General features: G+C 44.9%; 2 protein-coding genes across 5 annotated transcripts in view; one reads left to right on the plus strand and one right to left on the minus strand.

The window, feature by feature from the left end:
• The window catches only part of POLA1 (DNA polymerase alpha 1, catalytic subunit), a 210,064-nt gene extending 201,908 nt beyond the window's left edge, over window positions 1–8,156 (minus strand). For 3 of the 4 annotated variants that reach the window (XM_076355992.1, XM_076355983.1, XM_076356009.1), the window contains exons 1-7: window positions 8,095–8,156; window positions 6,305–6,429; window positions 5,192–5,288; window positions 4,616–4,696; window positions 3,714–3,829; window positions 3,396–3,458; window positions 1,832–1,930 (exon numbers count right to left, since the gene is read on the minus strand). In XM_076355992.1, the coding sequence (XP_076212107.1) occupies window positions 1,832–1,930; window positions 3,396–3,458; window positions 3,714–3,829; window positions 4,616–4,696; window positions 5,192–5,288; window positions 6,305–6,429; window positions 8,095–8,125 (612 nt within the window). In that variant the 5' untranslated portion in view covers window positions 8,126–8,156. Of the gene's footprint in view, window positions 1–1,831; window positions 1,931–3,395; window positions 3,459–3,713; window positions 3,830–4,615; window positions 4,697–5,191; window positions 5,289–6,304; window positions 6,430–8,094 lie in introns of those variants that run through there. The other variant, XM_076356000.1, reaches the window with a different exon arrangement.
• Window positions 8,157–23,813: 15,657 nt separating this feature from the next.
• On the plus strand, window positions 23,814–60,305 carry PCYT1B (phosphate cytidylyltransferase 1B, choline). The gene is made up of 8 exons (XM_076356022.1): window positions 23,814–23,937; window positions 39,438–39,537; window positions 40,988–41,104; window positions 44,305–44,456; window positions 45,407–45,485; window positions 48,729–48,871; window positions 51,051–51,239; window positions 56,991–60,305. The coding sequence occupies exons 1-8, from the start codon at window positions 23,821–23,823 to the stop codon at window positions 57,195–57,197; spliced, it is 1,104 nt and encodes a 367-aa protein (XP_076212137.1). The 5' UTR covers window positions 23,814–23,820; the 3' UTR covers window positions 57,198–60,305.
• Window positions 60,306–62,128: the final 1,823 nt, after the last annotated feature.

Here is a 62,128-nt window from a genome sequence, read left to right on the forward strand (position 1 = left end):
TTGCAGAGCTAGTAACCAGGGCTAGAGGAAAAGCTCCACATATTTGCAGCATGACAGCTAAAACTACTCAAAAGTAAACTTTAAATTCTATAGTAACATTTCTGCTGTGATGTGTTTCTACTATAATTTTAAAAAGCAGTTTACAACAGGCCATGGTTGACATTTAATTAAGTTTGTGGTTACTTTGACTATTTTTCCCACGTAGCAGTACTCCATTCTTAAATGAAAACCTCTGTGTCAACTGAGTATGTGACAATATATGTCAGGCAGGGACAGAGCCTGGAACAACTGGGGAAGGCCAAGATGGCAGTTTACATCTGCTCATATCAGTAATGAGTTCAAGATGTCTACAGGACACCATGGGTCTAGAGAACAGTGCTTCTCCGCTGGATTTCTTCACGCTATAGACATGACAGGGAGAGCGAGGAAAACGAAGAAACCACATTTCAGCATGCTCTGCAAGCCTAAACTCTGAGGCAATAAGCACGTAGTTTATTTTTCAAACAGGATAGCACTACGGCAGCAGCTACAGAACCTCTTCTTACGGAAGATGTGTTCCGTGGAAGTGGCTTCCACCATGACCAACAACAGGTCTCTGTATCCACTGGCCCTTAACCTGCAGCAAGGTTCAAAACCTTTATCTTTGGAGAAAGCTGTTATTTACAGACACAGAATTTAGAGTCGCACACAATCATTTCTAGGGTTTTAATCTCAGTACAGCTACTTCTACTGTGGCCAACACCAAACTCAGCCCTTCACTCACCTTAAACAGAAAGCAAACATTACTTAATCTACCTTCACCAACAATTTTTTGCTAGCTCAGCCAAGTGAATTTATTCATACTTATATTTCTGCTTGCCTCCTGAAGTAGAAAGCATCACTGCCATCTTGCTTTTTATGCCTATTTATTTTCTAAGGTGGCACTCTTCATCCTCTTCATCTGTTTCATTGTCTAAAATCTCCCACTCCTCCTCCTAGGACCACAGAAGCTATCATCTGAACAGCATGTCTGGGAATTAATTTCCTTCTCAATGTTTCCTACTAGAAGTGACCGCTGGTTTGCACCATAAAGACAAAGATCCTCTCTTACTGTATCTCCCCCTTTTTTCTTTTTTAATTACTTCTAGGCTCCAACACAACTGTTGAAATGAGTGCCACTGGTGATTATTTTCAACGTAAGAGTTGATGTCAAGGTTTCACAGATTAGATTTATCTACTCTATTCCATTTACTCTCTACAGACTCTTACCAAATATCTCATTGTACTTCCAGCTATGAAGTCTTCCTCATTTGCCAGAACTCTTAACAAAATGCTAGCCTTCCATCCTTAGCAGCCCGTCCCTCCTTTCACTCCAAAATCTTCCACTAGGCTAAACTTCTATCCATAGCTTCAATTTTCCATTTGCTTTCCATTTCTGCAGAAGACGAGTTTCTTATCCTTGTCCACACCCACAAATACTCTTTCTTCTGCTTATTTCACTTCCCATCATCCTTTCCTTGCCACAAGGGTCTTTTCTACTCTTAGGAAAAAAGAGACAAAGCAGAAGCTCACCTTCATGTAATGTACCTACCATTATAAAAAGTTTCACCTGTCAAATGTAACAGCTATATACTACTACTATACTAAAGATACAGAAAGAGTTGTATTCTGTTTATGTATTAACACGGAAGGGGAAGACAAAAAAAATGCATGAAGTTACACAGTAACATTGCTAAGGAAGCTAATGAGAAAGGTAATTTCTAGAAGCAGAAATAAAAGACAACAGTATTCAAATCAACCAAAATACAGATTAATACTTATTAATGAGAACTTTTTTGATTTTTTCCTTTACCGTAGGAGTTTGGGACTGCACGGAGAAAGGATTCAGTGGTACTCCAGCAGATCTTTTCCTTTTCAGCATTATAATTGGCGGTGGACTTATCTGAACAGTCTGAATATTGAAAGAAAAGAGAAAGTGACAAAATGAAGAGGTGTTGTTTAGTGTTTTCTTTTGCCTTGGTTATTAACATTTTCCATCAAAGAGAAAGAAGGCTACCGGTACTTCTCATTTGCCAAGAAAACACACCTCCTGATAGACAACTCAGCCACATAAAAAGTTATCTGAGCAATCAGCCCATGAAGACAGACACTAGATTTTTTTTGGTAAACAGTTTGAGAGAAAAATTGTCATCAATAAATGAAACAGTTTTCAAACAGTGGGCATTTCAATAACTAACCGTGCCTTTAACGCACAAGTATCAGAATAACTGGTGGGATGTTCTTCATGTCTGCTGAAACAGTAGTACTGAGCGCACATGCCTTAAGAAAATACCTTAAACCCATTTTAATTTATTTACATGTAGAGATATTTTATACTCATCCTTATCAACAGCTAATAACAAAAGAAATTTTAGAGAACAAACAACAAAGCCAAAAAACCAATAGCTAACTACTACTTAAGTAAATAGAAGCCATAGTGTAATTATTAGCATTATTTCCCCTAATCAATGCTCCACAAAATTTGACAGCATTAAAATGCATTTGTGTAATGATTTGAGGGTTTTTGATAGCCTAAGATATTATAACTCTTAATCAGATGTCATAGGGAGGAGTAAAATAGTAAGCGTACAAAACCAAGAGAACAACTTTACACTGGAACGTCTATACCCCTTCTTATTGCTCTGTAAAAACACATTATGCTTATTATGATACAACATATTTCAATTCAGTATCTCACCACTACAACAGTTTCACGGTTTACACGTAAGCAATCCTTTCAGTTCTAAGAAATCCTGCTAAGGGACATTAACCCATTGAAAAGTCATTAATGACGAGGAACAGCCTCATTTGAGACAGTCCAACCCTGCTACAGCAGCCATCCTGCACTCCTAACTCAGAGGAAGCGCTAACGTGGTTCTCTGCAGCAAACTGTGGAAAGCAGGAGGAGGCAGACAGAAGTTCAGGCTATGTCATCTGCTGAAACAGTCCTCCGTCAGCTCCTCTCGTGAACCCAAACACGCCAGAAGGAAATACCCTACTGTATACTGGTTGGAGCGTGGTGATACACATATATGGTATACATGATTCAGATGCAGGTTAAGTCCTGTTTCACTCCAAGCTGACTAAAACCTAGAAGGCTGCATTAACACAGGCTCTACGTCTCATTAATATAAACCATCTCTAATCAGGACATAATAGTTTTGGCTTATCAAACCAATACAGTCATGCAACTTCTGCACAGTGGAGATGACAGGTAGACTGCATACATATGTGGAATATACCAAGCATGTGTGCTATGGAAGAAATCAATCTTAGATGGTCTAGTTTGAGGAAGAGCTTTATTTTCGTGATATGTTCCATGACAAGAAAAATGAATGGCTTAAGGAGTTTCAAGCAGATTTTATTAATATACTTACTTCAGCATTAAGATCTTGAAGAATATCCCCTAGTAAATCATCCTTTGACAGGTCCACAGTTTTCTGTAAGATAACAGATTAGCCAAAAGTTCTTAGTTATATGTGCAAATCCAATCAGGAGACATGCAGCAAATGACTAAAGGGTTTCTACAGAACACACACAACGTTTTCAGAAATGCTCCATACACAAGAGATTGTAATAGGAGTTTATGTGTTGCTAAACACAAGAAACTGAAATGAACCCTTGCTTTATTCCACTCTAACTAAAATACTGCAAACAAGTTAGAAATCTTTAAATTCAAAAATGAAAAAACTTACATCTGTGTTTTTCTTCCCAGCACTTGCTATAAACATAGACTTAATTGTGTTTGGCTTTGACACCAAAGATTTTTTCACGTTCTTTTTATCAACTGTAGATGTTTTGCCTCCTTTTCCTACAGAAAAATATAAAATTGTGAATTCTGCATCAGAAAAGCTCAATGTTTAAGGGTCCAGTTATGAGCAGGAATAGATAGCTGAGGTAGTCTATTTCTTCCTCCTTTACACTGTTGGCTGAAACGAAGCCTAATCATCTTTCATTTGCTGCCAGCTTTGTAACGGCTGTCATGCACACACAAAAAAAAGCAAAACCCTATCAGCACCCTATCTTTCCTAGCCACGTCAGAGATGATCTTTGCATACTTAAGTTCATACTCCAGAAAAAGAACGAAGATACTTTACATGCAAGCATCTCCAGAAAAAACACGAGTGTCCAGGAGTTTGGCACTAGGCTTGGATTCTCAATATCAGACTCAATTTCTCAGTTTGCCACCAACTTCATAGAAGTTGGCAAAAATCATTTGATCCCAGATCCTTAACAGCATGCAAGTATTTTAGTGGCAAAAGAGACCACGCATCCTTCAGACACTGGCTTTGGAAACCAAGACCATTCCTAGATGCATTTGTTCTAGAAGTGAATATATATCCCACAGAAGACTGTAAGCAAAATTGCACCGGTAGTGCTGAAGTAGTTAGCAGTCATTTGACCTCAATTTGTGGACCTCTATCTTCTGTATCAGAGAGGCCAAACAAAATCCACAGTCACAGGCATAGAACTACAGAGCTTCAAGTAACATGTCATTTAGCCATATTCACCACATACTGATGTCAAGAAGTTGCCCATTTTAGGTACCTTTTAAAAGCCTGTGGAAGACATTCTACAGTGATCATGTTCAACCTACCTTTCTTATTGGAACCAAGAGCGTCATCATCCAGATCTTCATCAAAGATTTCCCTTCCATCTTCTACATAACCTATTCCATCTGTAGAAAAACAAATTGTTAAAAATTTACATTTTAAATTCTGTCTTCTGATATTTCTAAATATATTCATAATCAAAAGTTTTACGTATTTAAACACTTTTTCCCCTTTAATATAGAGCAAAAGTTATAAATGCAAAAGGGTTAAAAACTACAGCACTCCCAGCTGTATCTTCTATTAGACTAAATATATTATTACGTGTTTAATTAGAAATTATCAATTACAGTACTTCTTTTTAAAGTTACATCACTGATAACTCGAAATAAAATTTCAAAAACAGTTCTTAATGGAAAAATATTTTCATTACCATCCTAATACACTACTATGAGAACAATGCAAAAGATTCATTTTCATATAAAAGCTTATCTTTTTCTTGCCCCCAAAACAATTTGTAAGAATGTACTAACTATGACTTACCTCAAATCATTAACATTATGAAGCCTAATCGAGTTACAACACTGTAATCAAAATATCTCTCCAAACGAATCTTAACTTACCATCATCAACAATCCAGTCATCATCCTGACGTTCTCTGACCATCTTGGAGTATTCTTCCTCATCTATTTCATCATAAACACCTGTGAACTCCTCAACCTACAGTTAAGGTATACTGAGGATTAACAGTTCCCATACCGTTACTTATTAATATAGGTCATCAGCAAGAACATAAAAGTTCCCAAGAAACGCATGGTTTCCTACACTGTTACATTGTTCACAACTTGTAAGCGCAGTTATTCATTCAGTTTAAGTTTCTTTTTTGGCAGTGACAAAAGACAATTTACCAATTTTTAAAATTATCACAGTATACTGAAATTCAGAATCTGCTGAAGCACTGGCAGAGATTTCATTTGAAACTGACTTGCTTTATTGCTCATTTCACATTACAAAAAAAAAAAAAAAAAAACCAAAAAATCCTAGCAATGGAGACTTCTGACCTCTGGCTCTAGTCTCAAACACCAAGATGAGCTCAGTGAAAAAGAAGGTGATTTGATGTGCCCAAGCATAATGCTGAAAGTGCTCTTTTGTGCCTCAGAGTAAATTTGCATGTTAATGATCTATGCACTTCAGGCTTCTTTAGATTTATCCACCTCAATGGGGAAGTCACTTTCTGTTGGCATTACAATTAATTGGACAGTATCAATGTTACACTAACAGACTTCAGTTCTACCAGTTAAATACTTAAATTTTGGTTTCTTTGTGGAAAGATAGCATATCGATATTAATGGATTTCGGTCATGTAAAGCTTTGAAATTCATTTAAAGTCATTTGAAGTTAAAAAAAAAGTATTTCCTATCATAACATTAATTACGCAATTAAATTTTAAAAGTTGGTCCTTCCCTGTGGGATAGTTATCAAGCAATATCAAGCATGTTTGACTTGCAGTTAATAAAATTGTTTTAGTTCTGAAAACAGAAAGAAACAAATAAATGATACCAGAAAGCAGCAAAACAATTACAGTTACATCCTGAAAAACATACGCCGTTAAAAAACAAAAGCTGATCTGAAAGGCAGATTTTGTTTCCCATAACTTTTAGATATGTATAAAGGGTAGTTAAGCATCTCAGCTCACATTCACTTTTTATTGAAAAGAAAAGATAAGGAATTTTCACCTCATATTTTATTTTTTCACCGGCTTTGGCTTTTTTCAGACGTTCCAGTGCTTCTTGCTGGCCTCTTCTAGACTTCTTCTCACGTCTAGAACGTGATGCTGCAAAACCTCCAGACTCATGCATAGCTGCAATTAATTAAAAACAAGAGAAATAAGTTTAGTAATGAGCCGCTGTTATCTTTGGTACTTAGTGTTCAGTGTTGTATTAATAGATGGTTGCAGTTTTGCTTAAAATGAACATAGAGACCTACTTGGCTAAAAGCACACAGAAGGCTCTTGATAAGCCAATTCTGGAATTATACTGAAGGCATGGGCTCAGACAGACACAGAGATCAAACAGACTTCGTGCCAGTTCACATTCACCAAGAAGCTACCACCTAGGTTTCCAAATCACCTCTCAAATCTCATCAACCCTTAACCGAAAAGGATCCCCCCACTCTTTCCTTGGGAATTTCCAGCTCCTTTTATTTTGCATGTCTCCATGACAACTCAGGAACAGACAGACTTAGAAAAGGCCTATATTGCTACAAAGCAGTAATGGTTTTTTTTAGGTGGTTTCACAACGTTTAAGAGTGCAGTTAGATTGAGACAAACTAGTAATCTGTTGACAGCAGAAGACTGCCGCCCCACTTCCTCATACACTTTCTTCCCTTTCCAACGCTTCCCCCAGCAAGGTGCTCACCACTTCTCTTAACCTTTTTCTCTCTCGATTTTGGGGGGGGGACGGGGGGGACGACACAACACACATTTATCTGACCACAGAGAATGAATGGTCCCAATCCAACTTATGAAAGCAGACAACTAGCCCAGGAACAAGACTACGGGTTTTGTGTGACAAGCTTAATTCCCCGGCTGCAGGCAGAGGAGACCCAGGGCTAGCACAAGCGGCCAGGCCAGGCCAGGCCAGGCAGCCAGAGGAGAAGGCCAGGCCCTTCCTGGTGACAGCAGGAGGCCAAACTGTTAATAGAGCTGCACCTAGGCAGCGTGGCTGAAGCAAGTAAGTAAGGATTTGTATTGTTAAGGGCTGGGATGCGCTGAAAAGGGACATTTACACTGACTGGTACCAGATGTGGAAGAACTGCAAAGATGTAACAGCTTGGGTGTATTTATACAAGATTTTCTGTCAATTCTTTGCGTTTACTGTAAGCAAGCACCTAAGGCAATGTGCTCCTCCCGAGACAAACGTATTTCCACCCCCAGCTGAGACCATCCCCGCCTGCCGGTGCCCTCGGCAGTGACATACCAGCGCGTCCCCAGGCTACGAGTGCCCAAGCTGGGAGAGGTAAGCCTACCGCTGGAGATAACCCAACCTCACCGCTGTGGGGAAACCAGCGCCGGCGCCGGGGGAGCGGTGCGGGGCAGGGCGGGCTGCGCGGCCCGCGCCCGCCGCCGGGCAGGAGCCGCCCCTCCCAGTGTAACCCCCCCTGCCCGCCGGGAGAGAGTCCCCCGGCTTGGGCAGCGGGGCTACCGCCCCGCCAAGCCACCCCAAGGCGGGGGAACGCGGGACGCCCACCACCGGACCCCCGCGGGCGGGGGACCCGGTCGGAGCGCTGCACCCACCACCCCCCCAGCCCGCCGCGCACGCGCGCTCCCGCGCGGGCACCCGCCCCGCGCGCGCGCTCTCCCTCCACCACCACCACCACCACCACCACCACCACCACCACCACCACCACCACCACCACCACCCCCGCCCCGTTGCCCCCCGCCTAAAACCGAAACGATGGCAGCCGCCGCCCCGCCGCGGAGGGGCAGGCTGCAGCCCCGGGCGCCCGCGCGCCCCGTGGGCCTCACCGTCCCGGCTCCGAGCGCCGCTTTCGGCCATGGCGCCCGCGCGCTCCGCTCGCGCCAAGGCTCCCGAAAGTGGCGCGAGACGGGAGCCCCGCGAGCCGCCGCCGGGGCGACAGCCAATCAGCAGCCGCGGTGGCTCCGGCTCCGGCCGCCTCGCGCGGGGGCGGGCCCGGCGCCGGCCCCGCCGCCCGGGGCGGGGGACGAGCCGCGGCCGTCGCTGGGGCCGGGGGGCAGCGCGGGCGGCCGCGGGGCTGTGGGGTGGGACGGGACCGGACCTCCCTCCACCTCCCTCCCCAGAGCCGAGTGCGGGAAGGAAGCTCCGGGTGAGGCGGAGCCACTTCCTGGGCGAGGCCTGCGCCGCCGGCGGCGCCTGTCGGCCCGGGCTCCGGCCGAGGCCTGGGCCGGCGCTGGCGGCTCCAGCCGCTTCAGGTGGTTTGCCTTGCCTTGCCGGGCCGGGCCCGCCCCGCCGCTAGAGCCGCGGCTTTGCAGTCGCAGCGGGAGCGCTTTCCAAGACGTTGCGCGGAGATGTGCTCGTTAGCTCATCCTGAGGGCCCGAGAGGCGTGTGAGGGCAGCAGCAGATCAGCGCCATCCAGCGGGTTGCGTCTGAGGAATCTCCGGCAGGGCTCCCGCCTGCTGCAAGGGTGTAGGGGCCCATAAACCGTAGTGGTATGGTGCCTTAATTGCGGCAAAATAATGTAGATTCACACTCCTGAATTGGGGTAAGGTGGTGGTGGTGGTTGATGTCAGTCGTCTAAAAGCTGGAGCCAGGCTGCAGTGCGAGGGTCAAGGACAGCCTGCAACAACATTGTCAGCAGTAGATCAGTCCCTGCTGGGAGAAACGGGCATTTTCCACACGGTTTTAAGCAATATATGGCCACAGAAGCTAGGAGTGTGATCATGACAGACTATGAATAACATCCACGGCAGCCATGGTTTTCTTTCTGCATATTTAGAGTAGGTATCATTATCCTCTTGTCACAAGTTTCAGGAACTCCGTCAGTAAATTACTCCCTAGTCTCTTCAGAGACAGGTAGTGGTTGGCCAGTTCAGTGACAAAACAGATAATGTAATGGTTGCCCTCCTATTTCCTCCTTTACCTTTTCTTTTTTTTTTGCCCCTTCCTTGCTAGACATGAAAAAAATAGATTGACTGGCTTTCTTAGGAGGCCAAGTGCATGGACAGCTCAGAGAAAAAGCCTGTTAGCTTTTGCCTTGCATATACCTGGTTTTGGCAGTAAGCGGGGGAAGGTGGGGTATGTTGTGCTCATCTTGATCCTATAGAGATACTCTCACTCACATGTTTCAAGAGTATTACACACTGGCCTTCAGCTGAGGAGCAAGAGCTGTGTCTGGAAAAAGATATATTTCAGTTTCAAGTACAGCTGGAAATGTTTTTAAAAGCCTTGGTTAAGACAACTGAAGCTTTACGAGTCCTCTCCTCTAAAATGGCTTAGATCTATCTGCCCGTGCCTTCATTAAGAAACCCAGGGAAACTGGTGGGGTTTGTGCTGTTTCACCACAGATTAACCTTGATCTTTTTTCCAAAAACATCGGTGTTGGCCAGTCACTACCCAAAGAACTTGCCATCTTAATTTGCAGAATTTTCTGGACGAGCATTTACTGCTCATAAAATACGTGGGCACTGACTCCAGCTTCTTACAAAGGCAGGTAGCACCAACACTTCAGGGCCATTTGAGAGCAAATAGGACTCTGCCCTTACAGCTGATATGCTGTTACAGGAGCGTTAGCTAGTATTGTTTGGCCTGGATATACTGACTATTTTCAGCTATCTAGAAGAGAGAATTTTTATGGTCTTGAAACTGAAAGGTTTTTTTTGCTCCTCCACAAGGACTCCTTTGCATTGGTAAGAGAAATTAAAAAATTACCGGACCTTGATCCTTCTAACTTATCTACCCAGTTCCTACTACAACACTACCTCTCACTGCTGGATCTCATCTTAGATGGAAGCAGAAGAAACACCCTAACCACCTGTAGGAGCTCACTGGTGCCAAAAGAGACCAGTCTGTTCCCCCAGCCACCCCGACAGCCAGAATGCCTGTTCCCAGGCTCTCGAGAAAGTGAGACCACCCCTCTCAGCAGTAGCTAGTTACTAGATCAGCTTAGCTGTAGCAAACCCACATCCTTGGAAACGCTGACAGCTATAGGAAGAAAGAATGCTTGTCTGACCTACAGACGGCCTTTCACGTGTGTATACGCTCTTGGTTTTTTTTTTCTTTTTTATAAACACATGCAAAAAACAAGATCACGTCACCGAGCATGATGTGGGGTTCAAATTCAGAAGTTGCTCAATTTTTTAAGCTACAACAGAGAAACATTTATAAAATAACAATGTCACGAAATTGTTCAGTTTGAATAAAAATAAAGTGATACTGCATTTCACATACACGTAGCTTTCACGTGCTTTGGAATTTTGAATTGATTGGATTTTAATGCTTTTGATTAAAATCAAACAATACCCTTTGTGAGCTGTCATACAAACAGTGGCATGTTTGTCATTCAGGTGATGCCATGATTTGAGCCGGTACACAGTGATACAGTTAATTTACCAAACTGAAGTTGTTGCCATAGCTCCACTGTGGGACAGCGCAGATTAAACAAAAGCCTTTTTCATGAATGCTAGTTCAGTCCTGACATTCGTCTCTGGCCATAACAAGAATGCATCTGTTTCCCGCAGCACAGCATAGCAAGCATATTTAAATGCTGCAGGGGAAAAAAAAAAGGGGGGGCAGGGGATGCGCTTTGCTTTGGAAAAGAAAAATAACCCAGCAAGATTTGGGACTTCCTCTGCTAAATGGCTTTATCACAGCAGATTACTTTGAGCTGATCTTTAACCTCCCTTGGGACAGTCATACAAGAACAACTTGGCATGACCTTTGCTCAATTGTCTTTTAAGTACAAGAAGTGGGAATTCCACTGTGCAGTTCAGAGCCACCCAAGGTTCTCTCAAGGAAAGTGTGATAGCTGCAGAGAAAAGTGCAAAAGAAGCACAATAACGAAGATGGTAGGCAGCAAAAAATGCGGTACAGAAGAGGAAGCTCAGGAAACTTCCAGATTTCAACGAAAGGTGACAAAGATATATTTTCCATGTTGTTTTCTTAGAGCTGTAATTTAATAATTTGAAGTAATTTAATACATAAGTTATGAATAGAAAATACTGTAAACTCATTGCAAGAGCTCCAAGATAATGTAAACAGTAGTATATAGTAACATATGAAAGTACAAATGGAGTATAGTATCAAACCTAAGTTAAATGGACAAAATAATTACGTATTGAGGATTATTCTTGTCTTCCTTTTTATATCTAGGGCATGCTTGATCTGTCTCAAAGACAGTAGGACAAAAAGTTAAAACTCTCAGATTCAGACATTATACATTAAGCTTATGGTTGGTAATTTTTTTGATGATGGAAAAAATCTGTTGAAACTAAGAGGGGTGGTATAAAAAGCAGAATGCGAGTAAACCATGAATTATAGAGAGGTAGCAAATTCACCTGCACTATGTCTAACTCAAAATGCCTAAACATTATTATATCATTAACTACAGACTGTCTTTCTGGAGAACTGTGTGTGTGTGTGCATGCTAGTGCTCATGATAATAGTGTATATGCTTTATGTGTATGTTTCCTACAAATGTGGAGTATTTCATTCTCTTAATCTTTACGTTTGATCTGAATTGATTCATGTTATCACTCAATTAACTTAAAGTTTTTACATCTAATGTGATCCAGCTCTGACTACTTCATTTCAGCAGCTGCTTACTAAACTATGCTATTCACGTGACATTTCAACATGAATTACTTAACTGTATGGGGGACTAAACTCCTAAAGGAGCACAGATTACATGAATTAAAAATAAAAATCTCACATTATTACTTACCACGAGGTCTTTGTTTTCAAAACTCTTCACAGGTAATTAACTGATAGAAATATGAAGAAATAGATGCTTCTCCATTTGTTTATCAATAAAGATAATGCAGACATTTATGTTCAAAGGGTAGGTTCCTTGCTTACCAGGCCTCTAAATGCCTTTTGTTTGCTGCACAGCTCTTTTTAATTTCCTACCTGAGTTACCTGCTAACATCAGGATGAAGAGAACAAAGTCGCTATTAGGATGTTAAGGCTCTGAAATGCAAACGTGAAATAGAAACTGGAACAACACATTAATTTCCATTCTGACAGAAAAAAAAGGTCTATGGAATGAACATCCAGACATACCTTTTTTTTAAAAAAAAAACAAATTAAATTCTGATTGTGGTTAAATTACAGCAAATCCTAGTAACTCATCCAGAATTGGTGGAATTACACTAATCGGAACAGAGAGCGGAATCTCATCACCTGCTTGCCTAATACAATATTCCTATTCAAGCCTAGAAGAAAAGTACAAAATATTATAATGTAAATTAAATAGGGAAGACAAGTGAGAGCAAACTCACAGAGAATGAGCCCTCACATAATTATAATGTCTAAGAATTAAGTCTGATGCCAATGGTATTCAAAAGCATACAGTTATTGCCACAGCATGAAAGTCTCTGTTTTAACTACTTTCAGCACTCTCTCTTTACAATCGCACAAAAATGAACAATTAACATATAAGGAGAACATTATTGCAGAGAGGCTGTTACATTTCAAGCCCTGGCTGAAGATCAAATGCGGTTCCATTGGTGAATACTCGCAGCATTCACTGTTTCACGTCTTTTGGGCAGAAATGAGGAAAACATCATGATATGCTGCAAACTTTAGTTGTAATCCTGACAGCTCTCTGTTGCTGGATTGGTGCTGGTAAAGGCAGCGTGGGGAGGAAGCAATGGCCAACTGCTCCTTATGGGTGGGGAGCCCAGCATGGTGAGGCTAGCAGGACAGTTGGGGTCCCGTTCCCCAGCCCCTGAGGACCGCGAGCAGGGCAGCCCGGGGATGGGAGTTGGGGTCGGCCCAGAACCCAGAGCAGACAGGTCCGTGATGATGAGGCAGCTCCGAGATCAAACCAGAAATGCGACCTGGGGCCAGGTCCAGTGATGGTAACCTGGGTCAGACGCAGCCCAGTAACCAGGCAAGTCCATGGTGATAAGGCAGGTCCAAGGTCAAGCCACGAAGTCAGCCTGTGGGTGGGGACCAGGATCAGGCCCGACGGTGGTAACCAGGGTCAGACACAGCCCGGGGATCACCAGACAAGTCCATAGCGATAAGGCAGGTCCAAGGTTGAGCCAGGAAGCCAGGGGCATGGCTGTGGCTGAGCTGGAGACCAGCACTCCTACAGCCCAGCTCTGGCAAGGACTGACAGCACGGGCCAGGACTCAAACAGAGCCCCCGAGCAGAGGGCAGGGGATGCAGGTGAGGCTGGTCAGGGCTGTCAGTGCCCTCAGGACCCTGGCAGCAGCCCCCCCCCCAAACAAGATGTGTCCTCACACCTTACAGAGATCTGGACTCAGAAGGGGTTTGCTGTAGAGTGATCTAATTGCTGTGGGTTGTCAGTGGGCTACTTCATGGACACTGAGCCAGGGCAGGGACAAGGGCCTGGGAAAGGGCCACAGCAGAGGGGACTCACGGGTGGCAGGAACCCTGGAGGCCAGCCCCCAGAGGCTGCCAGGTGGGCCCTGGGAGGAGGGTTCACTCAGGAGCTGGGGCTGGGCAGGGGGCCAGCATGGTGGGGACACCAAAGCCCAGGGTCAGGCTGATGACTCAGGAGGAATCACCAGAGAAGACCCCACACAGCCATGGGCCAGGCCCCACTGTGCTCGATTCAGGGCTTAGGAAGGCCTGAGCCATCTGTCAGGGTGCAGCAAGAGTCAGCTGTTCCCTAAGGACAGGAAGCCGACGACATGATATGGCTGGTGGGGTAGGGACCTTACCACCCAGGGCCCCATCCCACAGTCCCCAGCCGAGGTGAGCAGGGCAGGCCCAGCTGAGAGTCCAGGTCATCAAACAAGATTTCAGACTTGCCTCATCACCACAGGCAAGCCAGAAACACAAGTCAGGGTCAGGTCCTGTGATGGTGGGTCAGACACAGCCCAGCAATCACCAGGCCAGTCCATGGTGATGAGGCAGGTCCTAGGCCAGGGCAGGAAGTCAGTCCATGGGTTGAGGCCAAGATCAAGAGGGTCCATGGCCAGGCTCAGCTGCAACACAGCTGGAGCCACCCACTCCTACAACATAGTTCGGGCATGGACTGAAGGCCCGGGGCTGAGCTGAAGTGGGGCTCTTTGGCATATAGGCAGCAGGATATGGGGACAGCCCAGCTGAGGGTGGTCAGGGTTATTAAAGCCTGTTAATGCATTCAGGGCACTGACACAGATCCCACATCAACCTAATTGCATGGCCAGAGCCCTTCATTTATTATAACAAAATCTTACATACTGAATCACTTTCCATATTTATATTTGGCCTTCTGGTATCATTAACATTTCACTGCGCTAAGGCAGTGAAACTACAGAAGTTTAGCTGTTACTAAGGGTCACTAATTCTGTCATTCTTACATGTGTTTTTCAAAAACTCATTACCTGCTTAGAAATTATTTAATCCACAAGTGTTGTGGTTTAACCCAGCAGGCAGCTAAACACCACGCAGCCGTTCGCTCGCTCCCCCCGCAGTGGGATGGGGGAGACAATCGGGAAAAAAAAAAAATTGTGGGTTGAGATAGTTTAATAGGACAGAAAAGGAAGGGAAAATAGTAATAAGAATGATAAGAGAATATACAAAATAAGTGATGCACAATGCAATTGCTCACCACCCACCGACCAATGCCCAGCCAGTTCCCGAGCAGTGGTCACTGCCCTGCCGTAACTCCCCCCAGTTTATATACTGAGCATGACGTCCTATGGTATGGAATATCCCTTGGGCCAGTTTGGGTCAGCTGTCCTGGCTGTGCCCCTCCCAGCTTCCTGCTGGCAGGGCCAGAGAAGCTGAAAAGTCCTTGACTAGTGTAAGCACTGTTTAGCAACAACAAAAACATCAGTGTGTTATCAACATTATTCCCATCCTAAATCCAAAACACAGCACTGTACCAGCTACCAGGAAGAAAATTAATTCTATCCCAGCTGAAACCAGGACAACAAGTAATAATACAGAAACTGGGAAAAGACTTTCCACTTTCCCTCTCATCTTTTAACCATAACTACTTCCCCATTTTTTTCTACCTGTCCCAGATTTACTGAGGCTCTTACACTGTCAGTGTTCTTCCTCTTAAGACCACAGCATAAATCACTTTGTCCTCCTGCAGTAGCTAGCTTGTCTAAGTGTGGGATCTTAGAAAAATTCAGGTTGGAAGGGACCTCTGGAGATCTCTAGTCCTCCTCCTGCTCAAATCAGGCCCAGACAGAGCAGATTGCTCAGGCCATGTCCAGTCAAGGTTTGACTATCTCAAGGATAGAGACTCCACAACCTCCTGTTCCATGCATCAGGACAATCTGTGGAGTGGCCTTACCTTCTCCCTCTCCCCCATCTCTCTCTTTATGCTCCAAAGGCCTTCTAGAAGGCCACTTCTGAAAATGGTGAAGCCTCTACTCCTCTGAGTTGTCCAAAGGTGAAAAGAACATGCCTGACATACCAGCCCATACCACCCCCTTTCAAACACGGCAGAGAGCCTACAGAAACACCAGCACTATTTTGTGCTTGAATATGAGAACAAGTGACAGTAATCTCATTTCGGTATCATACCTGAGCAAAGAGTGAAAAATTAGTCCTAGGACTTTCATAGCATGGTAAGTACGCATAGGTAAGGTTTGAGAAGCTTTACTGAAATTATTCAGTGAAAGGATTAATAATGTTATTGACATACTTAAAGATAGGTAGGAGTTCATACAAGTCTGACAACTTGGCTTTTGTGTTTAACTATGTAAATCCAGAAAGCATATGAAGTTCTTTCTCCCTTTCCTGTAGTTAATTCTTTACAGTCTACATCTTATCTTCCCTCATTCTGTTTTTACAAAACGGAATTTCTTTAGGAAGTCTTTGCCCCTTCCCTCCCCCCTTTTATTTAAATTAGTCTATCAAAAAAGTAGCAAATGTAGCCTTTGACTAAATGAGGTTTGGGGTTTTTTTATATAAAAAAAGATGGTTTATTGTCCTGTTTTTCAAAGAAAAAGCCCCCAAAATATCTGCAGGGTATTCTCAATCTCTTGTCCAGAAACAGCTGCATTATGCTGGTCGAAGTTGTCCATAACTGCTCAGTGGGCAGAAGATGCCCAGCCGGTAACACGTCAGATCAAAAGTTTCAAAGGTGGCAAAGTTATAAGCAGCTGAAACCAGATCTTAGGGTCAAACAATCTTAACAACTAGTAAAAGCTACACTAGCTAGCAGATAATAATTTTACAGTGCGTAAGTACATGTTTTGTTTTAAATAAAGTGTGTATCTTTACCCAGATCATTAAAACCTCCAATTACTAAGTTTTTGGTACCCAAAATATTAAACATGAACCCCCAACGATCACTTGAATGCAGTTTACAGTATGATTTTTTGATGTTTTACTTGGCAGGTTTGCATTTGAGATAGTATGGGAAAAAAAGCTGTGAAGGCATTTGCATGAAAAATTGACAAATGGGAAGATAAAGGTTGACAAGAACAGTGGAGGGAAATAAAAGTGTTGGAGACATAATACTGGAAAAGATAGTGTGGCAGAATACTGAATATCAATCCAAGAAGTTTGAAATTGAGCTGGGGGAAAAGGAAGGCACCAGATAGACTGAAAATGGGTAGACGTGAGTGCAATACAAATATGTGCAAGAAAGGCAGTCTTAGCTTTGTGTGGATTTAAGGGGATTGGAGTGCGTATCTCGAAAGCCAGAAGAGGGTAAAAAGAGAAAGGAGGGATAACAACATAGTTTAAATGTAAATAGGAAAGAGATTTTTCTTAAATTATATTTTATCTGTAACAATAAGAAGCAGGACAGATAGAATATGACTCGTTTAGGTGAAGTTTATACTGAGATATATAAAGGAGTGAGATCTGTAATACTCAGCATTATATTTTTTGGTAACGGTAAAGTTCTAGCTGTAATACTGTGCTTGCACCACTCTGCAAGAAATCTATAGAGAACCCAAAATAGAACAGGGAGGATAATGAGAAGATCTGTAAAATATGACCTATGAGAAACTATTGGAACAACTGGGGCAGTTTAGTCTGGAAAAGTCATGAGAGACGTGACAAAAATACCAACCTACCTGCTGAATGTCAACTCTCTACTTCAAATCCTCAAACTATTGTTTCAAAATCTTGACTGTACAAGTCGTACAAAAAGCAAAAGAGCATAAATCTGTTCTCTGTGCGCAGTAGAAAAACAAGCAGGGGCAATAGATTGCAGCAATAGAGGTTCAGGTTAGACATTGAGAAAAACTTTCTAATAAGAAAGAAAGAACAGGGCTGCATCCAAAGCAGCGTGGCCAGCAGGTCGAGGGAGGTGATTCTGCCCCTCTACTCTGCTCTGGTGAGACCCCACCTGGAGTACTGCGTCCAGCTCTGGAGCCCTCAGCACAGGAAAGACACAGACCTGTTGGAGCGGGTCCAAAGGAGGGCCACGAAAATGACCAGGGGGATGGAACACCTCTCCTCTGAAGAAAGGCTGAGAGAGTTGGGGTTGTTCAGCCTGGAGAAGAGAAGGCTTTGGGGAGACCTTATTGCAGCCTCTCAGTACTTAAAGGGGGCCTATAAGAAAGATGGTGGCAAACTTTTTAGCAGGGCCTGTTGCGACAGGACAAGGGGGAATGGCTTTAAACTAAAGGGGGGTAGATTCAGACTAGATGTAAGGAAGAAATTTTTTATGCTGAGGGTGGTGAGACACTGGCACAGGTTGCCCAGAGAGGTGGTGGATGCCCGTGGAAACCTTCAAGGTCAGGTTGGAGGGGGCTCTGAGCAACCTGATCTAGTTGAAGATGTCCCTGCCCATGGCAGGGGGGTTGGACTAGATGACCTTTAGAGGTCCCTTCCAACCCAAACTATTCTATGATTCTGTGATTCTATGAATCTGTGATTCTATGGTAAGAGTGGATTGACTAGATAATTGGGGTTCTGGGAAGGAAATGAGCAACAGAGGTTAGCTAATCGAAGTGCTTCCCAACCTCTGTGCATTGAGCAGGAAAGTCCCACTGCCAGAAATCCCTCATCCTCCCCTGAGAACCCAATAATTAAAAGCTTGATTGTTAAAATTAGCAAGGACAACAGAACAATCTAATAACAGGACAGACAGACCTAACATAGCCCACACTGACCATCTCTCTGACTGTAGAAAAATAAAATGAAGACATGGGTCGTCTTCTTTGACCCATGCCTCTGGGTCAAAAACCAACCATAATTTCTCACCATTTTCTTCAAAAGTGCTTATAAAAGTAGTTCATGACAGAGCAAGAATACAAAGAACCTACCCCAACGTGGGTAGCCCCACTTGTTCAAAACAGTGCTGTGAAGCATGGATGAATGGCATCGTCAAAAGCCGCTATTTTCAAGAATTTATGGATTTCAGATGATTTATCTATAAACCATACTGGAATTAACATGACATTTAAAATTAAAATCTTATATAAAGACTGACTAATTTGATTCTATACAAGTATCCTGAGAATATAGCATTTATTAAAAATCACATTTCCACTATGGAATTATGGAAAGAACCAGGTATAAGATTATGTTATGCCAAATCCTATGTTTTTACTTTTCATAATTTACGGACTGTCATTGCATATAAAAAACTTTATGGATTTAATCCATATACAATTCTATAAGACTATTTCATAAATATGAAATATTTTTGATTTATTTGAACAAAAAGGTGGTAGTTTGTAAGCACTGTGCATTCCACTGGAATGATGAACTACAGCTTAAAAATGAATTAAAGCTGCAGTATCAGACAACATTATGTGGAAGCAGCAAAGCAATGGTGTTGGAGGTGGTGAAAACCAATAGGGTGTATTTAAATTCATACCTTTCATTCTCTCCCTTTTTTTCCCCTATGCAGGTGGGGAAAAAAATTCTACCATTGTGGGGTTTTAATCTCAGTCTAAAAATATGTAGTTTAACTAACTGATCATCTCAGCAATAAAGTATCTTTATCTGCTATTTTTTGACTACTAATTCTAGTGTGTCAAGAATTAGTATGACATAGATACATACATACATAGAAACATACTATTTTAACTAATCTGCTCCAGACATAAGCCATTCCTCCATCTTATAAAGTCTTGCAGTTGACAGTCATTAAAACGTTCAGGATCCAAAATATATACATTGAAGCCAAATTCAGCTCGTGTTAAAAATTCAAGAATTTATTCTATGATGTTTTCTGTAGATGTTTGGCTTTAAAGTCAAACACTGTTTAACCATACCAGTCCCTGGTTTTCCACAGTTTCCTGCTGACTTTTGAACAGAAAATACTTGAGGGTCTGTTTCTCTTCATTATGATTCGGTTGTGAGTCAGAAGACTCTTGCAGCCTCTTTCATGTGAAGACCATTTTAAATACAACTTCTGCTGTGCTAACTAGTGCTTGACATCCACTGAGGCACTTCAGACACTTGAGAATATTCACCAGGGGCTGCAATACATTCCAGTCCCTGCTTTCACAAAGGACATCAGAATAATGGAGTATCTTTGCTTTAATAAAGCGAATGTCGCGATCCTTAGCCTGGAGACTTTGTTGGGTATTTACAAACTTCTCTGTAGTAGTAATATCTCTAGACAACTGTGGGCGTCTAAGCCAAAATACCTTGTTAGCAAGTGGCTTGGATCTAAGTCATTGTACTCTGCTGAAGGTAGCAGGCTACATCATTGCTTTACCATTAGAAGGAGCAGAAAGCACTCCTTGTTAAGTAGTTGTGAAATGCATATCATTTCCCTGCTCAAGCAGTTTGAGGTCTTTAATGGCTTTATTCGCAATTTCCAAGTACAGGTTGCTCCTTCTAGGGATTTTGCCTTGAGATAAGGGTGCAATTAGTATATGCTAAACAGCATAGCTATGAACCTGGATGTAGTAAGTTTGATGAAGTAAGCTTCTTTCTGGTCTTAATCCATCAAATATAGAGAAAAGAACCCCTCTGAGGGAAGTGGACACATTAATTCATGTTCAGATTTCAGCCATGTTAGCCTACCAGTGCTAGTCTGCTAGAATCGGTTTAACATGCGTAATATGGTAAAAGCATGCAGAGGTTTTATAGGTGCTGGTGTCTACAAGGAATTGAAGCTTGCTTAGTTACAGTTGTGGGCACTGATCAGTGCTCCACTAAAAGATTTTAAAAATATGAATGGCTAAATAGAAAAAGAAAAAAAAAAAAAGAAGCAGGGAGATATTTAAAATTGAGGGCTTGAAGATATAGAAGAATCTACACAGAATATTTGTCTCCGTAATGTTCATCTGCCCACAAAACTCAGAGAGAAATAATACTTTAATTCTGAGAAAGGAGAGGATTTAAATGTAACACCTAAACATATTATTTTTTTATATTTTTCATACTTAGAGAATTAATTGTTCCAGTTTGCAAACTGAAATTCCATATAGAAAAAGCCCCACCACATATCAGAGGGAACCTTCCTAATGGCTAAGATTTTTCCCTGTTTGCTGTCTATTCAATTCAGACCTTGAAATTAGTGTAAAGAGGATTGGGATCATGGTTTCCTGGCTTGTTTGCATGTAACGTTAATTTATGCACCCTGGGATGGGATTTTTATGCATCAGATGTCTATTCAAGCCCAAGCAGCTGTTCCCAAGAGCTCAGTCATTAAAGGCAGTGGCTATACATCCCTGTTACTTCTGAAGGAATGGCAGGAGGATGCACAGGAGACCGTACTCAGCCTGGTGCAGGACATTTGGTACATAAAAGAAATTAGATGCATGAACCTTCCCACCCATCACTCTTGTTCCAACGTTCTTTTAAAAGTTGGCTGACTCGTAAGGATTTACAGAAGACCTTCCGCTCAGCTTCTCCAGTGAAACCTAATTTTTATTTATTTATTTATTTTATGTAAAGAAGACACACTCCAGCCTTTTGAAAGCCCATTTTGTCCCCACAGCTAGAAGACGACGCAATTTAGGATATCTTATTCAAGACATCCGTACGTTGGCTAAGATCATCAGAGCCAAGATGGCCTGTGACAAATTCCTTTTGGATAGACATGACAGACCCCACAACCTTCCCTCTGCCGCTACTTCAACTCTCTCTCTCTCTGTTAATGAGGTACACAACATTTCTTAATCATGCTGTTCAAACAGAAGGAAAAAAAAATAAAGTATTTCCCAAAGGTGGAAATGAAATAAGCAGCAAGAAAAGTATTCCACTTCCACTTTGAAATTCTGGCTCAACTTAGATAGGTGATAACCCCGCTGCAAGCGAGATGTCATTGTTTAATGCTACATGCATATGGAAAAACTTCTCTCTATAAAAGATGAGTCAAAATGCAGCCGGAGTCAATAGCAAACTCTCAGCATGAAAGCAAAGATGAAATTCACCCTTTCGTGCTCAAAATAAATAAAAGGCGAGGGAATTTACATTTCCAGTTTATGGGCAAGCGTCCAGCTGCAGGAAGGTCCATTTCCCTTTCACCTCTATTCCCATGTGTCCGCCTGGTCAGGGACGGCTGGACACTGACCCCGGATACGTCCGTACCTGGTGCTACTCCTTCAGCACACCGGCACCGGTCTCTTAAGAGCTGGCGTATGTGGTTGGGTTTATAAGAGGGCTACCTGCTGCCTCTGGCTGTTCAAGTCCTAACACCGCTCAGCCACGCTGTCCAAATATTCTTCTAACAGCACAACACTCCTGCAAATATTTTTCCTAGGAAAATGAGTGACAAATTTTGGGCAGAGTGCTGCGTTAATCATGGTTTAATCATTTCCCTGGAGTGTGCTTTCCATAATGTGTGAGTGGTCCTCACAGAATAACTGATAAAGGAACTTAGTTATGAGAAAAAGATTCAGCTCTGAGATTTAGTTAGTTTGGCTGCCTGTTTCCCTTGCTCAGTCACCTCTTTTGGCATGTATTTTCCTTTTTGCTTGACTTCTCTCTCATTCTTTCTTTTCACATTTTCTTTTCTTTCTACTTTCTTTTGCACCTCTTCTTCTTCACTTACCTACCCCTTTCCCTTTCACACAGCTCATGTATTTTTTTGTATTGCACTCTGCCTCCTTTGCAGATGTGCAAAAGATAAGACGTTTGAAATTAAGCTCTCAAGTCCCGAGGCACAGTTCTCTTGTAACTCTTCATGGTTTTGGATGGCCTTAAATGTTTGTGCCCCTTGATGAAGCTCGATTTTTAAAAACAATGCTCACAGCGCCCACCGCAGCTAAGTACTACTGAAATACACTGTAACGAATCTATCAAGGTTAATGATAGCCAACGGAGTCTCTCCATTCTAAAAAGCGTTGGCTTTATATTACCCTGATGATACTCTTTGAGAGGAAGAAGGCCAGGTATTTCATTTCAGCGATGTAGAAGCCACAGCTGCGTGTGGTGGAGATGTGGTTGTGACTCCCAGGCAGACATTAGCCAGGCTGCTCGCTAAGGGCCTGGGAACTCTGTCACGTATTTGGCCGTGATGGAAACGTTTCGCTGCGTGTAGATGGAGCCGCTGCCATTAAAACTATGTCCTTTTACCCATCTCTTGGCAGAAGAGAATGACTTTTTTACCAAAACTCTTATAATTCCTTTCACTAAAAAGCAACTTTATTTCTTTAGTACCACAAATTTGCAAAAGCATTGCCTGGGCACTCAACGCAAGCCGAAGTGAATATGTATTTCTGAAAGAAACGCACCCCTGTCCCCTGAATTCTTTTGACGTCGCTGACTGAAAACCACGTCATGCACGGCAATGCCCAGACATTTCAGCCCTGCTCCGAAGAGGCGCTCCCAGCACCTTTTTCCTCCCCAGGGAGGGGAAGCGGGCGGCCGCTCCTGGCCCACCCTCCGAGCCGGCGCCAAGCACCGGGCGGCCCGGGGTGTCCTGCAGCCGCCGCCCCCCGGCGGCGCGGCGCCCGGGGGCCGCGCGCGCGGCGGTTACCGGTGGCGCTGGCGCTGCGGGCAGGAGCTGTCCGTTCAGCACCGCGCCCGCCCGCGCCGCCTCCTCCCCCGCCTCTCCTCGCTCCCGCCGTCAGTTTTGAACGAGTCAAACCTCACCGCAGGTCACCGTGAGGGAGTTACCGAGGCCGGCCAGGGCCGGCGGGCCCGCGGGAGGTGTACGCTGAAGCGGCGCCTGGCCTGGCGGTGCAGCTGTGCAGGGGTTGGGGCCGGGGGGATAGGGCGGTGCGGCTCTCGGCGCGTCTCTGCCTCCCAAATGCCCACACCGCTCCGGCACACCTCGGTGCGTGGCACTAAGGCGGGCCCGCCCGCACTAGGAGGGCACACCCCGCACCGGTGCGGCGCGGCGAGGACGCGGTTCGGGGGCGCTTTAGCAGGCGCCCCGAGGGGGCTGCCCGGCAGCGGAGGGCCGCGGCGCGGCGGGCCTGCGGCCGGGGGCCGCGGAGGACCGGGGCCGCCGGGGGAGCCGCCGGGGGCCGCGGTGGCGCGGCGGGGCAGCAGCCAACCAGGAGGCCGCATGCAAATGAGCGCGGCGTCCCCCGCGCGGAGGGGGCGGTGGCGCGGCGGCCGCCCCGTTGCCATGGCGACGCGCGGCGGCCGTGCCCCCGGGCGGCTCCCGGGGAGACCCCCCGCGGGGCGGGCACACGCGTGACGGCGGAGCCCCGCGCCGGGCGGGCCCGGGCGGCGGCGGCGGCGGCGGCGGGCGAGGCTGCCGCCGGCCATGCCAGTGCTCGCGCCCGATGCTGAGTCAGAAACAGGTATCCCGAAATCCCCCTCTGAGGCGCGGCGCTCGGAGGCCATGGAGGAGCTAGAGCACACCTGCCCCCAGCCTCGCCTGGTGAGTCGGGCCCGGCCCCGGGCGGGGGCTCGGCCCCACCTCGGCCCTCCCGCCCGAGCCTCCCCGGGCGCTGCGGGGCCGCGGGGCGGGGGGGCGCGTGCGGGGGGGCGCGGCGGCGGGGGAGAGCGAGGGAGGGAGAGGCCAGTGCCGCCTTACGGCAGGTCCCTTTGTGTAGCGCCGCGCCTCCGCGGGGAAGGGGAAAGCAAAGGCTGCCGTGGGGGTGGGCTGTCCCCTCGCCTTCGGATCCCGTCCGGCTGCCCTTGCTGTGCTTTGCCGTCGGGGGACTTCGGGGAGTACAGCGACAGCTAGGCAGAATGTCTGGTCCCTTCTTTAAAAGCTGGAAGCCCGACGCCGCTGAGCCCCCGACCAATACGGGTGCATTTGGGAAGAGCTGTGGCAAGGTCTGCCGCATTTGTAAAAGGCTCGCAGGAAATAGCCGGAGTACAAAGCCGCGATTTCAGCTCCCGTAGTGGGAAGCATGTGACTCGGTAAAGCCGTATTACAACAAAAAAAGCTGCATGTCTTTAATAGCGAATGCAGAGGAGCAGCGTACGCTCGAAGGAGGCGGCTGCCGGGAGCGGCGGCCGGTCCCGGCCTCTCCCCGTGCCGGCTGCGCGGGGCCCGAGCCGCGGCCCCGGCTCACAGGGGCCCCTCCTGCCGGGGCCGGTCGCCTCCTCCTCCTCCTCAGTGACCCTCCCGGCTCCTGCTGAGCCCTGCGGCCAGCCCCTCGGCCAGGTTTAGTGCACCCAGGAATGGTAAACGCCACTTTTCTCAACTTCAGAGCCCAGTGAGGAGTTTCCTATTGGACTCGGGATGTGTAAGGGAGAGAGTCTTGGAGAGCCGCGGTTTTCGGGGGGACGGGAGGATGAGGAAGAGCCAGGAGAGTGATGGTAAAAGTAAACTCCTTTGGTGGTCTTGTGTTAAAGGTGAGGCAAGGCTCCCTCAGATCGTGCAGGCAACTTCACAAGGCTGCTGCGCCCCAAGAGTTAAGCTTCTGAGAGCTGCCCTTTTTTCATGTGCTAATTTGAAATAATTGGAATGTTTCCTTGCTTTTTATTGAAACCTTTTATTATTCCTGTCAGGAATGATCACTCCTTTCCCCAACATGGTATGCGCCATTGGCAAGGCGGTAGAAAAAGAATAACAAGACCTGTTTGCATACACAGAGATGCAGAGACAGCATCAAGGTGTTGAAAGTGCATGATTGATGCAACAGTTTGGTACTGGAAATTAGATTTAACACCAGAATTCAGTCACAGTCCTAATTAAAACATATTTAAACATCAAACTTCAGTAATTAAATTCAATGCTATAGTTGAGACATTGTTCTGATATGACAAGAAACAGCAACAGTTGTTGGAGCTGACCTAAATTAATGTTTTCTACTTATAATTAGAATCAACTTTAAAGACGACTGTTAATTTGTTCATGGAAGGCTTTTGGAGCCGTTTTAATAGGGGAAGTTAGCTCACGTGTTGTTACTGCAGTGTGTTCGTACAGACTGTCTAAGATTTCTCTGTCAAAAGCTCAGATACAACAACCCGTTTGAATATATTACTCCATGTAGTCTGACATTTTAAAAGATTTTAAAGAAAGAAGTGACAATATGATGCCAGTATTTACAGTATCATGCGTTCCAGTATAATTTCTCTGGAAATTAAGGTGACAGCTAGAGTACGTGAATAAAACAGGAATTCATTATGATGTTTTAGATCTTCCTGAGTATCAACAATGGACAGTGGAGACATTTTGAATAAAGATTTATGGAAAGTGTATCCTTATAAAGTGGTATTTTGTCAGTCAGCAGACCTACGTTATCTTCAGGCAAAAAAAGAATTGCCTGGTGAAGTATAATGCAATACACCGTACTTGTTGTTAGAGCATAAGGAGTGATGCAAGCAAGAGTAGTCAAGTTATGTCTTAAGTGAGAAGAATTCAGAGCTGGTGTCCTGAAGAGTTAGAGTGCATCACCCCTTGACAGATGATCTAATAACATGGATACCAAGTTCCTATCAGACCTTTTTTAAGATCTTCAGTACTTTCTCTGATCCCACTCCTTTGAAGGCAGCAGGTACAGTGGTGGGCCAGTAACCACATCACTTACTTCATTAATACAAATGAAAGAGGGTGTCTCGGTTAACATTTTAGTATTGTTTTATTATCCTGGACCTCAGGATCGTACCTCAGGATGGCTTTGGTACCTCAGAATGATACAACTGGTGGCAAGTAAAGTCTGTGATATTTACGGATGACTTTTTAATGCTGTTCATTGGTTATTATGCATCTCCAAAATTAATTATCTGGGCTTTGAAGTTCCTAATATAGGCTCATTTTTAGGAAGCAATTTTTGTTAAGAAAAGAAATATAACTTCAGAATCAGCTTGAATTTTAGAAGATGAAAAGGGGGTTAGTTCTTTTCTGAAACAGTTGTCGTCCTTTTCATTAAAACAAGAATTATTTATTTAAAGCCTTAAAACTGTGAATATTTTTAATGGATATCTGCCACTAGATCCTCTGATTTTAGGCTATGGAGTCTGCTAGCTTGGCAGGAAGTGTCACAGTAGGACTAAAGAAAACCCCTGTATCCTTCAAAGAGCAGGAAAACAGGGGACATTGAAGGCAATTCTCAGGTAAGTTTCAATGTGTATTGAAACCTGATGTTTTCCAGTGCCTAGTACTGTTGTGATATAAATTGCCATTAATTTTTTCCCAAGACACTCTTTGGGTTTTCTTAACCAACGAGAGCATTAACGAGCATTCGTGCTTCAGTCAATTCCCCTGGTCCATCTCTCACTTAATCTTTGCCTTCTTTACGTTCTCAACTTCCACGTATCTGAATGCCAGGAAAATCTTTCTCTGAGTGACACACGTACCTTAGTCTCAATGCACAACGGAGAAACAAACCAATTAGAGTCGCAGGCTTTATCCGCAGCGGCGATTTTAGCAGTTTTGTAGTCAAGAAAAAAAAAAAACACAAATAGCCTTTCTCCAATCCTGGTTTGTATAGTTTTGCATTTATCCGTCTCTCGTCTGGACCAAACTGCTGGGTTAGGCCACTTTCTCATCTACCACTGTCCCATCCATTTTTTTAAGAGAGCATTGCTTCTCCTACTTAAACCCTAGGATACCCATGGTTTGGTCATGGGGGCTTTCATTGTTTGAAATGGGATAAACATCGCTGCCGGTGATATCATGCTGCACATTCAAGGTATGGCAGTTGCCCCTGGATAACTTTCAACAAGCTGTAGAGCACTGCTGGGCTGTGGATCTCAACCTGGGAAGCCCAGCGTTGGGGTTTGCCTGCGTGCGTCTGTACTAAAAAGGCCCGTAAGTGAGGCAAGCTCTTAGTTTAACTGGATGGCAGAGATACCGTAGGAGGAAATACCAAAGAGTAAGTACAAAGCCTTGTGAAATGATTTGCTTATTTTTTAATAATTTATTTATGTCCCTTGGGATCAAGAGTTTGACTTTAGTCCCACAAGACTTTGGTCCCACACGTGGGCAGCTCCTTGAAGGATCGGTGTGCACCTTGAGAATTACCAATCCTCACCCTGAAAGAAACAAACAGGCATTTCAACACACTTTGTTCAGGAAGAGAGTTCCAGATAGTGTCTTTCATAAAAGGAAACAATGGCAATTTATAAGGACAGTGCTGCAGATAAAGCAAAACCAAATACACATCGAAACTTACTTGAAAACAAACTTCAAAACCTACTGCTTGGTCCCATCTTTCCCTTGAACATGCTGAGAGCTTCTTTTCCTCATATTTCACCTCTCTGTCATCCAAGACAGGCTTCAGTGGGAACATCTGGGAAAGTACTGTTGGGACCTGGGTCTTATTTTCAAAATTGGCTGAAGTCCTTAGGGTTAGGTCAGCTAAGGGAATGCAGGGCAATGAAACGTACGTTTCCACCGCAGTACCTACCTCGTTGTGCTTTGAGTCTAATGTGAGATTGAGCCCGAATCAGGAATACAGGCCTTTCTGCAACACACAGGGAAAGTCAGGCACAACTTAAGGAATCTTAAGAAACTAGATAAGCAGAAAACCACCTGAATTAGCCAGGGTGAACTATAGGGGAGGAGAGGGAGTAGACAGGTAGGTGGTTGGTTTGGGCTGTGCTTGCGGGGATGTTGGTGGGTACAGGGCCAGGCAGGAATTAGCAGCAGTTTTCATGAATTTAAAGTGAATCTATCTTCAAGATGACATAAAGAAGCAGATAGATGCTTTTTGCTGTGTCTGCTCTGCCCTTGGCAATGTGATCCGAGGAATACCAGGCTGTTCCTGAGATCATGGCTACGTGACATCCGTGCTACCGTCGGACGCCTGTTCTCAGGCAGCTTGAGCTGTGGCCAGATCCCATTTGCCTGTGCAGGAAGGGGCATCGAGGCCCTGTGTGGAAGTACCCAACTAGTTTTTTCTGCTTAGCATCACCTTTGCAAGGACAGACTAGCTGGAGAGTTAGGACCTATCCATATGGCAGATAAAACATGTTCTGCCAAGGCACTGGAAGCATCAGGGCCATTTGAGGTTCACCCTGGCAATCCCAGTGCCTGCTCCCAGGCCCGGATTTGCTTCTACTGCCTTGTCTTGAGATTCAGAGGCTACAGACTTTTACAGTTCAATAGGAATTAGGTATCAAATATCTTGGGGCCATTGAATCTACAGTACTTCAGAGAATGCAACTCAGGTACAGTTGAAGATCACAGCTCTCACGTCATTTTAGGTATCAGCTGCTTTAGCCATTTTGTTTATTTTATTGATTTTTTAGAAGACATGAGAGTACATGAATTCATTTTTTCAAATTATTCAAGTCCACTTGGAAAACACTAGGTTTTTCTATTTATTTTATTGAAGGGTAGAGGAGAACATTTCAGTACTTTCTCTCACTGGTGCTGTATAATGGTTTAAGGGGGCATTAGACTCCTTTAGACAATTTCCTTGTTGCTGCTGTTAAGCAATGAAATGTTAAGCACAAAATCTGAAATAATTGCAAGCAAAGTGTGCATGCCTTGGATTCCGATATTTTCATCCCTGGATGCCTTACTCCCTTCGTATTTGCAAACAGTGTTTTGAGAGGGTCTGATGCAACCTCTAGAATTATTTCAGATATTTTATTTCCATGAGCTTCCATAGATCTTCATATTTATCTTTCCTGTATCACTGGAAGGTATATGCAATTTTAATCAGAGGAGCTAGTGATGAATTTAGAGGGTTTTATTGTGGTTAAAAAGTGTCCCATGCATCTGTTTCTCTCTCACGTGATGTTATGACTTAGGGGGTCTGCCATCTGTTTACTTCAATGCGGAACTAAGCATAAATACATATATAAATAGCCTTACATTTAAGGAACCCAAAATGACTTTATTTGACCAGATATCTTTTTGGTCCTTTACAAGTTTGGGTTTTGCTCTGGATTAATTTTCATTTTCATAAATGTTGGCTACTACGTAAAAGCACAAACCTATAAAAACATGCCAAATGTGGTTTGTGCTTGGGGATATGTAGCAATCTTTGCCGCACTTAAAAAAAAATAATTGCCCGTAGACACCAAAAATCTGCTGTGATTTCCCTTTACTACATCAAAGGACATGCAATTGGTATACATTCTGAAATGCCATAGTCTCTGCAAAAACATGTTTCAATATGTATTCATCAGACATACAGAACTGCAGATATTTTCGCAGGATTCACAAATGACACATAAACACAGGGAGAAAACGTTACATTCTGTGTATTGCATTCCTTGCTTGCAAATGCATATATGCAATGCTATTTTAGAAGCAGCTTTTATTAGGAGAATATTACCAATTTCTTAAACGGTGCTGTTGTCGTTACTATGAAGGTTTGTATCATATGTTTAAAAAGGAGTACAAAACCATTGTAAGTAGATTCTCTCTGCTCCCTCCTCAAAAACATAAACAACATTATAACATCACATATGTATAAAATGTAAAAAGAAGCCCAACACATACATGGATGTGGAGCAGAAGAAATACAGAATTAGGAGCCAAATACTAACTACGTGGGCAAGAAGTACGTGTAGCGTATAACCACACATCCAGGATTGTGCACAGACACTCAGTGCAGCCAGAACTGTCTATCCCAATATGTGCTTATACCTTTGTTTCCACCTAATCTGCTTTCCTTTCCTACACACACGTAGACAGATGGCATAAGGTGAAAAGCTCTTGTGACAGGCAGTGGATGAATCAGGGATCTGGTAGAGAAGCCCAGCGCACTCCCTATGGGAGAATAGTTCTTCCCAGGATGCTTCTGCCTGCCAGCTGGGGAACTGCAGAGAGTACGTGTCTCCTGTGTGGGAGGAAAAAATAGGGTTTTTTTTTGCTTCAACATAGCTCTATTTTGAGTAATGGTTTATACAAAATGCTGTCCTACATCTGACATGAAATAATTGATAGATGTTAAGTATCTTTATGTAGAAGCACAAGTAGAGATTGAATACTGGGCCAAATTCACCCGATAGCTTAGCTATAACTCAGTTGATTTCAGTAGATTAACCCTTCCCCACGTTAAAGCTGAAGTTAGGGCCTTTTAGCCATACATCAGGTGTGTACAGTAATGTACAAGTAAAAAGAAATGGGTATTAGAAATCCAAAACATATGAACTGACGTTATCTCCAGTTTCTGGATTGATCAATAAAACACAGAGTGGCATTAGAGCAGTGGTTACACATTTTTGGTCTGTTGACCATGGCCAACCCTCAGCATTACTTGCAGGCCAGCAAGCACCTGCCATTCAGCTTTGAATTGCAAATGCACTACGGCCAGTTGGGTTCTGAAGTCCCGTTGCAACGTCCTCGTTTTGCGATGGTAAGGTTGGTAACGTCGCTTGGTAACAAGCAGCGATGGCTGCAGCTTGGTAACCAGTGCCCTGTTGAAGGAGCCGAGTACTTCTTTATCCTGAAATACTACATATCCCTCCTCAGTGTTGGGACATCTGACAGCTTGGCTAAGTCTCTAGCCATCAGGACAGGAGGACGCCCAGGATCACAGGCTGCACGCCGCCTTAGCTGCAGTTTGTTCTTTCAGTGAGTCCTACCTGGGTCACCTGTACGCAGTACTCCTTCCAGCTGTGCCAGGGGAGCGGGCTCAGGTGGGTAAGCTGCCGAGGGTCACATTTCTTTTCCAGCTGGTGTTCATGGAGATTGAGGTGCTTCCTCGGCAGTTCTTTCGCTTGAGCTCTCCTTGACTTGGGGCCCATCCTACCTCTAGAATGGATTTTATTTTCTAAATAATGTGTTCCAGTTCAGTCAAAAGTCATGGCTGTCATGCAGGAATCTTGTAACGAAATTCTCTGGCCTTTTGCAAATATTAGACTAGATGATGTAATAGTTGTTCTAGTTTCATAATCTATGAATCTGTACATATATACATCGTTGTGCTTCTTGAGAAGGCAGTGAAAGCTGCTTTTCTTCTATTACATCTTCAGTTTGTAATTGCATCTTGCACATAATCATTACTGACTTAATACTAATGACAGACAAAGTATATTTGATTGAAGATAAAGCCCAGAAAAAGCAACTGAGAATAAGGCAATTTGGAATGCCTGCAAACAGATTTTTTGTTTATTATTCTTATTAGGTTAGTTTGCCTTATTTTTAGTTTACATCCACCTCCCTGAGTCAGCAGAACTGTGGGAGAACAGGCTAGATTTTCTTTTGATACATGCATTAATATTGGAAATGTTTGTGGAAAGTTTACCTGGAGGCACCCACCAGTAACATTCAATTACAACTTAATTGCGTATAAATTTACCTGTTTGGATCAAGGTTACCAAAGGTAATACATGAGACAACATGGTTTTCATTTTTCACAGTGTTGACTCCCTGCACCTCTAAGAGAAGACCTTGGTAGTCCTTAACATAGTCTTCCCACTTGCAAAGGGTATTCATACTTTGGAAACTCAGCATGTATTTTTAGTTCCTTCTGAAGAGTTTTGGTAGTGTTTTTCTCTTAAATGTTCCTTAAAACTGATGTCAGTGTTTCCTGCTCTGTAATTATTGTTTGCCAACATCAGGAGCAGGTTCCCAAAATAATCTTTCCTCATATGAGTAGATCTTACCCACGTGATTTGTTCCAGTGAAATGAGTTATCTGTTTTAAATACTGCCTCTGAGATAAAAGGAGATTACAGCATCAGACCTCCCACAGAATTTGCCTACCAGCTTAATTGTTTTATAAGCACAGAGCACCCAGCCTGCTCTACCAAGTTTTGGCCTGTGTAGCTATACTGGTTCAAGATCTGAAATTTTCTTAGACCTTTGCTGATGGCAAAATCATCATAGAATCATAGAATAGTTTGGGTTGGAAGGGACCTCTAAAGGACATCTAGTCCAACACCCCTGCCGTGGGCAGGGACATCTTCAACTAGATCAGGTTGCTCAGAGCCCCGTCCAACCTGACCTTGAAGGTTTCCGCGGGCATCCACCACCTCTCTGGGCAACCTGTGCCAGTGTTTCACCACCCTCAGCATAAAAAAATGTCTTCCTTATATCTAGTCTAAATCTACCCCCCTTTAGTTTAAAGCCATTCCCCCTTGTCCTGTTGCAACAGGCCCTGCTAAAGAGTTTGCTGCCATCTTTTTTGTAAGCCCCCTTTAAGTACTGATAAGCTGCAATAAGGTCTCCCCAAAGCCTTCTCTTCTCCAGGCTGAACAACCCCAACTCTCTCAGCCTTTCTTCAGAGGAGAGGTGTTCCACCCCCCTGATCATTTTCGTGGCCCTCTTCTGGACCCGCTCCAACAGGTCCGTGTCTTTCTTATGCTGAGGGCTCCAGAGCTGGACGCAGTACTCCAGGTGGGGTCTCACCAGAGCAGAGTAGAGGGGCAGAATCACCTCCCTCCACCTGCTGGCCACGCTTCTTTTGATGAAGCCCAGGATACGGTTGGCCTTCTGGGCTGCGAGCGCACATTGCTGGCTCATGTCCAGCTTTTCATCCACCAGTACCCCCAAGTCCTTCTCGGCAGGGCTGCTCTCAATCCCTTCATCTCCCCAGCCTGTATTGATACTGGGGGTTGCCCCGACCCAGGTGCAGGACCTTGCACTTGGCCTTGTTAAACCTCATGAGGTTCATATGGGCCCACTTCTCCAGCTTGTCCAGGTCCCTCTGGATGGCATCCCGTCCCTCTGGCGTGTCGACCACACCACCCAGCTTGGTGTCATCTGCAAACTTGCTGAGGGTGCACTCGATCCCACTATGTCATTGATGAAGGTATTAAACAGTACCGGTCCCAATACGGACCCCTGCGGGATGCCACTCATCACCGATCTCCACCTGGACATTGAGCCATTGACCACTACCCTCTGGATGCCATCATCTAACCAATTCCTCACCCACCGGACAGTCCACCCATCAAATCCATACCTCTCCAGTTTAGAGAGAAGGATGTTGTGGGGGACCATGTCAAAGGCCTTACAGATGTCCAGATAGACGACTGTTGTGGGTTAACCTCAGTCGGCAACTGAGTACCACACAGCCACTCGCTCACTCCTTCCCCCCCCTACCCCCGGTGGGATGGGGGAGAGAATTGGAAGAGTAGAAGTGAGAAAAACTCGTGGGTTGAGATAAAAACAGTTTAATAATTGAAATAAAATAATAGCAATAATAATAATGTAATAATAATAATAATAATAACAATAATAATAATAATACTACACAAAGCAAGTGATGCATAGTGCAATTGCTCACCACCCACCGACCGATGCCCAGCCAGTCCCCGAGCAGCGGCCCCCCTGGGCAGCTTTCCCCAGTTTATGTACTGAGCATGACGTCACATGATATGGAATGTCCCTTGGGCCAGTTTGGGTCAGCTGTCCTGGCTGTGCCCCCTCCCAGCTTCTTGTGCCCCTCCAGCTTTCTCAGTCAGTAGAGCATGGGAAACTGAAAAGTCCTTGACTAGTGTAAGCACTGCTTAGCAACAACTAAAACATCGGTGTGTTATCAACTTTGTTCTCATCCTAAATCCAAAACACAGCACTGTACCAGCTACTAAGAAGGAAATTAACTCTATCCCTGCTGAAACCAGGACATTATCCACCCCTTATTCTACACCATCTATGTCATGCTCAAGTCTCATATTTTCCAGTACATTTCCATTAATCACCACCCCTTTTCCTGGGTTTCTTTTAATATATATATATACACACACAGAGATATCATTCCCTTGGTCTATGGGCCATCCCTCTAAAATGTTCGGTGAGTTCATTCAGTCCATGACTTTGGGCTCCATCTGTCGTAACAGTCTTCCAGGGCAGGAAAGATGGAGATGGTATGTGGTGTTGGAGTCTTGTTGAAGTCATTCTGGTACCATCATCACTGTGCTTTGCTCGGTTTCATCGAAGTTTATTCTTCATTAATGTGGGTGATTCTTATTGTAATATCATTAGTATGGCATATAATATTATGTAGCACTTAACATCACATAATTTAGATCATTGGCTATTGTCACCCAAAATCAAATCCCCTTGAGGTACACATCGGACTTCCCCATCCTTCCGCATTATCCACCAAGTGCACCCAGGTCCTACAGCAAAAGCAATCCCACAGATGGGTTTGCCTTTGTCCGAGGTAGGATTTTCCCTCGTCTTCCTTTTATCCCTGACGTACCTGTAGAATCTTTTCTTGTTGCCCTTGATGTCCCTGGCCAGATTTAATTCTATCAGGGCTTTAGCTTTCCTAACCTGATCCCTGGCTGCTCAGACAACTTCTCTGTATTCCTCCCAGGCTACCTGTCCTTGCTTCCACCCTCTGTAGGCTTCCTTTTTGTGTTGGATTTTGTCCAGGAGCTCCTTGTTCATCCATGCAGGCCTCCTGGCGTTTCTGCCTGACTTCCTCTTTGTTGGGATGCATCGCTCCTGAGCTTGAAGGAGGTGATTCTTGGATATTACCCAGCTTTCTTGGGCCCCTCTTCCCTCCAGGGCTTTGTCCCATGGCACTCTACCAAGCAGATCCCTGAAGAGGCCAAAGTCTGCTCTCCTGAAGTCCAGGGTAGTGAGCTTGCTGTGCGCCCTCCTCGGTGCCCTAAGGATCTTGAACTCCACCATTTCGTGGTCACTGCAGCCCAGGCTGCCCTTGAGCTTCACATTCCCCACCAGCCCCTCCTTGTTGGTGAGAACAAGGTCCAGCATAGCACCTCTCCTCGTTGGCTCCTCTACCACTTGGAGAAGGAAGTTATCATCGACGCATTCCAGGAACGTCCCAGATTGCTTATGCCCTGCCATGTTGTCCCTCTTAGATGGCAATACACCTATTCTCTCTACCAAGAGAACAACGTTTTTGTCTATGGCACATGGTGAGGGAGGTAGTATAGCTGTGCGAATCAACAAAAAAAAAAAAAGAAAAAAAAGAGTAGCTCCTTCCATTAGCACATGTTGCATGCAGTTACCCTGCAGGCAGAGTTATAATGGCAGATGCACAGATGGGTCTACATTTGCCCATTTAAAAAATACTTCTGTCTTCCTAGCCGCTATGTAAAAAAAAACCCAACCAACAACCATACAGAAAACAAGCAAACAATAACACAACTAATTATTTCCTATTACAGGCTGTAAACAAAAGAGAGGGTGTGGAGGTGCTTTGACCTGTTCTTTCAGTGGTATGACTCCTGTTCCTCTACAAATCACCAACCACTTTCCTTTTAATCCATTGGAAACATAAGCTATGAATGTTTATCTGCTGACCAGCAGCTAAGTTAAACAGCTACGGTAGCCTAAGAGACTATGAAGAGTGATAATAAAAAGGCAGCATCAAGATACGCCTGAAAATAAGCTGCTCTAGCTGTCATGTAGGGTTTCTTCATAAAGTATCCCGGCCACAGAACCAGCTCAGTGCTGCCTACCACACGGTACTCTCCTCTCTGGGCTACTGTCTCATTAAATGTAGTTGGGGGTTACAAAGACGTTACTGGGTGCAAATGGAGCTGTGAGGCATTTGCTAGGAAGCCCCCCTTTACTTACCTTCCATCTTTTAATTTCCTGAAGTTTATTGAGCATCATTCAGTTATTTTGCAAATTTGTGAGAATGCAAGTAAGACACTGTTTAAACTTGACATAGAATGAATGGCTTCTGATATGCTAGGCTTATTGGATATGATGTTCTTGCATATGTTCATTTTTAGGAAGTGAATTTAATTATAATTGAATGCAGTGTCTTCATTCCCAGCAAATAGGACTTGCATTGCAAGAGTTTTTTTAACAACCTCTGAAGTAAATATCACTAACAAGTCCTAATATTACAATGATTTCTCCGTTTATGACATGTAATAGGCTTTCTCTAGACACCACATATTAATAATACAGTAACAATGCGGCATTTGGACTGCTTAAATGAAAGTAAGGTCTCGCTGCTGACACCAGGTGTAAGGTGCTTATGTCATCAAAGATAACCGCAAAGTGTGAGCACCATGTAAATAATTTTCTATTCCTATCTATTAAAGCTCTAGAAACTGGAAGAGTTATCAGTTCGAGCACTGTATAAACCACCTTGCAGTTAACAGGGAAGGGCAACAAAAATAATCAAAGTTGTGGACCAGCTTCCGTGCAAGGAACAAATAAACACGGTAAAGCTCTTCAGCCTGGAAAACGTGACTGAGGGGAGAAAAGGGAGAGGACTAGGAAATCATGAGAGGCGGGGAATAGGTGACTATGGATGAATTTACTGAAGCTTCCAGTACAAGAATATCAAATAATACAAGGAGGAGGCAGGTGCTGAACAAACAAAATGAGGTAATTCATCACTGAACTCATGCTTAGGCTATAGAGCACCCTACTACAGGATGATGCAGATCTCAGAAGCTTACCTTGGTCCAATATACGAGGCTAATTTGACTTGCTTGACTAATCACAAAATGTAAATGCCTAGAAAATAATGAAGGCACAGATGAAGGGAAAAATCTGTCAGAGAAGACAGACGTACATTTGCACAAAGTCTTTGTCTAACCATCTGATTATTGGCAAAACTATAGCGAATTTCTAAAAGTACTTTAATGGATTAACCAAAATGAAAAAGCTGCTATATAAATTACTTGCTCTTTTCTCCCAATTCTAGTTATTACTGACAAGAAACTGGAAGGAATACAAGTAATTATATACAAACTGAAAGAGGTTTGATGAATTATTTCTGGTTTTTAATAATTTCTTGAAATATTTTATCTTATGCTATAATATACAAACCAAATGGTCTCATCTTATTTTACTCCTGAGATGTTTTTGTTAAGCTCAGCAACATTTTTTCTAGGCCAGATAAAATGAAATAGTATTGGATACTCATTGGGAAGCTATTGCTGTATTTCCCTTGATCTGTCAGCACATGGTATTTATGCATTTCTCTACGTGGCTTTCATAGAATATTGCTGATTTTAATCTATTCTCTTTAATGTATTTTCATATCCAGTGACTCGAGAGGTCACAGAGTAATGGGAATATTGACAGGTCTGGTTCTAAGCCCTCAACCATAAAGCAGGCTTTAACGGTGAGCATTTACAAAACCTGGACTGATGGGAAGCTAATAGAGGTTGTTCGCCATTGAGCAAAGACCGAAAGAAAAATCTTGGTGTTGCAAAGGTGTTTATATGGGTAAAAAGCACCACTGTGTTTGCCGGGGGGGGGGGGGGCAAAATCTTCCTGCAAACCAGGCCTATTTTCTTCAAATAATCTCCAAGGAAACAGCCTCTGCCAAGCTAGGATCTGATTACCTAGCCATTACTGTTTTAACATTTCTGCCTTCCTCTTTATCCCAGCGGGAACCAGGCTGTATGGGCTGCCGTGTAACTTGACCTTGCTTGGAGATAAAAAGACGGGTTAGCACACAGCGATTGCAAAGCCAGAAGCAAAAAGACAGTATTTAGAAAATAAAGGAAGGAGCTGGCACAGTATGATTATGTGTAATGTTCTACGCTGTGCGGCATGGGTGGCCCGATGAACAGTTCCCGTCCATGAAACCCAGACAGAAACTTGGACTTGGTCATAGTTTCTCCATTTTTAACCTTGTCCCTGCAGAGATGCTGTGATTTTCATCACTAAGATACTAATGATGATGATTTGAGATTATGAAAAAAAGGAAAGAAAAAGGGAAGGAGAAAAAAAAGAAATCTACATAAAATTTTAGCGCTTTCGGTAAACAAAATGACTAGTAAATCAGCAGAAAGAGCTGGATATGAATCTTTAAGTCTTTGTTGCTCTTTTACTACTGTCCTCTGAGCTTTCCATGCAACAAGCCAGTGAGCCCAGAGGTCAGCAGCAATTAGGCATGACATGTTTTAAAGTGTCTCAGGGATGCTAAAGAAAATAAATGCTCAGTGATTAAGCATTCAGCATCTAAAAGCTGAAGAAAAGTGTAAAGGGAACAAGAGATTCTGTTACGATCAACCGTGGGTGCTCAAACTGGTATGACAACTGTACATCACACAAGTGGTCACTGTCAAAACCCAAGCAAGCCACTGCTGCGAGGCCATGAGGTCCCAGCTAAATCATGGTGGAGGCAAAGGGATAGATTTCCTTCGGCTTGTCTCAACTACCACCTCATCTCACAAAAACAAAGCAAACCAAAACTCAGCTCATGGTAGTTTGCTCTTTCTATGATATCATAAAGATTTCAAGCCAAGAGCAGCAGAAGCATGTTTTTTCATATCGGACCATATGGCAGATAATAAATATCGGAGGTTCTGATCGCTGATAACTTCCTATATAGGCATGGGCAGAAAATGCCATTTCTGTAATCAAGTTTCCTGACAGATAATGCCATGTCATTCTTCACACATCCTCACTCTCTCTCTTATATCTTTAGGTTATAAGCTCTTCAGAGCAAGTACCCTTGTGGTGCTCTGATCACAGTTAGACCATTTTAGTACTATTACAGTATGTGTCAGACCAGAGAAAGGAGTTGCAGCCCAGTTAACTCTAGTTAGGCGGGACTTCTGGTTGCAGTCTTGGCTTTATTTTGAATGGCTCCTCAAAATTATACAAGGTTCTGATTAAAGACACAACAAAACCACCTGTAGTCTCAATCATCTCTACTGATGTCTTGTCAGTGGGAGGAGCTGGTGCTTGTGAGGAGGTGGCCCATTTGCAGCTTTCTAAATCCCAGTTAGTTTTTCCAGCTATTATTTACACATAGCAGAATACATTTTGCATCTTGGGCCTTTGGACTTACTGAGACCAAACCAAGGATTAAGCTGCTTGGGCCATCAAACCCGACTTTGCCCTGCAAAAGAAAAATTATGAACCTGCACCTACCTCAAAAGTGCTTGAACTTCTCAACAGACAAAGAATTAAGTTGCATGATGTGTTTGGAAAGCTTTATTTTCCTCATCATTTTACCTTGTGTGAATTGTGTATGCTCAGGGGTGACCAAAAAGCAATAATCCCCGGGGAAAAAACCAGCATTAAGCCTGGTTACAGCATCCTGCCACAGCTAAATGGTTCTTTTTTAACTACTTGATGGAAAAACCAAACTTACTTTCTTTGTGTTTTTCCCCCTTCCAGACTCTGACGGCACCTGCTCCATTTGCAGATGAAACAAGCTGTCAGTGCCAAGCCCCCCATGAGAAGCTAACCATTGCACAAGCCCGCCTGGGAACGCCAGGTATGTGTAGAGAGCAACATCAGCAGGACCATGGGTGCTGGGACCCTGGGACCAAAGCACAGGCTCTCCCTTACAAACGTCTGTCAATGCTCACTTGTGCCTTCCACTTGGAAGCAGAAAGGCCGGCCTGGTATCTGGTGCTATCAGGTAATGGGGAAGAAACCAGTAACTAGAGGACCATTATCTTCTGCTAGGGAAACAACAGGAGAAAATGTTTCAAGTTGGAGTTTGATGTTTTCGTGGAGGTCTGCATGTTGGTTGGAAGGAAGGCTTGCCAGTCTGCTCCAGCCAGCCTGAAAACTGTGTTGTGTAGTGGCTACCTCCTGGATTCTCTTCCCGTACTGCCTCTGTATGCTGGAAAACCTCTTCTTTCTCTGATGTTTTTGTTGATTACATCAGACCTTAAGGGGCCTTAAAGGCCATTTGCCCTTTGAAAAGAAACCATGCCCGATTTTGGAACTCTTTGTCTGGACATTTTTTCCAGACCTACCTTTGTGATTGGGCTGGGGAAACAGGATGATTTCACATAAAGTCCCAAATAACTACTTCATCCCCCCTAAATTCCAAGAGATGCTTTAAAAAAAGCCTTCGTATACTTATTTCACATATTTAAAATAAGCTTTTAAAGTACATACACTTTATACGGGTAAGCTGCAGCTTTCCAGTCAGCTCTGCAAGGAACAATGTTCTCCTGTGGACCCTTGGGTGTCCTGACAGCAGAGACATCTCTCTGTGGCTCTGAAGCACAGTCCATGGAGGTTGAAGCTCTGTTGCTTTCATCTCCGCTGTCCTTTTGCTTGGAGGTGGCACAGCTGTCAGGCGTGTCATTTGGTAAAGCAAGTCCTTTTTCTGTCTGGAGGCTGCTGCTGAAGATGTCGTACAGAAAGCAAGAGTTATAAGGGTGATAGCAGGAGGATGGTGAGAAAAAGAAATGATAGGCTCGTTAGAGAGAAGAGAAGAGCTTGGGGGAAGTATGAAAAAAGGGAAGCGAAAGGTTTATGTGGAAGAGGTAAGCAATACATTTTTACAGTGGTAAGCTGTGGAAAAAAGTAAGTCACAGACAAGAGGGGAGGAAAAGGGAGATGATAGGAAAAAATAAGGAAAATTTTGAAAAAATCCAGGAAGCAGAACTGTCTAGAAAGGCAGAGAGAAGAGAACAAGACATATGGTGGAACTCTGAATGAGGCAGGAAGATGACATTTTTGCTAAATTAGAATACGGGGATGATGGATGATAATAAATAGGCTAAGTCTGAGAGAAAACAGCAGAGAGTACAGAGAAGAACAAGTAACGAGCAGGATAAAACACTGCGAGTTCACCCCCGGTGCATTTTGAATATCAGAACTGGGGTAAATCTCCACAATCATCTGGGAACAAAAACCTGTCCGGTAGAATTAAGTGCAACTTGTTTTGGGTCTGAAAAATCACTGTTGTGTTTCTTTCTCCACAGTTGACAGACCTGTCAGAGTGTATGCAGATGGGATATTTGACCTCTTCCACTCTGGCCATGCTAGAGCTCTTATGCAAGCCAAAACTCTATTCCCAAATAGCTACTTATTAGTAGGAGGTAAGATCAGAGTTATTTATCACGCTGGATTTTTGCTTCTGTGCTTCAGTATCAGAGAGTTATTGCCTTGTTCGCACCCCCAGCTGTTTATACACTGTGACTTTGAATACTGCTTTCACTCTGGGGGCTTTCTATAGGCGATTTGCCTTGAATTACATCTTGCAATTGCATCAATTAAAGTAAAAGTCAAATTCTGCCCTCAGCAGCACAGGCACAATTCCCATTCTAGTTAAAGCAGGTGCCTGCATGACTCTGAGCTTAGAATAGCTCCATATGAATAATTTACCTTTTTCAGTTATTCACTCAAAATTGTTCAAAGATGGAGATGAGTGAATGAGATCAACCGCTCATTTATTTCTGGCTCCTCGGTCCCTCCGCCAGCCAGGCACAGCCCACATCCCCTGGCTGCCAGGTCAGTACTGTGTGTGCAGACCCAGCCCTCAGCATCAGCAGAGAAGCTAAATCCAGCCCGTTATCATTGGAAACCCAAATGTAGGTCATGATTTGAACGTAGTTTTCAGCTCACGAGTGTCCCCGGGCAGGTTACTTCCTTACTGGTTTTTTTGCCATGAATATCTTCTGGTTTTTGCTCTGCGGCTGGCTAACAGCTCTTCAGCAGTTGGTACGTGCCTGAGGAGTCACCGGAGGGTGGCTGTGTCCTGCCTAGCTGGCTGTGCAAGCCCTGCTCTCGCGAGGCCTCAGAAACATGCATTTGGGTTCCAGTTTCCCTGCACCTTTGGGGTTGAGATATGCCTCACGTAAACATTTCACAGCAACCTTCAACTGCTCAAATGCTTACAGCAGTGATGATAAAGCGAACGTGAATGCAACCTTCAGACACGTTATACGATGCATCATTTTGCATCTTTGTCCCAAATCAGTTGAAAGGCGGGGAAAAAAAGACCCAACAGAGAGGAAAAGCAAAATCTCCTTATAAACCCACTTTTTGGTTTTACTCTTAAGTTTGAATCGTGGCAATTCCCATGGAGCTTCCTGGGAGGGAAAGGAGACATCCCTTTGTTATGAAGGAAACCTTTAGGACTCTCTTGTTTTCCTGCTGAGCCAGATAGCTTGCAGGAGAAGCTAGTGGAGGTGCAAGACTGTGAGGTTTAAAAAAAATGCAAGTTATGTAGGTTTTGTTGTTGCTTTTAAAGGAGGGAGGGTGTGTCCCAGATCAGGGAAGGAACTCTGGGACAATAGCCTGGCTCCTTTGAAATTCATGGCATAGCTTCACTTTGCCCTTATTTTTGGAGTGAAGGACAAAGCAGCCAGCACTCATCAGCACCTCTTCCCAGCGAGGCATTCTGCATCTTAGCATGTTTAAAAAATGGGCACCTTTCCACACCCACATACAATTTGTGCTGCAAAAGCACTGGTGTCATGTGTCTTTGTGGACACCACAACCAACCCTTTTTATTTCTCGTTGTGAAGACAATTATTTGGAGCTAAGGATTTTTTTTTTTAATAGATATTTGTACCTTCCCAAATCAGTCATTAGAGCAGGACGACAGAATCAAAAGGAAGTACAGCGATATTGTGTCTGCTGTGTACATGAACAAACAGTAATCAAAAAATGAAATCAAACCTTTCTGCAGAATTCAAGCAAAAATTACTATTTTCCAATAATTTTAGTAGACTTTCTTCCAGGAGAGGGTAGCTTTAAGATGACATAAAGGCTGTAAATAAATATAAATACAATCTCAGAAAGGATCTTTCTACTGAAAATGCTTTGATCTCCATTAAATTTCTTGTCAGCAGGCATAAAAAAATGACATAATAGAATAGAGTGGCATTTCACTAGCTGAAATTCTTATGTATATTATTATCTGGCTTTGAATTTTGCACAAACTCCAGGGCTATCTAAGCCTTCCTACATTTTTCCTACTTTAAAGGTCCTTAACGACCATCACAGCAAGAACATCCATTTTAGATCTCAAAAAAGACTGCATCTTTGCCAGTGCCTCGCCTGATAGGTTGATGTTTTCAAATTAGAAAGAAGCAGCAGCTGTAGGGCTGCTCTCACACTTCCCTGCAGCATTAATAAAGTTGCATTTATCATTCATCAAGTACATTTACTATTTGTCCCGGCGTCACAGACAAGTGAGATCCAAAGGCATAGGTTTGACCTCTGGTGAAGGACAACCACTGTCAACCCAGCTATAAATGGGTATCACATTATTCCATGTGGGGTGCCAAATGACTGTCGTAGCTATAATATTGGACAGACTTACAGCTGTGGGGACAGGCCACTGCGTTTTACGTAATGCTATGTGGGTAGAAAGATAATGCCTAACTTTCATAGTCCTCCGGTAACACGGGTGTTGCTTCCCCTCATTTTAAAAGCAATGTGACAAAGTATTGGTATATCCAGAGTTAAAGGTGCAGGATTTCTGGACTTGCTCATTCCACTAGAGCGTACGGCTTCTCCCAGTCCTCTCCATGGGGCTTCCTCCTGCGACTTCCCATTTGAACATGGCACAGGCCTTACTTCTCTTTCTATGAAACCTGCTGAACTCAAAGCTAAACTCAGAGACAGATTCCTATAAAATCTGCCGTGACTTGTTTTCCATCAGTGTTTATTTAGTGAGAAACTGTTCTGCTGTGATTTAGAGCTTTGTTGGCAAATGCATCATTTAGAGCGTTGTTTACATAAGAACAAAAAGTGGGATCAGGAGGCCCAGAGAGGCTGAGGGGTCTCCATCTTTGGAAACTCAACTGGACATGGCCCTGAGCAACCTGCTGTAGTTGACCCTGCTCTGAGGAGGGGGGGGTGGATTAGATGATGTCCAGTGGTGCCTTCCAGCCTCGACCATTTTGTGCTACATGACATTTGCGAGCACTGTTATTGCTGACGCTGCACTTTTTGATTGTTTTGAAAGCATTGTCCATCACGCCTGAAATTTCACAGCCCGTGAAATATAGTGGGATTGAGTTACCTCAACATGTGCATATAGTACTGTTTGAGATGTCCTACAATATCTCATTGGGCTCTGGCTACAGCTCCAGAAAGTGAAGGATCTCTCAGAAGTCCACGGTTGTACCTGCCAACCCTGAGCAGAACTCTTAGATGCCCTGGAGCACCCCAAAATTAGCTAAGCTAATAACTAAGTGCTTAATGGCATTATCAGGAAATAATTAACGGCTGGTCATGCTAATTCTACTGAGTGTGGAGCCATTTTGTTGATACTTCCATATTTTAGTTTGCAGTGATGATTTAACTCATAAATTCAAAGGCTTCACTGTGATGAATGAAACCGAGCGATACGAAGCCCTCAGACACTGTCGTTATGTGGATGAGGTCATCAGAGATGCACCCTGGACACTGACACCCGAGTTCCTTGAAAAACATAAGGTACATTTCTCCCCGTATCCCTCCCTTCCCCTTTGTAGACTGACAGTTGAGAATAAACAGCAAGCCTGTGAAATTCTATTAGCTGGAGCAAATTATTTAATTCAGTTAATTCCAGTCCCTGAAATTAGGTACGTGGCATTGCTTGCCTCCATCTTTGTCAGAAAATGTTATGTTTGTCTTGCCTTTTTTTCTCAGGATGCTGAGGTGATTTCTGTTGTGGGATTTTTAAATGGCAAAATAACACTGAAGAATTATTCACAAATTGACTTTCAGGAAAGGAGATCATGAACCAGAAAAGTTATCGTGTAGTGACTAAAGTCCTGTTAAAGTCCTGAATTAAAGGCACGTTTCTTATTAATGTCAACAGGTGCAATAATTGGCCAGAAATACGTAAAAATGTCATGTGTCCTCTGAAAGGCAGGATAGAAGTTCTTACATGCTATTGACTGTCTTGCAATGTATATAAATCGTAACAAAAGCATAATTAACTAGGATGTATTTTAGTGTCCACATCACTGGGTGACAAATGGACAGCATGACAGTACTAGGCATACATGTATATACGCACAGCCCTAAGGAGGCAGAATCAATAATCCTGCCTCCGTAGTTTTGAAAGCCAAGGCTTTGCCACTTGACTTAGCTCTTCCAGTAGCAATAAAAGCAGGAACAGCTGTCTTAGGATTTGTACAGAATATCGCACAGAGCCAGCCAGAGCGATGTGTTAATGGCAGTGCTTCTGGAGACAAGCTTTCTGTTCTTTCGTAATTGATCATACAACACAGCAGTTATAGGCCTAAATCTAGTGCAATATTCTAGGTGATGGCTTTAGGATGAGAATGTCAAAAACGAGTCAGCTGAAGTCGAGAAAAGAGATGATCCTCCACAACGAGCCCCCACTGAATCAAAATTCAGTGATGGTGGCATGTGATTCTTCTTCTGTTCACTGGCAGATTGACTTTGTAGCCCACGATGACATCCCGTACTCCTCCGCTGGCTCGGATGATGTATACAAACACATAAAGGAGGCAGGTAAGGGCAACCTTATATTTTTGGCACCTTCCTTTTCAGCTTCAGCTCAAATTCTTCTACTGCCTTTTGACCACGACTGCGGGGAGAGAAGCAGTAGAGATAATATCACGTTCTCTTACACCCTAATGGTAGGTACTGCTGACTTCAGCAGACAGGCTCACTTTGTAAAACCACAAAGGATGTCCTTGGCTGAATTCCTGCCATAACCCCCAGCAAACCATTCAAATCTGTCACGGAAGAGTCCCATCTGGGTTTTTTTAAACAATTTCAGAGTGCTCAACTCAGAGCTCTGAACCAATGAAAATGAGTTCAGTTCCCACAGCAGCCCAGCCAACTTCAGTGGTTTGTTGATGACCGCAAACTGATGACTCCTTGACACAGCCCAGTCCTGAAAACGGGCAAGCACAGGCAGCCTTCAGGAGGCATTAGGATCCGCTTCTGATTTGCACTGAGGGTTCTTTTTACTACGCTGGCAGAGGGTTTAAATCAGTACCAGAGTGGTTAATTTGCAATGACTATTTAGCAGTTTGGTTGACTACCATATAACATTGAACGTGACCATGCTGAAGTCACCAGGGGTTTCTATCTCTTCAGTTCAAGGAAGCCGAATTAAATCTGAGGAGACAATATTAAGCCACAGTTCGCCAGCAGCAGCTGCTCTAACACAGCAAACAGCGCGGGAGGAGGAACTGATCATACCTTTCTTCTCCTGCTCCCTGGAGGTGCTGCTCTGAACACTAGCGAATCCATCCTCTTCCTGGTCTACATAAACGTGTATATTGGAGGCTTAAAAAAATTCCAGAGCAAATCTGCCTGATGGTAATTTGTCATGCAAAGTGACCTTCTCAAGCCATACAATGACAGCAGTAGACCAGGTATTGACCTGAGCTGAAAGAATAAACTTTTTATAGCAGCAGTTCTTGATCTTTTTCCACTTGCAAACCTCACTGTGGTGTCAGACTCACAACCTTCCTTTGGGAACTGCTGTTTCAGAGCCAGCACCAGCGTATTTCACTAGGCAATGGAACAAAGGGACCTCTGGTAAGGACGGGTCACCAAGGGACATACAGCATACGCGCTGGCCAGGCAGCTATGTTGCCTTTCTTCTATAAGGTGCTGAGTGCACGGGACAACATGACAGGAGCCCTTGGTGTCACTGCATCGTTACCAGACTGGGCTGGAGCCTGCCCAAGCCTGGCACATCCTTCTCTGCTGTTGTTGGGCACGGTGCCGTGCGCACGCATCCTGACGAGAAATTCAAACTTTGTTTGCAGAATAGAGTGTGGACTTACAGCTTCAGGGACTTATGGTCTGTCCCGTGACCATCACTGCAAGATGCTGGAGAAGCAACTTCAGTCTTGTATGGCTGAATTTTGTTACATATAAACTGGGAATAATGTTACCTTATTTGTGAAAAGTTTTGAGATCTAGTGCTGTAATAGTCCCAACGCTCCAGAACAGCATTATTACAATAGTGAATTTCCCCGTTCTCCTAGGGTGTTTTGTTTTAAATAGACCAATGCTGTGTATGCACTTGCGCATTTTCCTTAGTTCCAGTACTCCCATTTTCCCACATCAGGTTGTTGGGGAGCAGAGAAGCGATGGGAACTGCGGAGCTCTTTGTGTAGATTCCTATGGTCTCCCATTTCCCCGCTCCCTTCAGTGGGTGGGAGGGCATATGGACAATGGTGAGCTGGGTGACGGTGCACTGACTAAACCTCTGCACATCTGTGAACAATTAGTTTGGAAAACGTGAGTCAGTCCAACGCATGAAGCATAGGAAAGCAAAATCAGTGACTAAAGGTAATGTTCTCGTACATGGGTTTGTGCAGCTACTTGAAAACAATTCCGCTTTTGGCTTAGCAAGGGTAGGGTTTGGATTTGTTCATATATTCTTGTAGCTCCTATCTATAAAGGCTCCTGGCTCAAAGTAGTTTTCACTGCTTCCAAAAATAGTTTCCTTAGTGACTGCTGCAAGCCTGAAAAGCACGATCAGGAAAACCTCTCTGCTCGTGATTAAAATAATCTATTTTTTTAGCAGAGTATTACTTAGAGATCAGAAAGAAAAAATATCACATAGCATTTAGTCACAAGAGGCTGCTAAGCTTCTTGATTCCATCTCCAGATCTTTTTCTAACCCTGTGAAATTAGCTAGCAATGCCTGCCTACTTCAAGTGAATGTCTGAGGATTAATTTGCCAGTAGCCATACCACCTTTTTAAGACAAAGCGCTCCTTTGTTTTGCAAAAGCATTTCCAGTCTTACCTTACAGCTCGCTCTCATCAGCAGCTTGATGTTGCAATTACATGTAAGTGATAGTAATAATTTTTTGTAGCCCTATCTAACTACTAAACCAAGGTGTGCTAGCACTCTGCTATTACTGCCTTCGTGGCTTGCTTTAATGGTTCAAGTGATCCTGTCTTGATAAGGAGCAATTAAAAAGCAATATATTCCTCAGGTGTGTTGAGGAAGATACAAGCAGTATTAATAAGCGGCCAGTTTTATTAGGGACGGATCTGTTGGAGCAGGGAGAGTGGTTATGCAGCCACTGACACGGCCAGGTAGACATGAAATGGGGGCTATAGAGACCGAGACCCGCAGTCCCCACGCTGTATCTGTGTTTGTTCACACCACCATTACGCTTCATCTTCCTGTTACAAGCTACCGGCACCTCCAGGGTGTTTTCCAGTTACCGTAACGCATCTTTTACCTGAGGGCGCTTCCTGGCTTTGGCCAAGGCCAGAGGCTGGTCTGTTTTACTCAGCAGAACAAAGGCTGCCAGACGGTGCAGCACAGGAGTGGAGGGGAGAGTGGAAATACACAGGAGCGCAGCAAATGGCCTTTCAATAGCGGGAGTGGAAGCCAACCCCCCGCTCCTTTATATAACATTAAATAAGGGCTACGCTTATAGAAAGAATTGCTCAGTGAATTGTCACAACCACGAGGTTTAGTCTTCCTGGCTCGGGAGCCCCTGCCAGGCTAATAACTTCCACATCACAGCTGACACTGTGAAGAGGCCAAGTTTTAGCCTTTCTGAAGACTTGAAGAAAAATGAACGGTATAGCAACCTAGTGCCTTCCCTAAGCTCACACAGGAACAACGGGAAAGAACTAGGAATAAGACAGGCAGAATTGCGAGTCTCTTACCTTCGGTCAGGTATTTTTGTGTTCACCCTCAGCTACCTGCCACAGTGCCTGGTCCTGCCGTGCTTTCTCAGCGGGCTTTCTTTTCCCACTTTGCTCAGGAATGTTCGTACCAACGCAGAGAACCGAAGGTATCTCAACATCAGATATCATCACAAGGATTGTCCGGGACTACGACGTGTACGCCCGGCGCAACCTCCAACGAGGATACACCGCCAAAGAGCTGAATGTTAGTTTTATAAATGTAAGTACACCGATCTGCTTTTGCTTCTGAAACACTCCTAGGACCCTGCATGTAGAGTAAACGTTAAGAAAGCATATCTTCCTCCTGCTGCTTTTAAAATAGCTGGGAAGAACTTAATTTAAAAGAAACTGGTAAGCTGGGGGTAGTTTTAATTGCTCCTATTAATTAGCAGCTTCATTTCCATCTTATGCTTTCACGTTTGTGACAAAGCTGCTGCTCCCCCTTCCTCCTTGAGCTGTAGGTGACAGTGGCACACTAGGGAGGAGCCTACCCCCCCACCGCAGGCTTCTCAGCCATTCACCCAAGACACAATTTCTTTCTTTATTCCCATTGTGAGAAGCCAGCACAGAGAGCAAAGATTTTGATATGCAAACTTTCTCTACAATGTGACAGGAGAAAAAAAAAAAAAAAACCTAAACCCAACCGCTGAGCAGTGAGATTACTAGAGGAAGCTAAAACGGTTTTTAAAAGACAAGGAAGCGTGTTAGGAAGCTGGTACGTAAATGATGCTGATCAGAAGCCACAATAGGTAGGGCAAGAGCACCATTTGAAAGGGTGGCTCAAATTATTCAGCTTCCACATACAGAACTGCACCTTACCCTCCAGTGAGGAGTAAACACTTAACAGAAATGAAAGTTTACTTTCCTTCATTTTCTGTTTCAAGTCTTAAGGCCTCGAGATAACCCACAGAACTGAAGTCTTCCTTGTGATTGGGCTGGCTCACAGCAGGACTTCCCACCTCCTTCCCTGGAGCTGGGAAACCCCCTTGTGAAGGACTGAATTGTGTCATTTCATGAGGGTTTTGTTTACTTGTTTCTTATTTTGAAGTCTGGCAGATAAATCACAGATTACAGGGCATAAATATTTATTTCACAGTGCTTTTTTTTCAGTCCTCTACACCTCCAGAAAATCCTGCTTGTAAGTACTCCACCCAGAAGGATCACTATTACAAATATCCATTAAATTAAGGCATGCGGGATGCCTTGGGGGTTCTCAGATTTAACCTTTAGTAGCTCTGAGGTTAAGATACTGTTGCATAAGGTATGCTTCTCCCCAGTCTCAGACACTGATGTATCCTGAAGTCTCTCCTGGCGCTTGGTTATTTAGCTTATAGTAATTTAAATGCAGAAATACTAACTTGCATCAGAGGCTGTTTGTGTTTCAAAATGAAAAAAACCCCAGGATTTCACCAAGACAGAAGAGTGCTGGTCTCCTCGTTAAAGAAAGGCACGGTCACCTATTAGGTGCAGAGTGAGTTCGGTTTCTTTGGACCTTGAGGATTTTGTTTGGCCTTGTGGCCTGCAAAGACAGTTCTTCTAGTGTTTCACAAACTAGAATAAAACCCACCTCAGCACTAAACAGTATTTGTTTTAAAAGTAAATTCAAGTGCCCATTAAATGAAGTTCACAGGAAATTAAAAGCTGATAGTGATCTGTGCTTCTACAGAGACCATTACACCTTCAAGGGCACAGCACTCGTTTGCTGTGGCCCCTGTACGTTTGAGGAGCACAGGAGCGTTTCGGGACAAAAGCCCTTTAACCCTGAAGTATTTTAGAAGCTTGGCCCGATGTTAGCCCCCTAACATTATCTTCTCTGTCCCTCTCTTCTTCTGTGTGCCTTAGCAATTAGGAGTTCGCTCTCTTTTCTATCAAGTCTGCTGGCCACAAGCTGCTGGCCTACGCACATCTTTCTGTTGCAGCCAGAAGCTCCTGTATTAGCCAGGCTTGGAGGTGAAGAGAGTTTTCCTTCTGCACTGCAGAAATCAGACCAAAGAGACATTTTGGTCCAAGTTACCATCCAGGCTGGCAAGTCAGCAGTGGGCTGTGTTTGCTAGGAAACCCAGGGAGATTTGCCTTTTGCTTAAGTTTGAGCTGTTAATTTCTCACTGGTATCCTTCACAAGATTCATATAATTTTCAAAGTGCATTCAGTTTGAAAATATGGAAAGATTCATGTAGTGAATTAAACACAGTAATCACACAAGACGGTCTTTTCAATATGTACCTTCTGCTCTTCATTCCACAAATGTTAAATTTGCATTTATAAAAATAATGTGGGAATAGTTAACCAAGGCCATATGTATTAGGATACATTAATGCAATTTTTTTCATCTTCAACTGTCAGTGGCTAATTATTTCCAAGTCCCTACATATTAATCTCTGTCCACACTTTTAAAACAGGAGAAGAAATACCGATTTCAAAACCAAGTGGACAAAATGAAAGAAAAAGTCAAGAACGTGGAGGAAAGATCAAAAGAATTTGTTTACAAGGTGGAAGAGAAGAGCCATGACCTCATTCAGAAATGGGAAGAAAAGTCCAGGGAATTTATTGGCAACTTTTTAGAGCTGTTTGGACCCGACGGAGCCTGGGTAGGTATTCTGCCATCCCAGGAAGTCTGAGTGGTTTTTATTTATCTTCTGTAATGCAGATCAAGAGCAGATTCTTTTGCTGCAGTCTTTGTTTTGAAAGCCAGCACAGTAGGATAACGCCAAACCTGCTTGCTGAATCCAATAACGCATGCCAATACTGCAGCGGGAGGATTTGCCACTTGTGGCTGTTGCTTCTTTGGGATAATTTCTGTCCCTTGTGAAGGTGCGATGCTGAATGTGATACTGCAGTCAGTATAGCTGTGTAACAGCAGCACACGAGCAAACAGGCTAACACAGTCTATTCCCCCCATTAGCGCTAAATGGGACCACACAGACATCAGGGAGAAACTATACACTGGAGGTGGTGAGGGAAACAGGGACGCTGAAAAGTTTTTTAGTTCTTTTCATGCTCTGTACTCAGCGGAAGATGATGACCATTTTCTAACTTTAAAACCTACTGATTTAAAGTTCCAAGAAATGATTTTACATGGTGGGGGGCCAGGCTCATCTGACTGACTGCAGGGAAGGCTCAGGTGGAACTGAAGCACTTTCGAACCTCTCCTCAGTACATGCTGGCTTCACAGAGCCCATTTACCAAAGGTCCCCAGGTGCCATGGAAAGGCTGTTGAGAGTCCGTAACAGCATCCCTCCGGGGAGAAACCCCGTGGCCTTACCTGCTCAAACCGAAGTCATGCACTGAGTGGGTGGTGAGTTAGTGACACTTCAGAGCCCCAACTGAGTCCTGGCCCCCATCTTTCAGTTCTGATAGCTTGCCAAACCTCGAGAAACTTTGTTTTCTTGTACTACTTCCCTTTGCTACTTGAAACCAACAGCAAAGCTTATTTTGAATGTAAAAGTTACCATTTGCTTGAACAGACCTTCCCGTTGGGAGTCAGTCCTTTTCCAACAAGCTCTCTGTGCAGCTGTGTTCTGGTGAAAGCCCAGGCCCCAGCCAAGCCCTTCAGTACATCAGCGTCATCTCGGACGTGCTGCTCTAGTTGCAAGCTCCAAGTGAAGCTTTTGCTCAGTCTGAAGAAACGTGAGCAAGCACGGAGGAGAGCAGCAAGCAGGGCAGGGTGAATTGAGGGGAGCGGAGTAAGAGCTAGACAAGTAATCCTGCAGAACAGCAGGATGCTGCAGAGGTACGTTTTCAGACCGTGGCGTGCAGACAGTCAGGCAGCTCCCTCCTCGCTTGAAAGCAAACCCTTTGCAAGAGGCTTGTGCAAAGCTTTAACAGCTCATGGATTACAGTTTGAGGCAAAGTATCAATAGAGCAAGCCAGAAAAAACAGTTTAGGACTAGCATGGAGCAGATACTACTGGAATATTTTTAAAGAGCCAACACACACAATGTTCTCTCATGTCACTTACCAGTTCATACCTGAACAACTTCCCATCACAAAAGGTACCTTCTGTTGAAAGGATCTCAGGAGAGTTTTTGTTTATAAACAAACCCTCAAGAAGATTCACAGAACCCTGGTGAATTAAGTAGCCCACATCACAGCCGCGTCACAACTCCGTGCCACCAAAGCACGTAGTACCTGCCTCTTACTGGAGTTCTCATCTTTTCTCTGCCACGACTTGCTGTGTTGATTACCACTCAGTTGAGAAAAGCCTAAAATTAGGCTGTGAAGGCTTCAGAACAGAGACTGCATCTTTATAATCTCCTTACAGCTACATCTATCCCGTGCAAAGGCAGGTGCTCTCTGAATAACACCGGTCCCAGCCATAAAAACAAATAGCTTATTTAGCAATTTGTTCATTGACAGTATCATCTTCCTTGGGGAGGGGAAGAGGGTGAACTCTTCTGGTGAAAAGCCCAGGTTTACCTGCATTGACCGCATCCACACGAAGAGTGCTTCCTCTGTAAGTTATTCTCCGTAGAGCTGGGCGAGTGTTCACCATGTGGGATGGTCCTGTGGCCACAGGTGCTGAATAAATAAAACTAATGCTAACAGGGCACATGAAATCTACAGTAGGCAAGATGAGTTTGGCTGTGCAGAGAGGGGAAAAGAATTTCAAAGCCTTGATCCCATTCCCTGTCTCTACCCACTCAACACTGCAAACTGATGGCATTTTTAAAACCCCTTTGCTGATAAAACATTTTACCAAATTCGATTAGAGAAAAGCTGCTCTGCAGAGGTCTTTGGGGGGGGAGGTGGAGGTGGCCTCCTGTTTACTGAATTAGTGTCCCAACCACAGAGTAGGAAATCTGGTGCAACCGCAGAGACCTTTGCTAAAAACAAGAGTGAAATCTCCTTGCAGTGTTGTAGGAAAAGCGTCAGTGACAGCAAGCTGAGAGCTCTTGTGGCTTTTTTAAAAATCAGTTTGAGCCTTGCAACAGGAAAGACTTTTAAAATAATGATAACTTGCTATTAGTGTCAAAACTGTTATTAGCATTAATTTGCCTTATCACCGTTAGTTAGATGTTGCTTTTAATGTTGACAGTGAAAGTACAGGAATCGTTACGGGCACGCTAGATTCCTAGATCGGTAATTTGCATGCCATTAATATGCTATTATTATTTCACAAATAATTATTATAATACATTTTATGCTAGCATCAATTTTCTAGAAGTAAGGGCCACATAACCCACAAAAAAATATCGGTTTCTGAAAAGGTCAAAATGTCAGTTTTGAAACGTCAAGATGTCTATAATTCATTGGCAATTTTGCCCACCTGTGCAATCCCCTGTATGTATTTTTAATGCGAGAGAGTCACAGAGGGGTCAGAAACACTGATTAACATGGCATGAAACTTTTGTCCTGGCTTGAGAGAGGACCACCGCGCGGCCCGGCACGGAGGCCCTAATGGCAGACACCGCTCCACGGACGCGGAAAGCGGCAGAGTTCATTCCACCTTCTCTCAGACATGTACAAACAGGCAGCTGCGCTTCAGCTCAGCGGAGAGAAAGCAAGCCTCACAGGGCAGGGTTTCCATGCTAGCCTCCCTCTCGGAGGAGACGAGGTGTCCCTCCAAAGGGCCCGTTTCCCTCTATTCAGCGCACAGAGGGAGTCGGGGATGGCCACAGTGGGAAATGGCTGCATCACATCAGATGTCCGCGGGGGCTCAGAGGAATCTTACAGGTTGCGACTGGAACCCAGGGCCGGTGTTTAGGCCACACCGTGCGTCTGCAGCCTGGACCTGAGCACGACCTTGAAAGACTCAGCAGCTCAAAAGCAGCAGTCCTCCATAACACCCAACTAGCACTTGTTTTGTAAAGCAAAGAAGTATCAACACGTAGGCAATAAAATTCAGAAATAGGCATAATATCTTTGCCCAGTAGCAGGTCTGCCAAAAGCAAAGCGTTCTCTCCCTGAGCTGGTTGGGTGTACCTGAACTCGCTTGAACCAAGGCTTGGAAATTATTTTCCCACCTCTGGTAAAGGTCCAGAGCACACTCAGCCTTGTCTATCCCTCCTGCACTTCAAGGGAGCCATTAACACTTGTGCTACTTCTTCAGCACCCAAGGGCCCGAGGCGCACCCCCCCCATTAGGAAGACCTTGCCTGCGAAGGGCATGACTTACTGACCCTGCTAGAGCACAGCTGGAGGGGAAGAGTCATTCTGGAGGCAGGTGAATTACACCACCACCTCCTCCTGCAGCAGTTGTGGTTTTAGCCAGCAACCTGGTGGCTAAAGCACTAATGCAGGAGGCAATTCGGACTGGCTGGGCACTCACCCTGCCGAAGGCGTGAGCGCGCAGGCTTGTTCAAGCAACAAACTTTGCTGAAGCAGGGACCGGGAAGCAGGTGTCCTACAGCCTGGCTGAGGGCCTTAGCAGGAAGGTGGGGTTCTCCTTTCCATCCCTGGCCCGCGTGGCCCAAGGTACAGTCAAGTACCCCCTGCCATGTGGGATACCAGCCAAGCTGGGACACTGATCTCCCCCAGCACCGGTACCACAACACCATGAACCACTGCAACGTCACTGAGCTTTTTGAAGTGGCTGGTAAGGCGCCAGGGGCAGGAGGGAGTTAAACTGTTTTGCTTGGCCAGGAAAAAGATATTTCATATCAAACAATTTTTTTTGTTGGGGGTTATCTTCAGTGAGAGGATGAAACAGACTAAGTCAAGCCAACAAACTCAATTTCTGTGATCTAAAGAGAAATTTTGCACTCCTACCACTGAATTTCAACAGGCTCCGGGGCTTTGCCAGCCCTGGTGACATCCTCACAGCTCTCAGCAGCAGAAACCCTCCCCACCCGAATGCTTCCTGGCACCATTTATCAGGAGCAACCACCATCTGCTAACTACTGAGATTTTAGGAAGTCTTGACTATTTTGGACCTAGCAGTAGTGCAGGGGTAGGTTACACACTGTGGGTCTTTATGCGTGAGAGCATGGCTAAGCGTGGCTCCAGGCAGGAACTGTTCTGTCACTCTGCACTGCAGCCATGTCCAGGCTCTAAAACTAAGTTAATAAAGGCCCATGCAATAAAGATATAAATTGGGTGAGGGAGCTCACAGAGGAACAGTTAAGCTTGGTATTTGTGCTCAATCATTAACCCCCGGGATTAGCAAACACCAGAAACCTGATGGGAAAACCTAGCATTTGCCCCTCTGCTGGTGGGAATACTGAGTTTCAAAGAGGGGGAGGAAGAGCAGGACGGGCAGCCGCATGTTCCTTGGCTGGGAGGAAGGTCATCACAGAGCAGAGTCGCTGCAGGGGGAAGGGGAGGAGGAACAAAACAAAAACTCAAGCTGAGAAAGTCTGTGGACTGCAGCTGCCCAAGCAGGCAAACCCAGAATACGTTCTGCAGCAGTATTTTGCTCTCAGACCTAAGCAGCGACTTAACTTTGTCCGGGCTGGCTCTTCCGTTCCAGCCGAGCATCGCCTGCGATCCGACTCCCAGTACTCCAGCCAAGGTTGAGACTTCTTGTTCCCCATCCCCAGGAGGAGCAGCGAGGCGCTCGCATTTGGCATTTTCCACATGAAGCCTGCAGCAGCCACGCAGTAGGTGCTAGATCGCCTGTAACCCAGCCTGGCAGCCTAATGCAAGGCCACGTAGGCACTAACAAGTAGCGGCATTTGCCTTAGTGCAGCAGATCGCTAGACTGAAAAGGTGGTCTCTTCCACCCGACCAGCTCTGGCAGGCCTCCACTCAGCTTTACAAAGCAAAAATGACAATAAAGCCCAAAGCAGAACACCAAGCCTGCACGTGTTTCTCTTTTCAACAAAGACACCCGAATTCTGGCACTCACACCCCCAATTCAAGGGTTTGGGTGGTGCCTGCTCCAGGTAGCTGGGGAAGTGGCTGCCAGTATTTGGCAGGCACCCGGCTGCCTCCCTTGAGAAGGGAAGGAGGAAAAAAGGCTGGGCCAGTCAGGAAGCTCAGCGGGAGACGGGTGGTCCATCCCAGCACGCTAAAAGGAAAAGCTCCTAGGAACAAGGAACCTTGGGCATTCAGGCAGAAAACTGACTTCTTGAGACATAGTGCGACCAACACCTACAAAAAATCTGAAGGGAGCTCCCCCCCTAGCTGGCTTACGACAATGCACACAGTATTCTCACACTAGAGGTGTCCGACCTAAGAAAAAACCTTGTCATGCAAAAAACGGGTTATTACGAGCACAGTAGAAGAGGCAAAGGCTAAGTGTGGGCTGAACCGGCCATGCTTCAGAGCTGAAGTCTATCCTCTGTCCCCCTGCCCTCTCCCAGGGGAGAGGCACAGTGCAGCGCAGCCCCTGCCTGCCCACAGACATACCTTCCCCTCTGTGCATTGCTCAGAGAGCATCTTTTCACTTTGCTTTTGCAGAAGCAGATGTTCCAGGAACGAAGCGGCCGAATGCTCCAGGCTTTTTCTCCCCGGCAGAGCCCGAACAGCAGTCCTACGCGAGGCCGTTCTCCATCCCGTTCTCCATCTCCGCCCTGGGTCTTCAATAAAGCCTCCCCTCCCTCTTCTCCAAAAGCTGCCTCTGCCTCCCTCAGCAGCATGAGCGAGGGAGACGAGGATGAAAAGTAAAATAAAGATATATTTTTTTAACCATGAGACAGAAGAACAAGCTGTGAACTCAACCGCTGGATGGGGAGAAGCGTGAGGAACATCTGGGGTATCTCTGACAGCAGGGAACGTGCTCTGGGAGAAGACGCTGAAAACGGACCGGAGCACAGCAAGTGAGATCTCAGGAAGAGCTTATCCCATCCCCACTCCCTCGCGGTGCCTGCAGGCCCAGCCAGCAGTGCTTGCCAGACACAGTACCGGGGACTGGCAGAAAAACATACACCTTTGTCCAAGTTTCGGTCCATGTGTTGCTGCTTACAGCTGCTGCGGCCAGGCCAGGCCGGCAGGGAACTCTGCACCGAGCGGGGCTGGTGGGAAGAGCCCTGCCGGCTCCCGATCCGGACCCGGCACACAGGCACGCGACGGCTGCGGCCCGTGGATGGAGAATATGCAGTCGTACCGGTCCCTGCTAACCTTGAGCTCTTCTGGCACGTGAAGCAATGGCATTGCTGCAGCAAACGCATTCAGAAACGGGAAATAAAATTTTACTTTTTTTCTTTTTGAATGAAATCTGCCCCAGACCCCAAACCATGCCAGTGAAATGGAGAGCTCTCCAGCTGAGTTGGTGGAAATCCATTTAATATATTCAAGCTATTGAATGCTGCTTGTTGACCAAGCCTCCGTACGGGCTGTATGTAAAGAGTCAGGCTGCATTTGCTTTATCAAATTGCTCTCCGTGTTTCTAGTGCCTGAACAGCTACCTGATAACTTCTGTTTTGCTCCCTGGTTTTGCACTTTGGAGGCAAGAAAGTAAATGAAAGACAGCCCTAGCTGGAATGTGTTGTTGTAGGAAATAGATAGTGTGAAGACGTTAGTGATTTTTACTGGTGAATTCTAAAAAACACACGTGGGATCCCAAGGCCCTGGGACGCGGCCTCCTAGGAAACCCTGCTGCTCCCTGCTACGTATCACCAAACGACAAGCACAACAGTGCTGCTGTCCTCACATGCTGCTCAGCCGGTTAAACAAATTTCTCATCAAACTCTAAACAAGATGTGTTCACAGACACCCTGTCCCTGCAGGGGTCCCGAGGCCATTCCTCTACCCTAACGTGGAGAAGAAGTTGGAAAAAACAATGGAAACCTTTTAAACAGGATTAGGCGTGGGGATTTTCTTTCTCTGCCCATGACACCCATACAGCCCCAAGCAGAACAACAGAAAGGGTAGCACGAGTGAAGCTTTCCCCTCCTCTCAATGCACCAGCTGATCTCCTTCCAGCTTGGCAAAGCCAGACCTGCCTGACGTCCGGCTCCACCGTTCAGTCCCACAGCTGGTACCTGGTGAGGTGGCTGCAGACTTGCAGGATTTCTGAGCATGGGGAACCCCCAGCCCCCAAAGCTGCCCTGCCCAACAGCTCAGAAAGCCGCAGGAAGACACCCAGCCCGCATCACTGTGCTAGGGCTGCGAAGCAACGATGCCGTTTTGCTCCCAGGCTTGCCTGGCGAAGCCTGCCTCAGTGCACGGGCACGTTCGAGGCTCACCAGCCCAGCACCAGCTTTGGTGCCAGGCCAGCAAGGTAAAGGGTGCTGCCGCCTGCCTGTCCCACCAGCAGCCTGCCGGGCGCAGACCCCGAGCAGCCTGGACAGGGGGTCGCAGCAGCAAAATCGCCACTGTGCCACTGCTCCCTGGAGTTGCAAACCCATCAGGAGACACAGCCTGCTGTGGGCACCACCAGTCAGCACTTCGCTGGTTCCCAGCGCAGGCAGCACAGGAAACGCTGGGAGAGGGAGGGTCTGAGTGGGTCTTGGAATAAAAAACTGTGAAGGAACAAGAACACCCGAGTGCTTGAACACATGGGGTGGTAGTACCTGCTGGCAGCAGCCCCCCCCAGGCTACCATCCTTACCTCGCCGAGTGACCTAGTAGGTAAACTCCTTTCGCTCCTTCCCTTCCAGATACTCTTCCAGGCAGGTAAATTACAGACCCTCGTACCAGGCACCAAATTAGCCCCGCGCTCTGTTCATTCCCTACAGCTTTCATCCCTCCCCCACCATTGGGTCACCGATTTTTCTTTGGGAACACTTTGCCGGACACTTCTCTGACTACCACAAGACTAAGTACATAATCTCTCTTGGCATGCTTTGTCCTCTGGAGTCAGCTAGTTCCTTCTTCACAGAGCTGCAAAAAGAGACGAGCAGGGAACAGGGTGAACTACTGCTTTCACTAGAAAGTGCAAGGGGAGAGCCACAGCGAGTTCAGCTGCTGCCAGCTGTGCACCCAATGGGACGATGCAATTAAGACCTTTCTCAGCCTTAGGCAACCTGTTACTGTAATTTCATACCTGGGATGCACTTGTTAGTTTTTCGGGTCCTTTGCAAGCCGTAAGTCTTCCCATCACAAACCACTCCTCCACCACGGGAACCGTCTGCTCTCTACTGGTGCTGTTCATACGATGAGCCATGTCCAAATGCAATGGAGGTGGGCAGGTTTTTGTTGTTCCTGGCTTTTACCGTTTGTTGGTTTTGTTTTAATTTCATAGCGCTTACTGTTCAGCAGCCCTTGTTCAGTGGTTTGAGTGGAAGACAGCACCACGACTTGTAAACAGGAACTGGAGAAAAACTCACCAATGACCTCTTCTTAACAGAAGCTGTTTCTCAGAGTCGCAGGTGGCTACCCAGCAACGAAGCCATATACTGTACCAGACGTCCTTTCGCATTTAGGATATCAATAAGCTGAAGCCTTTGCCCTGCTGGTACAGACACCAATATCCATGTGCTGTCTCCAGCAAACCAGAACCTCATCGTCTCTGGACACGTAGAGGGCAATTTTGCACTTCTGAGTCATGGTTGGGTTTTATTTTTCATGAGTGTTGCTTTAATTCAGTCCTATTTATCAGGCAAGCTCCACATGAAAAATAAACAGAGTACAAGAGATACTGCTGCCTCTCACCTTCATTTTATAGCACCTTTGGACACATAAACACAACCCCCAGCGTAAGCCCCACTGATAGCACAGTGCTTGTTCCCCCCATCCTTTGTACCCCAGTACAAAGTACCCGTCCTTACGTCCCCACAAATGCCACTAGAGCAGCCTCTCCAACCTGCTGCTCAGGTTACTACTGCGGCTCTCTGCTCTGACAGGATCATCTCTCTCCCTGCCTTCACTCAGATTTTTCTGGCTGCAAGGTAAAGGTGGGGAAACGCTGCCTCAGCTGGCAAGGCGCAGCAGTAGACACCAGCAAGTTTGAGACCTCCCTTCCCCTCTGCCCCAGCGCAGTGGAATCGGGAGCCACTATTTTAATTCTTACTTCTAAGTGGAAGAAAGAGGCAGTGCTTTTGCAACCATCCTGGTTCTGCTTCTGAAAACCATCCCCAGCAGCAGCAGCAATGCTCCTGTGCGTGCCAGCGTGGTTTGCAGCTGTGCCAGATCTATGCAAAACTGCAGCAGCAAACATTAGCCACAGGGACAACTCCCGACGCTGGCCTTTGGACTTGACTCTTCCTCCAGCTAAGTCAGTCTGATGCCTGTGTGTCCCTGCTGAGCTCCTTCCCTTTTGTCCTTTCTGTAAGAAAGAAATTATTACTGCACCAGCTGTAGAAAAGATTTTTTTTTTTTTTTAATTATTTATTTATTGTCAGTCCTGCCTCAGGAAGGGAGAAGCTGAACCAGCAGGCGAGGACTTAGGATTTCCCAGTTAAGGTATTTTTAACTGCAGAATAAGAACAAATTTCGAAGTAATTTGGCATGGCAGAGAAACTATTTAAAGGCACAGAGTCCACACCAAAATGCTCCCTGGTAATACAAGCTTTATTACTGAAGATGGATTTGGGGCTGTTTTGAGCAGTGTCTTGCATCACATAACGAGACATCCTCGTACGCTCCCAGGACCGTGAAAGCCAGCCTGGCTGCAGTCCCACTTCTCTTTTGCCACTGAGCTGCCTCCTGTGGAGAGGAACCACGTCTGACTGCTGCCTCCCCACAATCTCACTGCCTTTTAGGTACCAGTTCTGCGCACACATACCGCTGCGTAGCCGACAGCGCTCTGGGAAAGGACGACAGGGACTCTTGTTCACATAGGCCTGATCTAAACCCAGGGGCAACATGAGCCAGCGCTGAGTCGGACCCTCCCAGGCAAGATGACACAAAGCGAGAACTGCAGCACCCCGTGGTAGCGTCTCCCTCTACTGCAAAACAAGCACCGAGTTAGATTTGGAACAAACTTTAAATCCAGTAGTCTGAACTGAAAAGCATTTTCAGTTTTTTAACTGGGATTTCATTGCACCATAGAAACCCTGAAGACACTAGCAAAGAGCGCGACTGGAAACAGTCAAAAAGTCTCCGCTCTAAGTTCATATGAGTTTATATAAAACAGGTAGGAGAATATTTGAAATGTGGTTGCAGAAGCAGAGATGATTTTCTGCAGTACAAGGCAGAGCTCTTGTGCCAGCGCTTGTGAAACATCTACAGTATTTCCTTAGTTTTAAATCCTTCCATCATTTAGGCACGAAATACAACATTGTGTAAGCTCACTCACAGGGATAATTTAACTCAGAAGGCTCAAGACAGATAAACATTTTAAAAAAACAGATTATAATTTTTTGTGTATACTAAAAATTATTTCCAAATACCGTAGGGACAGAATTCTCAAAAGAAAGAAAATATTTAGAATAGCGCAAAGCAGCACTGACAGCTGGACGGTGGATGAAGTTAACAGGAAATGGGCATTTCAAATAAAGCCACAAGAAAACTAGATGCTTCTTCATGAAGAGGAATCCTGACTTCCTAAGGGGACCGGCTCAGAGCTAGGACCACTTGTCAAGGAGGATATGGCTGTAATAAATCCCCAGCATTGCCCATTCTGATCTCTCCTGAACGCTGCTGCTGCTCTCCTTGTCTGCTTAGCTTTCCCTTTTACGTCTAAAAGTCATCCTGCCGGAACTGCTGCTACTCACT

The sequence above is a fragment of the Aptenodytes patagonicus genome, chromosome 1 (genome assembly GCF_965638725.1).
Source record: "Aptenodytes patagonicus chromosome 1, bAptPat1.pri.cur, whole genome shotgun sequence".
In the NCBI taxonomy this organism is placed as follows: Eukaryota; Metazoa; Chordata; class Aves; order Sphenisciformes; family Spheniscidae; genus Aptenodytes; species Aptenodytes patagonicus.

Bases quoted from the DNA above. Each gene is read 5' to 3' on its own strand.
- PCYT1B (XM_076356022.1), top strand. From the start codon at position 23,821: ATGCCAGTGCTCGCGCCCGATGCTGAGTCAGAAACAGGTATCCCGAAA. The intron at 39,538-40,987 runs GTATGTGTAGAG...CTTTCTCCACAG, and splicing joins AGCCCGCCTGGGAACGCCAG to TTGACAGACCTGTCAGAGTG. The intron at 51,240-56,990 runs GTAGGTATTCTG...TTGCTTTTGCAG, and splicing joins TTGGACCCGACGGAGCCTGG to AAGCAGATGTTCCAGGAACG.